The sequence below is a fragment of the Cibotium barometz genome, chromosome 6, assembly GCF_041138505.1.
Source record: "Cibotium barometz isolate CiBa-2024 chromosome 6, ASM4113850v1, whole genome shotgun sequence".
Classification (NCBI taxonomy): Eukaryota; Viridiplantae; Streptophyta; class Polypodiopsida; order Cyatheales; family Cibotiaceae; genus Cibotium; species Cibotium barometz.
This window is the reverse complement of record NC_141051.1, coordinates 19,435,062-19,507,150: the sequence shown is the minus strand read 5'-3', so window position 1 is coordinate 19,507,150 and position 72,089 is coordinate 19,435,062. Positions and strand designations below refer to the sequence as shown.

General features: G+C 43.0%; 1 protein-coding gene across 1 annotated transcript; it reads left to right on the top strand.

The window, feature by feature from the left end:
* The first annotated feature begins 12,368 nt into the window (after positions 1 to 12,368).
* Positions 12,369 to 56,273, top strand: LOC147637487 (ABC transporter B family member 13-like). The gene is made up of 11 exons (XM_086799273.1): positions 12,369 to 13,858; positions 14,262 to 14,316; positions 14,576 to 14,751; positions 14,895 to 15,095; positions 50,955 to 51,214; positions 51,302 to 51,618; positions 51,726 to 51,949; positions 52,046 to 52,428; positions 52,516 to 52,958; positions 54,312 to 54,553; positions 54,650 to 56,273. The coding sequence occupies exons 1-11, from the start codon at positions 13,430 to 13,432 to the stop codon at positions 55,883 to 55,885; spliced, it is 3,966 nt and encodes a 1,321-aa protein (XP_086655399.1). The 5' UTR covers positions 12,369 to 13,429; the 3' UTR covers positions 55,886 to 56,273.
* Positions 56,274 to 72,089: the final 15,816 nt, after the last annotated feature.

The following is a 72,089-nucleotide window of genomic DNA, read 5'->3' as shown; positions in this document are numbered from 1 at the left end:
ACTTCTTTGTACATTGCAACTTGTCGTAGCCCCTCCCTTATTTAATTATTTATCACCTCTTCCCAACCCCTTGGTTTCTCCCTCTTTTATAGACCTCTTTTTGTAAAATCATCCAACCCTATGGAATTCATATTCTACCTTGCATGGAACTTTTACCACTATTGGCGCTATAGCCATATGTACACACTAGATATCCCTATAGCTAGGCGATTGACTATGGATTTAAGGTATTATATTTTTTATGCATTTATTTTTTAGGTGGGTGGGGGCATCTATATATATGGAGTCCTAATGGATTTATCAAGTCTTGCATCAAGTTGCTCTGAGGTACTTTCCACACTGCCAAGAAAAAAACATGACATCCCTATAAGATGCAATAAGAACCATTCAATCCTTATCATGGCCATGGTTGCTCTACATGCTGCTCATGGACATGCAACACTTTTGTCCTATGTAGTTGCCAACTCATGGTTTCCATTATTAGCCTCCCAAGGCTCATAAATGTGAAATCATATGGTGATGTATAATCATTTTTTCAAATATTAGTTAGGTTTTCATATGCCCACTCTACTTTTTATGAAAGGTAGCACATATGAGTTTTGAGAATAGATCTATTGAAATGATTTATGCCATTCTCTCATCCATTCATAAAGCATAATCCATTCTCTCATCCATTTATAAAGCATAATCCATTCTCTCATCCATTTATAAAGCACAATCCATTCTCTCATAGTGTCTTAATAAGGAGCCCCCACTAAGAAATGAATGATTGTTGAACAATGTGTAGGAGCCATCTCCCCGCTCTATTGGAGATGTCTTGGCCTTTGTCAGATTTCCTTTCAAAAATCTACACATCAATAGGTTTTATAACTATAATTTCCAAAGTCTCGGCCATTAATTTCAAAGCAAGCAAAAAATTTCAACCAAGGGCTACCTTTTTTGGTCCCGGATAATTTAGTGAAACCTCTAATTGTCATCATATTGATGATCGTTGATGATGATGCTTTTTTCTCTCTTTTATTGCTTTATATTTGAGCTATAAACTTTGATAAATCAAGTGTGTATTTAAGGCTTTGTTGTCAAGTGGCGGTGTATAGAACATTTGGGTCCACATACATTGCTTTTATTACTTAGGCTAGTTCCAATCTATGTAGTGGGCCATATATTTTAGTAAAGCAAAAGTTATTTTGGTTGCTTTTGCATACTTCATGTTCTCTTTGTTAATGACCTTTATGTTTGAAAACTCAAAAGTCATAGCTAGTTATAGGTGTATAGTGTATATAGATATATAAATTTAAAGAATTTAAGCTATAAATAATTATTTGATTTTTATATCTTGTATAGCTATATATTGCTTGAATATGTTATCTATTTGATTAGCATTTATTTTAGTATAATTAGTTATAAGATTGAAGAAAAAATTATTAAATATTATTTAACTAATTTGATTATAATGTATATTATTTGAGTATATATATGTAATTAATTAATTATATACATTTATGTATTTTTATAAATAAATACAAATAACATTATACTTAGTGATTATAGTTAATAATTAACTTGAGGAGTACATGACTAGTAAACGATTATGTATTCTTAATTGTGAAATATTTAGTGTTATTTAGAGTATTAATTATAGAATTGAAAAAAGTTGTCTTTTTTTTAATAATTTAATTCTAATGTATATTATTCATGAAATATATGTAATTAGTTATATAACTTTACTTATTTTCATAGATAAATACAAATAAGACTATACTTAGTAATTAAATCGATAATTTTTAAATTTAAATTATCTATTATCTATATTTGTTTAGAGTATATAAGTATATTATATTTAAATTCGATAAATTATGTGTATTGCTTATGTGAAGAGTACTGGTTATATGAATATAATTATATTATTTATGAAACTATATGTAAATAATTATATAAATTCCCATACTTTTCTATTTGAAAAGGTTTGGTTTGGATATTGCCAAAATAAATATTAGATACATTTTGTAATTTCAACTCAAAATTGCTTCACATTGCTAATGATGTGAGGTGGGAGGGAGAGAGAAACAACTTCTTGAAGTTTCATTATTCAAAGTATTGTGAAGAAATATGCTAACCTACAACTTCTTCTTGTTAGAGAGAAGGCAATTTATTTATTATTCGAAGGTAGAAGCTAGTTATGATTTCTATAGCAACCTTTAATGAAAAAGACATCCCATATTGTATTCGTTGTGTTATTTTACATAAAGAGTAAGTATGTTTTGATTATATTTAATATTGTATATGTAATTATATGAAATAAAATATACACAAATAAACATAGTTATAGATATTATAATATATGTATATAGTTATTTAGTGAAAATAAATTTATTATTTATGTTTATAAATGTTAATATCTACATTTTATGTTGGCTATTGATAAATTGTCCTAATTAAAAAGTTTTAGTTTGTAAATTTGAAGGACCCAATTCTTTTCATACTTGAATATTATGCATTTAATTATATTGGTATTATTTTATGTAGATTATTATTTAAAAACTTATTACTTTTAGTTGCACATAAGGTTTCAAAATATAGATTTAAATTGTAAAAGTACATACATAGGAACCAATTTTGGTTAAAGTTCACTAAATTTACTGAAAAAGCATAAACGAGAAAAGAAGGGCACCTTTTTGCAAAGAGTCATGCAACCTTGTTTTTACAATGTCCCTGACTCCCATGCCACAATTAGGGTAAGAGGGGGGCGAGGCAATAAAGAGACAAGTGCTAGTAGCCACCCACACTTTTCCCCCCTTTTCAACATTCTCCACTTGAGTATTATGGTGGGTGTAAGAGAAGAAATGCCAATGTGTCAAATTTCTATTTGTAGTTTTTTTGCTTTCTAATGGAAGAGTCGTGCCTTTATACTCGTCCCAGGACCTTGCCTACTGCACAAGAAAGCCCCCCGTGCCCCCCCCCCAAAAAAAAACCCAATACAAGTATATGCGGCCAAATAGTAATGCATTTTTTTGATAAATTTTAACTGGCAGCATTTCAACGATTCAGAAGAATGCCAACTCAACATATAAACTGGTATAGTGTAAGAGAAAAAACCATCCTCTAGTGTAATTTTTCATGGCTCAATTCGAGAAAATCGGTTGTAATTTTGCCTAGCCTTAAAAGATTCAATTTCAGTTATAAAACCAGATAACCTAATGCCTAAACCAGCGAAAATAAAAAAGGAGAACCTTCAAGCTCAATAAAAGGGTGCCATAATATCAGTCACAGCGTTCAAAAAAAAACCCAAGTTTAGTGTAGTTTGCACCTGCATATTTTGAAAAGCACCGTCAAATTTGAAACTTGAAAGTACAAATACCACCAAATTTTGAGAAGTTATAGAACAAATTTGAAGATTTTCTTGTATAAATAATTTCACAATTTTAATATGAAGGTTTTCCACTTTTTTCACTTTTTGGGGAAATTCTTTTTTTTTTAGAACACTGATGGGCCCCTCTACAACTGCAACAACCCAGTGCCACCCACAATTGCAGCAGCAACGACTACACAAAAAGTATGGTGCCAATGAAATGAATGGGCCATGTGACTTGACTCTCAAGTAGATCAAACTTCATAATCGAAGTTCACAACTTTGTTGGGAGATCGGAAGGCGCGGCATTGAATTTGGTTCATTAGCGTTCACACCAGGCAGAGGGTATTCGTGCCCTCGCATTGCGGCAAAGTGCAATCCTACGTGTCGCCACGTATATCCTCACGGCCTCCAACGCGGCAAAGTGCAATCCTACGTGCCGCCTCGTGTATCCTCACGGCCTCCAACGCGGCAAAGTGCAACCCTACGTGTCGCCACGTGTATACTCACGGAGCATCTATACTCACGGACTTGTATGCTCTCGTGTGTCGTCTTCTCTGCCATGGCCTCAACAAGTTTAGCAGAGAAACAATCGTGTGTCGTCTTCTCTGCCATGGCCTCAAGTTTAGCAGAGAAACACAGACAGCTTCTTCTTCTTCTTTTTGAGAGGACTGTAAAAATTTATATTAAAAATAAAATTATATTAAAAGTAGGAGAGGAATTACATAGGGTTTTGGTTGTATTTTAGCGTAATTTTTGACGTGCATTTCCTGACGCCCGTCAAAATGCAACTATGGTTGGTTGGCATAATACTAGGTTATTATATTAATCAATAAAGTGGGCAAAAAGTATGCGAATTCCCTTCTAGTAGAATTCCCATTTTTTATGTTAAAAAGTGCAGTTCAAATTTTAATCAATAAAGTGGGCAAATAGTATGAGGGTTCCATTTTAGTAGAATTCATATATGTATTCTCGAATAAGGGAAGTTCATCTACTAAAGGCTTCGGGCTATGTAGATGGTCGGTGGTGGACACTTATAGTTTGCATGACAACGATTGAGTCACCTTTTGAGTTTTGGCGGTCATTACTTGAACGCTGCACTGTGCAGCTCAAACTGTGTTGATTAGTTGCTTGCTTGCAGAGATTTGTGAGATTCATTGGAGTTTCCCTTCTCTCTTTTTCTTTTTTCAATACCATTATGTGTATTTTGTGGGATTCGATGAGACCTTCTCTTGTTTTCACCATTCCATTCTCGGACCAAGGTTGCTTTTTTACTTGCATCATGCCCGTTTTTTGGGTATTTTGGTTGTAAAATAAATCACTTATTTTGAGTAGGATAAGAAGGTAAAATGATCCCATCATTTTGGAGGGTGACCCAGTCCGTTAGAAATCATACTTCCATGCTCCACAATCATGCTCCATGCTTGAAAGAAACTTGCCCTTATGAGAATGGCCACAATCTATACATGCTCCCAAAGTACAATATGTGCTAGCATTATGGGTAATGGCCACGTTCACATCCCTTTTGTCATGTCCCTTCATTTGGGTAGCTACTTCTTCTTAAAGATACATCATACTACCACTTTACAAAATCATCCTACTTTTACAACTTGCTATACTAGATAGTAGAGCTACAACAAAAAGAATACCATGGGAACCAAAAACCACTTCTGTCATACACACCATTCTAGCCTTCATAGTTTAATAGCATACAAACCAACTTCCACATCTCGCCTTCTTCTATGAAGGATGATTGGTCCCATCTCAGCTATACCCAAGCTGTAGGGCAAAGACAGTAGCTTCCCTTTTTGAGACGACTCACCAATAAACTCATCTCCTTTAGCCCCCACTTTGATATTAGGTCTTCCTTGAGTGGGGAGCTCCATAATAGCAAAAAAATGTGTTTTTCCAGTTTCGCCTTCTTATACCACTTGAGAGTTTTAGGTCTGGCTTTACAAATCACCCCTTTGGAGCACACTTGCTCTTGATTGAATCCTACATGGAGATCCTCTTGGGCGTGAGTCTTGTAGCGATTCTTTGTACATCATGAGCATTGCCTAGTATATGTGCTAAGTCATCCCTAGCTTGTTCAGTCTCTATTTGCCAACAAGCATAATCTATTAAGAGCAGTAATCCTTAACACCTGATTACAACATCCTTTATCGCTAATAAGGGCCTTACTATGGCACTGAAATGCCATCGAATTTAAGAACCGTATGTCATTCAAGGCAGAAATGAGGAAGTTGGAAGCACAACCTTCTCTGTACAATATCTTGGTGGAAGATGATAGACTTAGGGAGGACCAATTAAACCAACACCAGTATTTCAGCCATCTCTCCCTATTTCTTACTATGGAGATTTGGATATCCAAAACTTGCATGATCACCTGCCTATCCCTGATCTCAAAGAAGTTCTTTAGGTGAAGATCATCTCTCCAACCCTGTAAAGGTTAGAAGAGATAGCCAACTCCTTACCTATCAAGGCAGTCAATATATTCTCATAATTAGACCTCTCCTTGATGAAACCATGTTGTCTGCTAGAGACCACATCCTCTAAAATAGGAGTTAATCTGACAACAATCACTTTTACCAAAACCTTATACACTACAAACAAAAGGGTAACATGTCTCCCATGAAAGAGAGTCAGATGCTACTTGTTTAGGTATTAGTTTTATGATCCCTTGTTTGAATACCTTGTTTATCTCCCAAACCAAGAAAGGTATGTTGAAGGTCTGAATCGAGATTTCCTTAAAGGAAGGCTAAAAGGCTATTAAAAATTTCTATCCATAGACCATCCTAATGTGTGGCATGAGCATGTTTTCTCTCCTAGTCCAAACCAGACCATTAGCGGTGCATTTGCACACCTATGTCTCATGATAACCCAAGCTCTCACTTAACTATGCCATAAATAACTAACTTACTATAAAAGGCCATTAAGCTTGTTTTATCAATCCAGAAAACCTAGCCAAGTATCAGCCTATTAATTCCTAATCTCAAGGCTCCCTAACCCCGTTGGACTAGTCAAGTATCATTCCTAAAAACCTAGCCAAGTATTACTATTAATCCATAATCTTAGACTGTAAAGTTCTTCCCCTAATCTGTAGATTAGTGATGATTGTAAAGTTCTTCCCCCTGAATCTTCCTAACTAGAGCAAAAAACCAAGGTTAGTCCTTAATTAAATCACGAGGTAACAAGCTAGCTCACCTCCCAACTGCGATCGGCATCCACCGATCTCCCCCGAGCTAAGGCTAGGGCTTCTTGCACAATCCCATAGGACCGTGTCTAACTCTGGCATCCCATACCACCAAAGCTTGCCCATAGGCCTTCGACAAGCCAACCTACATACTCACCAACCTACGTGGCTTGAGTGCGTCTGCTCTCCTCATCCAAGCTAAACCGTTAGTGGTGCATCCGTATAACTGTATCTCATAATAACCTAAGCACTCACTTATATAGTGATAACTATGCCATAAATAGCTAACTTGCTATAAAAGGCCATTAAGCTTGTTTTATCAATCCAAGAACCCTAGCCAAGTATACGCCTATTAATCCCTAATGTTGGGCCCCCCTAACCCCATTGGATTAGTTTTCTAATTTGTAGATCAGTGTCCTAGATCTCCAATAATAGTTGGACTTAAGGGTATTTAGATTGATGTGGCTAGATATTTCTTAGCAATGCATAAGAGGCTATTAGAAGTGCACAAGATCGTGCACGGTTTTATATTTATAGGTAGTGTATTGAGGGAGTTCATAATGCTAGTTTATTTGAGAGTACCCAAGAGTTCAAAGATGTTAAGTACGGGCAAGGTTGGGAAGTTATCCCCGAGGTATTGTGGACCTTATAGGATCTTGAAAAAGATTGGTGAAGGTTGCTTATAGAATTGCCTTCGAATGTGAAAGTTCATCCAATCTTTCACATCTAGATGAATGAAAGAGATGTTGGGAGATGAGCATAACCTTGTTACCCCTAGATAATGTGAACCTTATAGGATCTTGAAAAAAGATTGGTGAGGTTGCTTATAAACTAGAGTTGCCTTTGAACGTGAAAATTCATCTAGTCTTTCATGTCATTGTTACCCCTCGGGAACTTGTTGAGGTTGAGGACTTGTCCTATGTTCCATATGAGCCCGAGAGGATTATAGATTTCAGGGAAAAACAACTAAGGAACAAATTGATCCCTAAATAAAAATTAAGTGGAAAGATAGGGTGGAGGAGGACTAGTCGACAGCTAGTTTGAGTAAGCGCTTCCCTAATTTCATTAAAGAGTAAATGTTTGAAGAGGGGAAGAATGTTATGTGCCCGGATACTAATTTATGGATTAGGGAACTAATCCAGCAATGTTAGGCGGCCCTAGGATTAGGGATTAATAGGATGATACTTGGCTAGGGTTCTTGGATTGATAAAACAAGCTTAATGGCCTTTTATAATGAGTTAGCTATTTATGGTGTAGTTATCACCATATAGGTGAGAGCTTGGGTTATTATGAGACATAGTTGTGTGGATGCACCAGTAACTGTTGGACCAGGAGAGCATACATGCTCATGCCATGCACATGGTGAGGGCGGAGGTTGGTGTGTCAAAGGCCTAGAGGTGGGCTTTGGTGGTATGGGCCGCCGGAGTTAGACATGGGCCTATGGGATTGTGTAGGAAGTCTTAGCCTTGGCTCGGGGGAGATTGGTGGATGTCGATCATGCAGGTTGGACTGAGCTAGCCTGTTACCTCATGATTTGGTTAAGGACTAACCTTGGTTTTTAGTTATGTTTAGGAAAGTTCAAGGATTGACTTTACACTCTCTATCCATGTAGCTCTGTGAGGCTCTATTAGGAGGAACAACTTTAAGATTTTGTCCTCTACTTCAAGTCTAGTGCAAGAAGAATCCTCCTTCAAACTTAAGACTATGCCCAAATAATCAACCCACCTTTTAGCAATCTCCCTTGACTGATGAGTCAACCATTTACCCTTTTCATCCTTTGTGTGTCCCACTGTCTCCCCCCACTTGAAAACTTCAAATGCATTCTTCACAATCCCTTTGTTATTTTTGAAAGTTGATGTTCTGGCACTTGCTAACATTTTTCTTCCTTTATGTGTCCCACTATCTCCCCCTTCTTGGGTTCCTTGAAAACTTTAAATGCATTCTTCATCAACCCTTGCTTTCCTAGCTCCTTATCCATAGTAGTAGCGAGAAGTTTACTGCATTCCTCATACTTAGTCATTTCTTGCTGTGACAGAGATTATGTTTACCTCTTCTTTTGCAAGCATCCTCACCTGAGCTCGATTTTACCTATGGCGTCTCTCTTTTCTTTTGCCTTAATTTTCCCCACATGTCTGATGATGCCCTACATATCATGAACAAACCAATTCCAAGACCCACTGTTTGAGCCCCTACTTCTTAGGTTGATAGTAGTTTTCAAGGTCAACTCTTCAAAGAGAGGTTCTTCCAACAAGGAATTATTGACCATAGGTTTCCTTTTGGGAAACTCCCTAAAGTCTACCTCTCCCCAAGACTTTACTCTCCACTCCCGCTTCAGAGGCATATGATTAGATAATGCAAAGAAGACACGTACTTGAATATGAATAGTATGAGGAATCCAACATGCTTGATGGATAAAGAAAACCCTAGCTAGTCTAGAAGAGGAGTTAGTACCGAAGGCTAAAATAAGTATGAATAGTACTTGAATATGAATAGTACGAGGAATCCAACATGCTTGATGGATAAAGAAAACCCTAGCTAGTCTAGAAGAGGAGTTAGTACCGAAGGCTAAAATAAGTCTGTCTTGGTTTAGCTACCCAGCTCTCTACCATCCACATGATGACCTTAGATCCTCCCAACAAAATTTCTCCTTACTCATTAGGACAATGCTACTCCCTCTTCTCTAAATATGAGTTTCTATCATGTTAAAGTCACTTGCAATTGATACAATGACTTGAGACATTAAGACCCTTTATCCATTCCCAATTTGACTCCTTACTTTATAATTATGAGCCCCATACACATTAACCACCCATACCACAAGTCTAAAACTAGTATTCTACCATCTGGATGGTTAGCAAATAATAAAGGGTTTCAAGTTTTTATGCACCATGGAACATACCCCACTATATCCTCCTTGAGAACCCCTATAGAAGATTTCCTTGTTCTTGTAACTCTGTTCTCCTTCTCCATTGGGACTAAAAAGATTATGTTTCTGGATGTTAATAAGTTATACATTCCATTCTTCTATCAGCCTCCAAAAGGCAGCCCTTTTACATTTGTCTTTAATCCCCTTGACATTCCATGTCGCACCAAACATCCCTTTTCCTTGCTGAGGATTCATTGAAATGTGGATGGAGCCATCTCTTCATCGTGAGCTTTTTCCCCCACGGATTCAGAAGTGGACTTGTGCTTCCCTTGTTTTAATATTTCCTCTTGCATCACTTGCCAAGCCTTCTCCTCTTGCCATCTTAACTTCTCCATTGTAGAGGTGTCGCTGTCATCCCTCTGAGATGGTGGATTGTGATTTAGGCAAAGAAGAAATTGCATCAACCACATGGCTATCTGATTAGAGCAGGGTGTCACACATGTAAGATCCACGTTCATTATCATTATCTATGCAAGTTGTCATAGATGAACTAGTAGCCACCACAAATGAGCTTGTGGAGATGTCGTGTATGCTACTTGTGAGCAACTCCTCACTCACCCCTCCCTCACCAATATATATTTTTTAATATTTGGTTTAGTTTTTTAATCCATCCCATTTGTTGTTTTTGGGTGGATGGAATTATGAGGCATGATTTCTTTGCACTCATCTTAGGCTATGCTTACCTTGGGCATGCTAAGTACATGGTACATTGAGGCACTCTTTCCACCAAATGCATATTTGCTTAGTCAATCATATTGTTTATTAGCAACATACTTGCCATTATGTTGCATGAGTTGGCATGGAAAGCCCCAACATGGAGCCTTCCCTCTCTTTCTAAAAAGATAGGGTTGGTGTGGATATAGTGAAGAGATTATTGAGGCCATTTCTCTCCCCCCCTATCTTTCTAAAAAGATAGGGTTGGTGTGGATATAGTGAAGAGATTATTGAGGCCATTTCTCTCCCCCCCTTTCTCATCTCTCTTTTCATATTATTATTATTATTATTTTTGGGGGGGGGCAATTTTTACATCTTCAGGTATTCAAGATAGCAAGAAGAACTATGTGGCCAGTAAAAAGGCACACAAAATAAGGAGCTTGGGCCTATGACAATGTAAGCACAATGAACATTTCACATTATGTGGCACTGTAAAAAAAATTCATTGAAAGTGATTTTTTTAATGGGGGAAGGGCATGTTCCCCTATGTTTATAATACTTTATGTATATAAAGACTAATTATATCTTCAAGAAGTGATAAATCATTGCTCTTCTTTTCGAGATTTCATTAATACATACATACTTTCCATATAAACTAATTAGCGGGAGACCTGTGCTTCGCACATTTTTGAGACCTCCAAATTCAAATTCTACCTAAACCTCCTCAAACCTTCTCCTCCCCTTCTCGAACCTCCAAATGCTTGCCACATGGTAACTTTCTGAAACTCTTCCTATATATAATATATAGAGATGTCCCTTACAATATAAACGTCTTATTACTCTCATTTTACTTAGTGAGTAATAATAGCACAAACAAACGTTCACTTAGCCTAACTTGATGAGCTAAGTAGATTACTCTTCCTTCTTTACATAATTCACAATACTTATACAAGACTTATTATATATTTAAAATGTGATAAGTTATTGCTCTTCTTTCATAGATTGCATTAATACATACATATTTTTCTTTCATAGATTGCATTAATACATACATATTTTTCTTTCATAGATTGCATTAATACATACATATTTTCTTTCATAGATTACATTAATACATACATATTTTTCTATATAAACTATTGTCCAATGACTAAATCTAGTGGCTCATAGTTCTCTAACAAATTTTAACAATAATAACATATACAAATTATGATTTTATTCTATGTAAACGTGTGTATATAATTTATTAAGCATGTTTTTGCTAATCAATCTTGACATGAACAAAGAAGGGCATGTTGTGTGGCGACACATGCCTTCACGTTGCAAACAATCTATTGGTTGTCTTGGATGTGGCACAAGCAACAACAACCAAGATAACATGCTTGTGATGATTAAAGGTTATTTTTGGATTTCTTGTGATTCATAATGTAATACATATGTCTCCATAATTTGTTTATTCTACGATTTAAATAACTTTAATTAAATAATTTAATAGTATTTAAATAGCTTTGTACTTAATATGCTACACCACTTTGTTGTGTTGCATTCATGTTTGATGTGATATAATTTCATTATAACTCTTCAAAATTTCAGAAATTCTATCTTTGAGATGTTTTTTTGTGTGGAGAGATCTATAGATGTTGCGTCAATGTATTGGGACTCTTCTTTTCTCTTTCTGTTTCTGTCTGTCTCTCACACACACGTGCGTCGCGCGCATGCGCATGCATGTAAAGCCCCATCAATCCTTCTCACAAATAAGAGTTAAAGAAGAAAAAACAAATTTGAACAAGCATTTTCTTCATAATTTCATCCAATTATTACTATTTTTTGAACTTGACATCAATCCTTCTCAATATAAGAGTTAAAGAAGAAAAAACAAATTTGAACAAGCATTTTCTTCATAAATTCATCCAATTATTACTATTTTTTGAAAAGTGTTTTAAAATGTTGAGGATAAAGGGAACTCTGCTTTGAAACAGCATCGAGTACGAGCGGGAATATTCGTGTTTAATTGTTGTCCGATGGCTCTCTAAAAGCTTATAATTTTTTTTTAAAAAAAGAAAAAGATTTTAGACTTGTTGTTTGGCGTGGAGGGGTAGGTATTTGTGCCCCAGCATTAAAGGCTTGCATAGGTAGACAACGTGGCAAAGCGCAATCCTTGGTGTCGCCACGTATGCTCACGGCCTTGTACTCGTCTTCTCCACTATCGCCACGACGTCTTTGCTTTTGCTCCTGCGCGGCCCTCTGTCCTGGCACCTCACAATCAAATCAAACGAATGCTGTTTGTCGCTTGCAAGCTACATAGCTTCTTTTCTATGTGCGATTACATTCGTACATTCTTTTCTGTAGCATTTCCAGCTCACGAATGTGTTGTAAAGGAACCTGCGGGGCTGCCGCTCTGCATCAGCCAAGAGTTCCCAGGAATTTGAGGACGAGAAGGTCAGGGGATAGCGGCAAAGGGGTGTCAAGCTCAGCAGAGAAACAGAAACACTAGCTCATAGGTTAGCAGAGATAAATAAACAGTAGGAAGGAAAGCTGTAGGGTTGACACAGTTGCAGAAAGACTAGAAAGCAATGCGCCGCGTGTGTTAGGGTTAGCACGGATGCAGAAAGTCCAGATAGCAATGTAGGTGGAATGTATTAGGGTTAGCAGCAAAAGGCAGGTACAGAACATTAGATAGTCAGGTTTAGCAGAGAAGAAGGGAGAAAACAAGGCAGCTGTAGGCTTAGTTCGGCCAGGACTGACAAGATTTTACGCAGCTTCCTAGTCTGCCTGCTTTTACCTCTAGTACCTGCGGCTAAGACGCCCATCATCGGTTAGGTGTGTGCTGAAAATAGGCCCGTGCCTTCACGCGTTTTGCAGGAAAACACGATTTCTTTGTGAGAGTCCTGTCTGGTGTTGTTGAAGGGGGCAAGCGGCCACACTTTCTTTGCAGAGAGAGTGGAGAAACGATGAACGGTAAGCTCAAGAAATGCGGCAGCAGGCACCAGCTATGGCGTCTCCTGCTCACCTAATCGCCATAGTCATCGCCAGCATCTCCGGTGAGCAGAGAAAGCTTATAAGCTTTCTGATATCGGAGCAAGCACAGGGGAAGAAGCCATGGATCCAGCACCATATTCCTCATTATATATATTGATATCTGAGCAACCTTAGGGTTAATATTCACTTTGCTGTGGAAAACGCTAGGGTTAACTCTGCTGTTCAGAATCCTAGGGTCTGCTCTTCTATTCTAAACTCTAGGGTTTGGGGTTTGCTCTGGTGTTCAAATTGCTCTTTTGCTCGAAGCCCTAGTATTAGCTCTGCAGCCATGAGTTACAGCGAGAAATTGTCACTGGATTCCCACAGCGATGCTTTATCAGAAAAATCACACAGTGGCCGATGTCTCAGTGGCAAAAGCGTCAAACACAAGTTCGGGGCGGTGACAGACCTAGCCACTTTTGTACAGGAAGAAGACAACAGCAAGGAGGCCAAAGGCATTGAAATGGAAGACCTTCATGAAGAGAACAACTCTGAGCAAGAGGGTGAGAAGGCTACAAAGTCCCGTCCAAGCGTCCCCCTCTATAAGCTTTTTTCATTTGCAGACGGCCTAGACTATGTGCTCATGTTTCTTGGCACCATTGGTGCATGTGTCCATGGAGCATCCATTCCCATCTTCTTCATCTTCTTTGGGAAGCTCATCGACGCTTTTGGATCTCATGCTACAGACCCCAATGCCATGGCCAAGGAAGTTGCCAAGGTATGCTGTACCTTTCTTGTGTTTCTGTTTCCTCAATCATCTTCTGTTTTGCCAGAATTGATTCACAGGCTCACCATAGGTCTCAGTTCTTGCCTAGCCCGTGGCATACTGTTGTAATTTTGCAGGCTTTGACCTTCTTAGGTGTGTGATGTGCCTAGCGTTCTTGTGTACTCTTAGGTTGGGTGTTGGGTTCCAAGTTTGCACTTGCTGTTCATTCATGTATATTTAATCTTCTATATTCTACATAAGCTAACACTCAAAAGATCAAGGCTTTCAGACTTCTGTAACTCTGATATGTTCTACTGGACAAGACTGTTTTGATGCAGCACATGCAAAAGTCTGTATTAGCTGTTATGAGTTGAGTGAAGAAAAAAACAGTGTTTAATTGTCTTTTTCGTTGCAGTATGCTCTCTATTTCCTTTATTTGGGGCTTGCAGTCATGGTTTCTGGATGGCTAGGTATGTTCTTTTCCTTGTGTCAGTTAAATCATTATTATGACTTACCCATAATTGTGAAAGGTGGTTCTATAATCCCATACAAGTTACAAGCCTGCCTAGCAGCTTGTACTTAGCATGAAAATTCTCTCTTGTTAACTATTTTTTCCCCTTCGGCAATAGTCCGACTGGTCTCTGAAATGCAATCTAAAAATTACTGTTTCTGTGCTGGACAAGCACGATGTGTACCAAGAAGAAAGAGGTAACACTGAGCTTGTGGCAGAGGTCTCATGTTGGATGCAGACTGGTGAGCGTCAGTCAGGATGCATGCGAACCCAGTATTTAAAAGCAATGCTCAATCAAGATGTTGGGTATTTTGACATGGACATTAGTACTGGAGAAATAGTCAGTAGGATTTCAAGTGACACTGCCCTTGTGCAAGATGCCATCAGTGAAAAGGTGTGTACTAACCATGATCTTATACATCTGTTCCGAAGATCTTCACCTCTGTAAGACTTATTTCAACTTCTGGGAATCGGCAGTTTGATCCAGGAATTCTGCATATGTGGCTCAGAATTTTGATAAATAACTCTATTTTGCAGATGGGCCATTATCTGCACTATATGGCCAGATTTATTGCAGGGTTTGCTGTGGGCTTCTCATCTGTGTGGCAGCTTACACTTCTCACGCTTGCTGTCGTACCTCTTATGGCATTAGCAGGTGGAACTTATGCTGCAGTTATGATAGGACTTACTGGCAAAAGCCAAAAGGCGTATGCAGAAGCAGGAAGAGTTGCAGAAGAGGTTACTTTTTCTTTCCAGAATTTACTCTTTTTTCCGATATACCTTGGTGTGTGCTATGTTGTGGTTCTTCTTACAGGGATCCCATTCTAAGATCTAAAATTTTAACCTTTTTGGTCTGAGTTTCTTAAGCACCCTTGATAGTGCAACATCAAAAGCATAATTTCCCCCTCACAGGTTCCTCTTTCTCTCATCTTGACATTTGAGGCATATACAGAATGTTTTTAAGTTAACTTTTCTTTCTACTGGTTTGTCATGCATGACAATTGGATCACACATTTCAAGCTGGTTAGATGTTGATGGTGCGCAGGAGCTCCACCCCCTGTTACGGTGTGCAGCTGCCCCCTCCTTTTGGACCCCCTGTGCCACGTCCTGCCTCTCATCGCACATGCGCTAGTCTGTGTTGCAGCGTCCTGTTGTATTCATCAGTTCCAGCCTTGCGCAGACTCCAGCCTGTGTGGACTCCTCCCTGTGCACCCATTGCTACTTGTGAGTCCCCCCCTAGCCCCAGCTGGCTGTCTGCCCCCGCTGTGTGCATGCTGCTCACAGGTCTGCCCATAACCTGCTGCTTGCTGGTTTTCTGCCACCGCCAGGGGTCCCCGTCGTGCACCTCTGCGTGTTCTCCACCCTACCTCTACCCTCGAGTCTTCTTCCCCCCCTTCTTCTCAGACTCCTTTTCTGCCGTCTTTCCTTTCTCGCTCCCTCCTCCCTTTCTTCTTCCTCATGTGCAGTTCCTTCTCTGATGGGCCGGCACTTCATTTTTCTGCTTTTGCTAGGCTATAGTTCATCCCTGTTGGAGTCCATGGCAGCCAAAACCATCCTCAATTGCTCTTAATCTGAAGTGAAAATGTAGCTCTCATCTCGATACCCGTGTGTTCAGAATCTAAGGTAGCAGGGCAGCCAACAGCGATCTTGGAGACTTTGTGCGAGTGGCTCTTCTCGGTGATCAGGGATGCATCATTGTGTCCAGTTCATTGGTTGCGGCTACATCCTCTAAGCTTTGGTGTCAGTGTCTAGCCAGCAACCATCTTGGAGACTTTTGTGGGAATCATGGAGGCTCAAAGTACACAAGGAAGCTCATGGTTTAGGTACTAATGACATGCTAATGATGAGAGATAAGCTCAATGACAAAAGTTTAACATAAACAAGTAGAATGAGAGAGTGAATTTCCTTAGATGTGTGCGTCTTATATAGGCTGAGTACAAGATGATTAGGTCAATGCTAATCAAGCTTAAGTGCTAATAAAGTTATGTGATTCTCTTCCAAATTCTCTCTATGATTCTCTCCGTAGAATCTCTCCAGAAGGGATAGATGATCAGATAGCACCACTTTGAACACCCATAGAGTTGACTAGCCTCCACATGTCCGAGATTCTGTCTGCCAAAGTCAACAAAGGAGAGCACACCTCATGGATTCTTTTACCTTTACTAGCACAGTTTACATCTATTGTAAGGCTTTCAACCTTTGAACAAAGGCTTAATTCTTTTACATCCATAAATCACATGTACATTAATTTGTCCAACAATCCCCCCCTTCAAATTGATGACCCAACCCCTATGAGTAGCCCATGGGATGTTTCATGACTTGTCCACCCTTGTTACAACATACATGATCCCAACCTGGAACTCACTCTAGTTTGTAAGTTTACAAAGTAAGTGGAATTCAAAAGGCATATAATGAGTACAATGGATTAGAATGCAAGTGAGCTAGCCTAGAAGGCGCAATTAGTTTCAACAACAAGGTTGGTCTCATGTGAGGCCTAGCATTATTGTCTTCACCTTCTTCTTGACTGTCTTCTTCCATGAGGTTGGTGGAGATCTTCTTCTTGATGTAGTAATCCTTCTTGAAGTGCCCTAGCCTGCCACAAAAGTTGCATTTACCATTTTCTTTGTTGTTGAAGAAACCTTTTGTTGATGTAGATCCTTTGGATATATTCTTTGTGTAGAAGGTCTCATTATGGGAGAAAAGATGACTTCTTCTATGTTTGTGCTTTATTTTCTTCTCTTCCTCCATTAAGGATGCAATGAATGCCAAACACTCCTAAAAGCATAAAAATAGAAAATAAAATGATTTGGAGTAAATATTTGGAGCACCAAATCAAAGTCATTGGCTTTTACAATGTGAGATGATAGAGAGCTGTAGCGGATCCCTATGATCTCTATGAATGAAACCTCAATGGTTCTAGAAAATTGAGATTAGTGTTGATTAACTGATTAGTGAAGGTAACTTCATCTTTGTACTACAGAGAATGGATAAACTTGGAGAATGAAATCAAAGCACCAAATAATGGGGCTTTTACAAAATGAGCATAAACCAAGTAATAGCAAAAACCATTGATAAGATTTAAGCTCATAAACAGAAGATTAATCATAATCTCACTTTTACCAAAGATGTCCTCTATGAATGCCATAGGCTTGCACCGATTGCTAATCAACAAACTGAGTCCACCATCGTGTTGAGAATCCCTGGGGCTAAGAGAAATTAGCCAATTTTAAAGGATAGAGCTCGAGATGTAAACTTTCGTAAAAAAAACTGCGTTGTTTTGAACGCGTGCTGCCGACGACCTGTTGTGCATTTTGTCCTTTTCCGCCGATGATCTTAAGCGCCTTTGAGCTGGGAATAAAGTGGTATGAGTGGTTTCCCAATGGTGAGATTTGAAGAGAGAAATCTCACCTCCACTACAAGTGGGTATGGCCGAGTGAGTGAGAAGTGACCAAAAGCTTAATCAAATGCTTAATGTGATTAGTGAGAATGATAAAATGACTAATTGTGAGTATTAGGATATGGAACCATAGCTCTGATACTAAATGTTGGAATCATGGATGCTCAAATTACACAAGGAAGCTCATGGTTTAGGTGCTAATGACATGCTAATGATGAGAGATTAGCTTAATGATAAAAGTTTAATATAAACAAGGCATAATGAGTAGAATGAGAGATAATTTCTATTAGATGTGTGCCTCTTATATAGATCGAGTACAAGATGATTAGGTCAATGCTAATCAAGCTTAAGTGCTAATAAAGTTCCATGATTCTCTCCCAAATTCTCTCCATGATTCTTTTCCTAGAATCTCTCCATGATTGTAGTCTCCACATGCCCTAGATTCTAGCTTCCAAAGTCAACAATGGAGGCTCCTTTAAATGCTCTTGGCTCCTAGTACACCTCATGGATACTTTTAACTTTACTAGCACAGTTTACATCTACTGCAAGGCTTTTAACCTTTGAACAAATGACCTAGGCTTAACTCTTTTACATCCATAAATCCCATGTACATCAATTTGTCCAATAACTTTGTGCAAGTGGCTCTTCTTGGTGATTCTGGATGCATCATTGGTGTCAACTTCATTGGTTGCGGCTACATCTTCTAAGGCTTCTGTGGAAGTGCCTCTTCTCGGAGATGAGGGATGCATCATTGGTGTCCACTTCAAGTGGCTCTTCTCGGTGATCAGGGATGCATCATTGGTGTCTGCGTCATTGGTTGCGGCTACATCCTCTAAGGCTTTGGTGTCTAGTGTACATCTTCTAAGGCTTCTGTGGAAGTGCCTCTTCTCGGAGATGAGGGATGCATCATTGGTGTCCACTTCAAGTGGCTCTTCTCGGTGATCAGGGATGCATCATTGGTGTCTGCGTCATTGGTTGCGGCTACATCCTCTGAGGCTTTGGTGTCTAGTGTACTTCCAAGAAGCCTCTTTCTATCATGTAGTGCCATTGCATATTTTGCTCCATGAAAAACATGGCTTCTTGCTTGATACGAACTCTCTCCGAAACAGCTGGATTGTTGGTGACAGTCAGCGTTCTTAGCATGCTCAAAGAATGCCATGGGTTTCTCGTAGCAGAGTTGGTATTTGAATTCCTTAGACAGCCAAGTCCACATAGTGGCATGCATAGACTGAATTCTCTTTCAGCTCGATGATCATCTCCCACATTTGATTTCCCTCTTGGGGCCAGCTTCACCTATTGCTTCTACTTCCAGGAAAGTGTTTCGTAAGCCACTTGTGATGGAGCTTTGTTGGTTGCCCTTACCCACCAAGTGGCTTTCCCACTCTTCCTTTTTCCTTTCCTCCCCCCTTGGGATCTAGAGGAGGACAGGGCAATAGAGCCTCTCGATTCCCGACCTCGTTCCCCCTCCATTGCACGTTAGTGAAAGGGGGAGGAATTGTCTTGCTAGGGGACAGTGAGGAACAAGAGCTACTGCAGGAGTCCGGCCAGCAGTGTGCCAGGGCTGGCAAAGGAGCTTAATATCGGACCCGTTCTTCGGTTCTCCCAGGTAGGATGGGGTGCTGGTAGATGTTCAAGATGGTTTTGAGTCCTTATTAAGGATTAGGGATGAGAAGCACCAAGTGATTCTGACATAAGATTGGGAGACCCACACTTGGTGGTTCCATCATTTTCTTGGAAATCCACAACCCCTCCCCACTTCCCCCTCTCTCTCTCTCTCTCTCTCCCCCCCCCCCCCCCCCTCTCCTTTTCCTCCTCTGTCCCTCCCCCTCCCTCCCCAACCCTTGATATATTCCCATTGATGACTTACATTGGTAGCGTCTTGAGGTTTGCTTTCGAATGTGTTTAGTCCACCCTTGGATTGCAGGAGACAATCATCATGAACTCCATCCTCATGAAGGTGGAGTGGAGGCTCTTCCCTCTAGAGATGGGTTGTTTTATTGACCGTTCTTTCTAGAGTAGGTTCCAAATGATTTGCTCTCTTGCCTGACAACATGGGGCCAGTTCTCATCTGTGTAGTACTTGAGTACTACTAGCTACCCCAAAGATTTGGGATTCTTTTCTAATTCCCTTAAATGCAAGAGAGCACGTATTTTTGAATTTGATGGGTTTCTTAAATCCGGAGAGGAAGTTAGAGGAACTCCATGATTATTTCTGGTTGCGGAAATTTGATGAGGTTGGTGAAGCCAAAATTGCTATTGTGCAGCAGTTACGAGAATCAACAAAGTTATGGTGGAGGTCCGCCACCACAGCAGCAGGTCTTGTGACATGGGAAGAATTCAAGCGGCACACAAAGAAAAGTTCCATCTCAGTATAGTATGCGAAAGAAGATGGAATTTTCTAGGCAGACTCAAGAGAGTCTAGCCGTTGAGTAGTACAAGGAGAATAGAAATATGCACCGGAATTGGATGAGGAAGCTCTTACGAGTACGCTTGTGGACGGATTAATTGTAGATATCATGTATCTAGTAACAGTTGTAGACTTTATGGATGCAGTTAATAAAGCTGAAAGTTCCGAGCAAATGCCGCAAGTACAGAAGAAGAGGGTCGAGAGGGGTCGAACATAGGATTTTTTTTTTTTGAAAATTTTGGTTTTTCTGGTTTTAGACAAAGAGGCCCATGATGCAGGGCAATGTGCAGGGTGCACGTGGTGGTCAAGATCCTTTTTAAAGTGGTATGTAATTTAATAACTAGTCCCAATAGAGAAGTATGTAGCACTTGAAAGTGAACTAGGGTTAGCTGAGAAGAGAAGCGGGGAAGAATGAATGGCAGAATGATCTCGCTTGTGTTACCATTGTGAAGAGAAAGGGCATAAAACTTTTGAATATACCAATAATTGGTCAAAGAAAGGATCACTTTCAATAGCACCCTTGATCTCATCATTCAATTCGGATCTTACCATCAACCACTTTGTTCTCTTTCCCTTCAATATATGTGATATCAAAATCATACTCACATAGAAGCTCCATCCACTTCCTCTGTTGATTGTTTAGCAGTGGTTGTGTAAACAAATACGTGAGATTTTGGTGATTGGTTTGTAACTCAAACTTCACACTAAGTAGGAAGTATCTCCAATGTTTAAGGACGCACTCCACGAGTAACTTGAGATCATGAGTCTCTTCTCTCCCAGCTGGCTGTTTTGGGATGAGAAGGTTACCTTGTACAATTGGGGGAGGGGGAAACAACCACACAAGTGGTCTATAATGCCAAGTGGGCTCACCACCATTGTCAATGAGAAAAAGACCGTGACATCAAATCCGTAGGAAGGTCTCGCGGGCGCTTCCGCATACAATCGAAGCCACCTTGAAGCTTCTCCCAATGTCCACGGAGGGTATGAATGATATCGAGCTAGATGCTCCCGATGGATTCCGCTGGCGTGGTGAGGGTGCTGTTGATGGCCTCGCTACAACGAGCTCTTCAGATATGCCATGCAATAATATTGCTACAAATCTCCCATCTTTGGCAAGAATCGAGAGTCCAATGATCATAAGAGGGAGTTGGAATTGGAATTATAGAGATACAATGATGAGAGACCTGCAAGGCAAGGCTCCCACAATCCTCCTCATATGCCATGGCAGCCACGACCTTAGTGGCCCAAGCAATTGTGCCCCAAGTAATTGTGTGGGGGGCGAGAGGCGGGGGGGTGGGGAGCGGCTTGTAGTGAAAATGCAAAGAATTCCCAAAGGCAATGTCGCTCGGACTCCTGAAGATGGCCACACCTCGAGCAAATTGCTGGACTACCTCCAATGGCCAACCAAGTGCCTACCCTCCCATAGCCTTAACCGCCAGAATCCCTCTCTGACCACCTTGGCGGGTGGAGTGTCTATGTGCCAACTATGCTCATGGAAACCAATCACTCTCATCCTTTGCAAGGTGCATCCACTAAAATCCTCCAAAGGGCTCTGCTTTGTCTAGTCGCCATGTGGTTCGATAGAGAAGGTGAGGAAGGTGGAGCTCTCATCAATGCCATGGACGACCGACCAAGGGTATGTCATGTTTGGTGAACGCTCCCAACCCTTGGTGAGGGGGGGTGGGTCCCGGATTGGGGCTAGCCACTCTGGAGGGATGGAAGAGTTGATGTCAAAGCTAAGTCTGTCCTTGCCCCATATTCGAGTGAGGCTTCTCTCTCTGGGCCTCCGAGCCAATCTTTGAGTGGCCGAGTTGGACCCATACTCAAAGCTCCCAACGATACGTGCGGATGGGTCCCCAACATATATGAGCACTGGATAAACGGACCAAGGGGTTCCATATCAAGGGTTGATGAAGGCACTCCTTTGATGCAACTGGAGTGGATTGCAGAAGGGCTGGCTTGAAGTGATCTGAAGCTCATAGGAGGTTGGCTTCAAATTTGTCATCAAATGCAGGGCTAAAGCCACGAGCCTGCATCTTTGTGAAAATCCATCTCGTACTTTGGGGCCAGGGACCCTCCAAGACGAGGGTGCAGTGTCAAAATATGCAGCGGAAATGATAACCAAATCTGAGACCACAAGAGCAATTAGAGTGCAGAAAATAGACAGCACAGGAGAAGTAGAGAGATAGGCGTGTAACTCTTCTCTATACACAAGATCCGGAGGAAAACTGAATGAATACAATGTGGGGGCTATGGGGCCTATTTATATGGCCCCATGAGTGCAGTCGGCCAGCGCATCATGCCCCACCAGCCCTCACGTCTGGGCACAGCCAGTCGGCCAGCATAGAAAAAACCCACGACTCCTTCTGATCAAGTCGGCCAGCTCTAGGTGAACAAGAGTGCAGTCGGCCAGCATTAGAAGCTCTTGCAAGCCTGTGGCAGCCACCCACACCCTGGAAAAATGGAGAAAAAATACGGGGAGTGAGGAAAAATGATAAAACACCTATACAGGGCGGGCACACCCACAACAGAGGCCGTGGTGTCCGATGAAGACAGGAGATGACTTCTAACACCCCCTCTCAGCTCCTTGGTGTGAAATCAACCCAAGGGAGCTGGAGTGCTGCCTGAGCGTAGCCTGAGGTAGAGACTTCGTGAAGAGGTCCACTGCATTGTCCTTCGTCGAACAATAAAGGAGCAAGATGTCACCAGCCAAGATCTTGTCACGTACAAAGTGATACTGTATCTCTATATGCTTGGTTCGGGCATGGAAGACCGGGTTTCGAGCAATAGCTATACAACTCTGGTTATCGCATTGGATGACTGTGGGCTCCTTCTGTAGAAACCCAATCTCGCCTAGCAGCCTCCGCAACCACACAACCTCGCAAGCAGCACTACAAGCAGCCCGGTACTCTGCCTCTGTTGAAGATAGGGCAATAGTTGGCTGCCTCTTACTGCTCCACGAAACTGCTCCTGAGCCGAGGGTAAAACTGTATCTTGAAGTAGATCTTCTCGTGTCTGGATCTCCTCCCCAATCTGAGTGACTCCAACCTTGGAGTCTGACTCCATCCCCTCCTATGTAAAAGAGTCCTAGATCCTTTGTACTCTGCAGATATACCGCAAGATCCGCAATCCTGCGTCCCAATGAGACTTCAATGGCGTCTGCATAAAAGAGCTCAACAGCCCCACGGAGAAGCTCAAGTCCAATCTGGTGTTCATCAACCAGATCAATGAACCAACCAACTTCCGATACTGTGAGGCATCAGCTGGCTCACAAGGATCTTTAACGGTTAACTTTGTGTTTGGGTCCATTGGCGAAGTAATAGGCTTACAGTTCTCCATCCCAAAGGCCTCAAGCAACTCATGAACATACCGTTGCTGAGAGACAAAAAACTCCCTCTGGGTCTGCCAGATCTCTAATCCCAAAAAGAAGTGGAGTAAGCCTAAATCGGTCATCTCAAACTCCTTTGACAAGGCAGCCTTCGTCACGTCAATGTGCTCCACATGACCGCAGGTGAGAATGAGATCATCCACATAAAGGATGATAATCGTAACCATGCCGCGTTCCCGAAAGAGATATCTGCAACCGATCTCTGAAATCCAGTCCGAACAAAGAAGGAATCAACCTTTTGATTCCAAGCCTTGGGAGCCTGCTTAAGACCATACAAGGCCTTACGTAACCTGTAAACCATCCCTTCTGATCCTAGAACAACAAAGCTTGTGTGAGGTGGGATTTCTATCCAAAGGGACTTGGTGCCTTGAGGGCATGCTAGCCCGCCCCGAATATAATTCATCTATATGGGGAGGAGGTGCAAGGAGAGGCAAAGCACGGACCCATGGTAGGTACCCTAGGAACGCACTCATGCACCGGGTAGGCACGTTAGGCCTTCCCGGGTGCCGGCGAGGTTCTGTGGGTGCCGAGTGCCCCGGGGGTTGCCCTCCCCGCCTTGACCGTGTGAGGTGGGATTTCTATCCGAAGGGACTTGGTGCCTTGAAGGTATGCTAGCCCGCCCCGAATATAATGCATCTATATGGGGAGGAGGTGCAAGGAGAGGCAAAGCACGGACCCATGGTAGGCACCCTAGGAAGGCACTCACGCACTGGGTAGGCACGTTAGGCCTTCCCGGGTGTTGGCGAGGTGCCGAGTGCCCCGGGGGTTACCCTCCCCGCCTTCACCGTTTTCGGTCCGATCACCGTCTGTGAGGTGGGATTTCTATTCGAAGGGACTTGGTGCCTTGAGGGTATGCTAGCCCGCCCCGAATATAATGCATCTCTATGGGGAGGAGGTGCAAGGGTAGGCACGTTAGGCCTTCTCGGGTGCCGGCGAGGTTCCGTGGGGTGCCGAGTGCTCCGGGGGTTGCCCTCCCCGCCAAGCTCTATCCGAAGGGACTTGGTGCCTTGAGGGTATGCTAGCCCGCCCCGAATATAATGCATCTATATGGGGAGGAGGTGCAAGGAGAGGCAAAGCACGGACCCATGGTAGGCACCCTAGGAACGCACTCACGCACCGGGTAGGCACGTTAGGCCTTCCCGGGTGCCGGTGAGGTTCCGTGGGTGCCGAGTGCCCCGGGGGTTGCCCTCCACGCCATAGGAACGCACTCACACACCGGGTAGGCACGTTAGGCCTTCCCGGGTGCCGGCGAGGTTCCGTGGGTGCCGAGTGCCCCGGGGTTGCCCTCCACGCCTATTTGTCCACTGACCCATCTGACGCATATTTGGTCTTAAAGACCCATTTGACACCCACGACCGATCGTTTCAATGGCCTCAGTATCAACTCCCATGTGTTGTTCTTCTCGATGGCATCAAGTTCCACCTGCATGGCTTTCCTCCAAGTATCCTGTGAAAGGGCTTCCTTTATAGAAGTGGGCTCCTTGTCCCGCATAATACGAGACATCAGAGCATAGTTTACCTGAAGAAGCTCCGCTATATTGCTTCTGTCTTGGACTCTGTGTGATCTTCGAGGGCCGTCCTCTGTGGTCCACTCGGAGGGTAACTCCGTGACACCTGACTCCTGAAGGGTGTCTGACAACCACTTGGGTACTCGAACAGATCGAGGAGCCTGCCGCCGTTGCGGGGGCTCCACTCCAGCTGCACTGCAGGCTCAACCTCCTGAACTGACTGAGGTTGATCAACTGGAGAAATGGTCTGGGAATCATCATCAGACTCTTCTGGATCTCCAAGAAGTGGCGGTTCCTCGACAGTGGATACTGGAACATGCTCATTAAAGACCACATCTTGGCTGACAACAATCTCGTTTCTGTCTGGATCATACAATGTGTATCCCTTGGAAAGAGAATTATACCCCGCAAATATAAGCTTGCGGGACTTGGAGTTAAGCTTCCCCCTCTGCTTCTTCGGAATATGTACATACGCATCACTCCCAAAAACACGGAATATGTACATACGTATCACTCCCAAAAACACGAAAGTGCGAGACATCAGGTTTCGTGCCAAAGTATGCCTCAAACGGAGTCATGTTAGGTACTGAAGTCGTCGGAGATCGGTTGAGGGTATGGACAGCCGTTGCCACAGCCTCTCCCCAAAGTGGATGAGGAAGATCACGATGCTCCAGCATGGTCCTCACCATCTCCACCACAGTCCTGTTTTTGCGTTCTACAACTCCATTCTCTGAAGGCGATCCTGTATTGGCTAGCTCCCTCTTGATGCCATGATTTGCACAAAATCTGAGAAATACAGTCGAGGAGAATTCACCTCCTTTGTCGGCCATGAGAGTCTTTCCCTGCAATCTAGACTCTTTCTCCACCATCACGTGCCAATCTTTGAACCGTGCAAAAGCTTGGTCCTTCTGTGAAAGAAAGTAGACCCACGTGAATCTGGTACAGTCATCAACAAGCAGCATAAAATAGAGAGATTCTCCCAATGATGGTGTCTGCTGAGGTCCACACAAGTCAGTGTGAATCAACTCCAACGGTTTCGAAGCCCGCCTGGTACCTTGCCTCGGAAAGGATTCCCTTTGTTGCTTCCCACGAATGCAAGAACTGCAACGTCCTTGCCTACTGCCAACATTTGGCAAGCCAACCACCATCTGGTCTCGGAAAGCTCGCCATAGTGCGTCCACATTTAAGTGGCCAAAACAAAAGTGCCACAAATCTCCGACCTGAGAACCTGTCAACGAGGAGAGTGCAGAGAGTTTGTAGATACCGTTCTCCACACCGCCTTCCCAAACAACCTAGCCAGTCTCACGGTCCTGTAGAGCAACTGAATGCTCCTCAAATTCCACCTGAAAGCCAGTCTTGCATACTTCATGCATTGACAAAAGATGAAAACCCAGAGCAGGGACATAAAGAACACGGGAAGCATGCTTGCCCCCCTTGCCGTCCAGAATAATCTCCATCCGGTCCTCACTGTGTATCAGAATAGTGGGGTTATCGCTAATAAAGATGCGACCTGACTGCCGTTTCAGATCCAAAAAGAAGTCACGGGATGGAGTCATGTGCTTGGAAGCACCACTGTCAAGAATCCATTCCTGGGTATCCTTCGTGGTGAAGCCTATTGCCTCCTCGCTCGAAGACGATGAAGCATTGGAGTCCATCATCTCTAAGTGCACAAATGCAGGAGTCTTTTCAGCTGAGGCTGAAGAATCAGCACTCTTCCCAGACACTTCCTCCAATAGTGGCCTTTCTCGCCACAATCATTGCAGGATCGTTCGGCCTTCAGTTTCTCTCGTTTTGAGTCAGGCTTCTTCTTAGAAGACTTCTCCGGTGAAGCCTTCCCTTTGCCCTTGTTGTTGTTCCGGCCTTTCGACCGTTGGCCAGTTAAGGCCTCCGAACCTCCGCCGTGAGGAGGGTTCGTGAAACGTTCCTCCTGGTCCAAGACCATGGGCACAAGCTCCTCCCAGGTAATGGTGCTGAGCCTACCACTCGTAATCAAAGAGGAGTAGAAAGTGGAATACTGAGCAGGCAAGTGGGACAGCAAAGTAATGGCCATGTCTTCGGATGATATCTCCTTCCCAGCCTGGAGGACTTCTTGCTGAAGGGCATGCAGCTTGTTAATGTGTTCCCGCATCGTCGACGACTTTGCAGGGTTCATAACCCGCATCTGCACTTCCAAGGAGATCCTCTTCATGGGTGATACCCTCTTATAAAGAGAAGCCAAGTGCTGCCATATGCCTCTGGCCAGCGTCATGTGCTTTACGTGATTGATTACTTGTGGTGTGCAATTGAGGAAAATAAATGACCGAACCCTGGCGTTGACACGATCCCACATCTGTGCCTATGCCTCTCGGTCCTTCTTCATCGACACTAACTCCCCTTCCTCTGCTTTCGGCCGTGGAACCCCAATGACGATGAAATCAGCAAGGTCATATGACTCTAGCACAGACTCCATCATAACCTTCCAGATGCCGTAACTGTTCCCGTCCAACTGACCGTCCACTGGGAACGTGGGGAGAGTCGGGATCTTCACATGCTTCTCAGCCATCTCTAAATCTGCCATCGCGGGGATGTAATTGAAAAAGGGTGGGTGGGTGGGAAAGAAAACTTTAAACCTGCAAGTGGCTGTCCAGCACCTTAGCCCGCCTTCTGCTTGCAACTTCTCTTCCCGAACAGTCCACCAATCAGCAACGTAACTATCCCCCTCTTGCTCAGAAAACTCCCAAGATCTTTCAAGAGCCTAGGGCTCTGATACCATGTCAAAATACGCAGTAGAAATGATAACCAAATCTGAGACCACAACAGCAAGTAGAGTGCAGAAAATAGACAGCACAGGAGAAGTAGAGAGATAGGCGCGTAACTCTTCTCTATACACAAGATCCGGAGGAAAACTGAATGAATACAATGTGGGGGCTATGGGGCCTATTTACATGGCCCCATGAGTGCAGTCGGCCAGCGCATCATGCCCCACCAACCCTCACGACTAAGCACAGCCAGTCGGCCAGCATAGAAAAAACCCACGACTCCTTCTGATCAAGTCGGCCAGCTCTAGGTGAACAAGAGTGCAGTCGGCCAGCATCAGAAGCTCCTGCCAGCCTGTGGCAGCCACCCACACCATGGAAAAATGGGGAAAAAATACGGGGAGTGAGGAAAAATGATAAAACACCTATAGAGGGTGGGCACACCTGGTGTCTGATGAAGACAGGAGATGACTTCTAACATGCAGGCGGAGATCTTGGTTAGGAGAAAGTCCTTCCAGGGCTCACCCCCGGAGGAAGGCCACGAACTATCAATGTTCCCAAAAGGGTACGACTCTGAAAAGAGGCCCCCCGAAAGAAGTCCACGAACTATCAATGTTCCCAAAAGGCATAGCTCTGAATAGAGGGGTTGATGATGCCTAGTCTCTCCCTGGTGTTGAGGTTGAATGATCACTCTCAAGGCCACCTTGGCTCGGGCAAGGTGTCCATGGCTACCAGCCAAAGAAAGTTGCGGATTAACCGCTGAACTTGACCAAATCAAGCTTGAGAAAAGGCCCAACAAGAGGTAATGTACTACATATTGGCGAGAAGAACCTAGTTTACCACCATGACTCGGATAGCTTAGCCTGGCTGAACTCCAATATAACAACTTCTTCCAAATGCTCAGAAGAAGAGGGGTTAACTACTGCTCCGGGGAAATATCGGTACCAACTTGGCATCCAAGATAACGCATTGGAGTGTCGCTGAAGATCCATTGAAAAGCCTCAATTAGCCTCCAAGTTGGGGTAGGTGATGAGCCAACGTAGAATCCACATGACTTGTGCCAGTTGATCTATGCGCCGGTTGATCTATGCGTCGGTTGCACATCAGAAGATTTCCATTGCATCGGCGAATCTCTAGATAAGTATGCTACTGTGTCACTGGCAAACTCTGAGTCAAGCAGCTCCTCCTGTGAGCGGATGAGAAGAGTGCCCTTGTAGCCCTTTAGCCCTATCTCCTGTGAGGAGAGAAAATTTGCTCATGGCTTTGGCAACAAACAAGAAGATAAAAGGTGTCAGTGAGCAGCCCTGTTGAACCGAGTGAGAAAGCGGAAATCTATCACCTCTGGTCCCGTGAATGAGAACTTGGCTTTGCGAAGCCGAATAGAGCTCAAAAACAACTTGAACCCAATCCTTTGGAAATCCGATTCGAAACATCGCCCCCTCTAGAAAGTCCCAGTCTAGGCTTTCTCAAAATCCAAAAGGAGAACTATCAAATTCTACTTCCTCAACCTGGCTGAAGCAGTCGTCTTCCAAAAAGTGAAGATGATGTCTAGACTACTTCGATCCCGGACAAAACTAGTGAGTGCCATGAATCAAATTGGGGAGGAAAGGCTACAGTCGCTGCTCGATGGATTTTGTAGGCAGTCCCTAGGAGGGTGATGGGTCTCCATTGCCGAATCTCCAATTTGTCACCATCCTCCTTGGGAGTCAAAAGAGTCAATCCCTTTGACATCCTCTTGGGCATCTCATTGAAGGCAGCTTTGAAGTAGCCTTCCATGACATGCCAATGGCGAAGAAATTAGGAAACATGCAGCCCATCCTCTCTTGGCTATTTGTCCCTTGGGAATGCCAGCAGAGCCTCCGCAAGCTCCTTTGAAGTAAAGGGTGTCAACAGGAAAGTCAAGAGAGTGAGGGGGACCACCTTTCTTGTATGCCGCCAAACCGTCCCATGTGCATCTGTCACCTAAGAAGGAAGGGGGGCACCCACAAGAAGGGAACACATGAAATCCGTGGCAATGGCTCGCAACCTAGGAGGATCAACAACCATGGATCTATTTTGGCCTCACAATCTGCGGATACCATCCCTCCGCTCGTGTGGGCCTGTAATGTCATGATTGTGACTAACTCTCTTAATCTCTCTTTAATTACTCGTTAATCCCTTATTAACTGAAAGGACACCTGTGAAGGGTCACACCCTTACACATGGGTCACTATCAAAGGACATGTCTATTCATTAAAAGGCACACCCCTAAGTCCAAAGGATATAACCGTTGACTCAAGAGCCACACCCCTTCCCAGGGATGTGTCTCTTCATTTGTACCATTTCGGCCTCTATTTAAGAAGGGCCCCTGTCTCAATGCAAACATCTCAATCTTTCTATCAGCATAGCATTTGTCTTATGTTTGTTAATTAAGTCTTAATAATGTGAATAAAGCTAAAAAAGCTTTATAGTGGTATCAGAGCAAAATTTTTTCCTACCTGTGGGTTGTGAAGCCCTCACCCTCTCCGCGGCACTCCCTCATCCACCTCTCTTCTCGGTGTTGTATGGAGGCGGAGGAAAGATCTTCTCACCCGCAGCAGATGCCTAAAGATTAAGCCTCGCTTAAATTTTCTCCCCGTCCCAACCCGATGGAGTTCCTACAGCCGTCCCCCTCTGCCCGCGTCCTCGGTGGTCCCGTGAACGCGCCTCGTGCACCGGAGTCATTGCCCTCACGCCTCGTGCCTAGACGGGTCCTTGTTTCCCTTCGGCCTCCGTGCTTGGCCACCCTACAGGCGAGTTCCACCCGTGGCGATACACCTACGGGCATGCACTTAATGTCTTGGAGGGTCGGAGTGGCAGTGTTGGCAGGCGTGAGCCCTTGCTTGCTTAGAAGCAGCTATCGACCTTGAACCCTCGCCGCTGAATAGCGCCCTTCACCCTTCACCTCTTCGCTTTGCTTGCGGCGCCCCTTCGAAGCGGCGCACCCTTTCCAGTCGGCGGCGACGCGTCACCTTTACACAAAAAAAATAATAACAAAGCCTTATAACTAAAGGCTTATAATTAAGCCTTATTATATACATGGCTTCCACCAGCCACGTGAAGCAGCCGGTAGCTAGCACCGAACGGCCACCCGCCAGCGCAAGGAAACCCAGCCGCCGACCATCCCACACTCAAAAAAAAAAAAAGCAGGAGAACCCGACGGCCAGCCAGCGACCTGCGCATTTTTTTTTAAAAAAAGCGGACACAACGGCCAGCCTCCAGCGCATTAAAAAAAAGGGGGCCAACGGCAGCATGTGGCTTCATCTGCGAATTCTCCCAGCCACTTTTCCCAGGTTCGCTCTCTCTCCTCCAGCGCTGGCCCATCTGCAAGCACCTTCTTGTGCGCGCAATGGCAGACGAAGTTTTCGATGTGCCCGTTCCGTATCTCTCGTATGTAGACGAGGTTCCCAAAGATGAACTGCCGGCGGATCCTCTCCCCTCATAGGAGATTATTGTCATCCCGGATTCACCCCTGTCTGAGCCAGAGGTGATCATTATTCCCGATTCCCCGAACCAGTTCCTACACCAGTTCCAATTCCTACACCACAGGCAGCACATTTACCCCAGGAATATCTGAGTGCCAGATAGATGCGGTGAACACTGTTATGATCAAGAGATGGTCTCCATATTGATGGCTATAAACAAATCCTTGGAGCAGCAAAATGCACAGCAACAAGCTGCATTCCAGCGGTTTGAAGCCATGTTCCATCAACAACCAAAAGCTCGTATCGATGAGCTTCAACATGTTTCTCAACAAAAATTCTCTCACCCTAAGCATGGCTCTTCAGAGACAACCAGACACAAAGTATCTTCGTGCGAGCAACGCAAGCCTCAGCATGGATATTCTTGGAAATGTTACGGTTCTAAGCAACCAACTTCTTATTGGAATCATCAGCAACAGAAGCAGCAACATGAAGCTTCCAAAGGATCACATCTTGGAAAGAAATCAGCCATATCAAGATGGGCTGGCTTAGTTGCACGTGTGTCCGACCCTAGTCGAGTACTCGGTCGTGAACGTCGTGACGTTGGACAAGTTTCCCCTCGTGAGCAATGCCCTACATTCAAGTCCTTGCAAGCTCTTGGTGGTAGTGTTGAAGACTTACTCATTCTCACGTTGTGCAAGAGGATCCTTGAGAGGTCTAAGAGGCGCAAACAACCTCAACCTCCCCCTTCTACATTGGAAGCCTTAATACCTGCTAAGATAACTGAAGATTTAGAAGATTCTTGTACATGTGTGACAAATACAATGTCCACAACTCCTTTTCTTGTGGTGACCCAGGCAGAAGCGATACCCTCCTCACCGCCCGTGCAAAACGAAGTCTTTGTCTCTGACCAGATACCTGACGCCGTGGTGAATGATGATTCTTCTTAAAAAATGAAGACTCCAGTCGTTACCTTTAGTGGTGCAAAGGATAAACCAGACGCAGACTCTTGCAGCATGACTTTAGTCGTTACAAATAAATCTTTGGACAGAACTTGTTCCGAGAACAACTTTCTAAGCAAAGAAAACCATATGAAAGATATTTCTTCTTCATCTACGACAACCCTTGAAGACATCCGTGTTACAGACAAGCCAATGGAATCCCTTTCAGATTTCCAAATGATGGTCACTAACCAAATGCAAAGTTTGGTGACACAACCCTTGATATTGGAGATTCAAGACAGTTTGCTTATGGTTTCTCTAAAGGCAAATGAAGATTCAGTCTTTTCTTGGACAAAGCTCGAAGTTCCTAATGATATTAACATCTACGCAAGTTACAGATATGATTCTCATGCTTTTGGTAAAGATGAGACAAGTTGCAGATGCAGTTAATATTCAGTTTGGTATATGCAAGATTGTTATAGTCAACAATAATGCCATGACATGGGATCTAGCAGCTAGAGCTTTGGATGCAGAAGCAATTCAATCATTTCCCTTCTTCCAGAGTCTCAACAACTACCCCTGAGTCTTATTTTAAGTGGGAGGGAATGTCACGATTGTGACTCTCTCTTAATCTCTCGTTAATTACTCATTAATCCCTTATTAACTGAAAGGACACCTGTGAAGGGTCACACCCTTACACATGGGTCACTATCAAAGGACATGTCTATTCATTAAAAGGCACACCCCTAAGTCCAAAGGACATAACCGTTGACTCAAGAGCCACACCCCTTTCCAGGGATGTGTCTCTTCATTTGTACCCTTTCGGCCTCTATTTAAGAAAGGCCCCTGTCTCAATGCAAACATCTCAATCTTTCTATCAGCATTTGTCTTATGTTTGTTAATTAAGTCTTAATAATGTGAATAAAGCTATAAAAGCTTTACATGTAATCTCAAAGAAATCTCTAGTGACCTTGTCTCCCACTTGGGTCCAAAAGGAGGCTCTAACATGGTATCTACACTCCATCCTCTACTCCTCAATAGAGCTAAGCTCTGCACGGGCTGCAACCATATGGGCTATTTGAGGTACTCTCCTGAAGCCGTTGCAGGGAGGCAAGGCTCTGACGGATGCTCCTTTCATGCTTTTTGAGGCCAATTAGTCTGCTCTATGTGGCCTCTTGCAATCGTGAATGAGGCAGTCTAGAATCTAGGTGCTCAAATGTCTGTCCTGCCTCCATGGGTCCTATAGGGAGAGAATGGTGCGTGCATGATTGGAGAAAGTAGTGCCTGTGAGAATACCAACCATGCCACCTCGTCCACAAGCCCACTCATCCACAGAAAATCGGTCTAATCTAGAAAGGTTAGGGCCCAGACTCCTCCAGACGGATCTCAAGAAGCGCAGACTCTTAGGGTTGCATTTGAATTATTCATCTGTGTCAATGGCTAGAAGTGAGTGAGCACATTGGTGATACGTAGATTCTGTAGATGATGTGAGAGCTCTATTACCTGCCCGTGAATGGCGACAAACACAGACTCCGTGCTCCATTCCGTCCTAGGTGTCGCACTTGGAGGGAAGGAGAAGATCACCACGCCACTCTCTGGGGTGGAAGGCATGGAGTGATGCAAAACCACGTAGATACGGATGGGGGCCACTGTCTCCTTGAAGATGCTTGCTCCCTTGACAGGGAGGCATCAAAAGAAGTTGTAGTCTATTGGCTGCTCCCAGAACTCCGTGGGGCATTGGAGGGAAAGCACGCATTGCGGAGAGGCAACGATGGTCATCGCTACAGGCTCTGAGAAACGGTGGATCGAGTGGTGAATCGAACTAGTCTGTTGCCTCCTCTCCACATCGAATAGCTCAAGGGAGGCGGATGGGGGCTCTGATGAAGCTGAGGGGGGAGGGACTGAAGGAGCCGAAGGGAGGAAAGTTGGGAAGATGGGGGAGGTGGATGGGGGGGAGGGGGGACGAGGACAAAAGAATCACATGGGAGGAGGGGGGGGGGGGAGGCTGGCCCGCAGTGGACTCTGATGGGTTAGAGGGCGTTGCGGGAACTTGCAAGCTTGGAGAGGGATCACGACGAGGTAATGGTCTCTAGAAAGGGGGGGTGGGGGGGAGTGATGTGATAAGTGCACAAAACGGTTCTTTGACATAATTGTATCCTCTCGAGGCCCGCCAGTTGGTGTGCTTGATGGCGTTGCTTTGCCTTGAAAGTCCGATGGCGGTTTTGCCTCGAATTGGTGGCCTGCCACTTTCTTGCACCGGGTCCTTTGGGGTCGGAGAGTGGTGCTCTAAATCTTGGGTGCAAGGATCCCCCTTTGATGAGGGGGTGCGCGCGTTTTTGGGGGGGGGGGGGGGGGGCGCACTGGTGGTGCTCTTGTGGATTGAAGACGGGGATGAGTTCTAGCAAGGTGTCCCATATGTTGGCAAATGAAGCATTGTGTGGGGAGGCCAGAGTACTCAACTATCTGCAAGATAGGAGCTCCATGGAGGCACAGAAGTGATATGATACGAGTAACTATCTCCAAAGAGGCTATGCAGATGCGAAGAGAGGGAATCCTTACCATTCGAGCTAGAACCGAAGCGGTGGTGAGGGGTCTATCTTTGGGAGAAGGGGAAGATATTCCTTCTTGAGGCCAAGAGAGCATATTGTAACGGGAAGCCTTAGACACCAGCCCGAGGGTCAGAGACGGTGGGTCAAAGCCGTGCAGCCACCTCGCAAAGATGGCCTGGGCCATACGTAGTGCGATGGGGCTCAACTACATGACTTTGTTTGATGCTGCAGGCGAATCAAAATCGACCTAGGAGTATCCACGCCCCTTTGTTTGATGCTGCAGGCGAATCAAAATCGACCTAGTAGTATCCACGCCCCAAAGGATGAATATCAGTGATCTTTCCGAGCTTGCCAATAAGGCTAGCTTTAAAAGGTCCCCAAGCTGCCCCCCCCCCCCCCCCCCCCCCCCCCGCCCCCCCGGCGGAAGTGACTGTCTATGTGAGGAGCTGAAGATCTGCTTCCGAAAAGGATAGGCAAGGGATGACGGCCTTGGTCGGGGACGACGGAGCGATTGCCATGGAGTCCTCTTGGAGGTGTGAAGAATAGAAGACGTCGACACTCGCTGAAGAAAACAATTGCCCGGAAGCTGAAAACACTTGTCGAAGGAGGGGCTGAAGAGGTTCAGGGAAGGCGAAGAGGACCAAGAGGGGGCTGAAGTGAAAGACGGGGAAGGGGAGTAGGCTGGCGAAGAACTCAGGGGCAGTGGAAGGAAGAGCGAAAAGGCAAGGACGGAAGAGGCTCATGTGGGAAGCAGGGACAAGGCTACGGTGAGGTAGAAAAAAAGGGAAGGGGGGGGGGTGGGGGAGAATGTGAGGCTGGGGTACAGCTCCAAGAATGAGCCCTATGGCATAATCCAATGACATAGGGGGAGGGAGTCCAGGAAGGTCATCCGGAAATACATCTGCGTACTCCTCTAAGAATTTCTTCACATACAACGGATGTTCTTCCTCTTGTTTATTATTGTCTTTGTTCTCCTTCACTAGCAAAGACATGCAAAGATGGTTCAATAGACTTATCTTCTTCTTCTTCAGAGTCTTTTAGGGTTGGCGGGTCATCTAAGGTTGCAGCCTTCGGCTTACCACTATTGGTCTTCCAAAAAACTGCCGGATATCAATTTTGGGGCTGAAGATGAAGGTGTTTGGCCCAAGGACATCAAGAGCAAAAGTGTGTAGAATTCAGAGCGCTAAGAAGCTGTATTGAGGGAATTTTCCCAATTTCTCACCATTTGGGAGATACAGGCTCCTCAGTAGGGCCATTTTCCCATTGATTAAAAAAAAACACGTACATATTTTATGTGAGCCTCTCCTTTAGCCTCTCCAAAAAAGTGAACACTCATGCAAAAGAGCCCGACTAATATTGGCCGTGCTCATGTTTTCGAAAAAGAAGATCAAAGAAGGCTGTTTTGGGCAGAATTTGAGTTCACTCATGCAAATGATTGAGATTGAGCTCTCTTGGGATTTTATAATCGCAAATTAGAGTGAGATTAGCAAAAGTTTTAGAGATTTTGATGATTTCGTGTAAATTGAACAAACCTTTGCGGAGAAGAGACTTATGCGAGTGTGAGTGCGAAATCTCGGGGGTGGTCGAGAGGTTTGAGCTCCGCCAAATTGTATTCATCTCCTAATCAAGGATTCATGGATATTCTCTGTTGTAATTCTACCATTTTAAGTTGTCGTCAACAATTCTCTATTTTTTGCAATTTATGTAAATTTAAGTTATTTGATGATGACGATGAGAGTGAGGAGGTTTCGTTGGATTATAGCACAGTTCTGTGTTGAGGTCTTGGGTAAATGGGCGCCTCACATTAATGCATATTTTCTTTTCTTACTAGCTGATATCAAAAGTGGCCCATAAGTCTCTTTCAACATATAACCTTTAGTATTTTGAAACAGGGCCACCCATAGATATAAGACTAACTTGCTAGTTGGTAGCCACGTTATGACCCTTGGGGCTATAACTTATTCCCTCTTTTTCAACTAGATCGACTTCTAGAAATCACTAGCAAGGTGGTCAAAGAAGTATCTTTTTGAAGACTCTTTAGTTACCCAAGAATTGTCTTGTTTAGTGTGATTCACTTGATGAGCATCTCTCGAACACTCTTGTTTGTGAGTGCTACCTAGAGTCAACTCTATGACTTATGTAGAACATACTGTGGTAGATCTTCTAATCGAAGAAGTTCATCATCCAAAACAAGATCATCTCTGACCCGCAACATCTCTTTCAATCTATTGACAAGAAAGACACAATGAATCTTCACCCTTGGGGAAAAATCTAGTTTATCAGCTACCTCATTAATTTTGTAAGACCCGCTAAACCGAGGAGAAAGCTTATGTTTTCATAACATTTGAATTCCTTGGGATTCTTAGGTAAACAATTTGACCAACCTGAATTTTCAAGGTAATTATTTATGATTTGCATAAAGTTAGTGCTATCATGAGCTGTGCGAAGGCTTCATTAGCCAACACAAAATTTCTTGTTGCTCTTGCAAGAAATCTGAAGCTATTTGTACCTTGACATTTTGCGAACCAATAGTTTATTGAGCTGTAGGTTGATATCTTGACATAAACATGAATGGGCTCACTTCGTCGATGCATGCTTTGCACTGTTATATTCAAACTTTGCATGGAGGAGATAATCAACCCAATCCAATTGTCTCTTGGAAGCATAGGCTGGACGAATATGTCGGAATGCACAGTGGAAATGAGACAAATTGCTGTGAGAGAGAAAATGTAGAAAGTGTAGAGAGGGAGAAGTTGTATAAACTCTGCTATATACACTGAAGATCCAGTGCAGAATGACAGAATGTGGGGGGGGGGGGGGGGGGGGGGGGTGGAAGGCCCACTATAAATATGGGATGGGGCTGTTGTCTGAAACAGGCTGACAGCCCCATGAGAGCCCACGACTGGATGACATCCAGTCGGCCAGCAGAAAAATGAGTTGGCCAGTACATGATAGGTCGGCCAGCAGCAAGAAGCTAGTCGGCCATCAGAAAGCAAGTCGGCCAGCTCATACAGTCCCCCCCCCCGGATTAGCAAAACTGGGGAAATAACATGGACAAAGGGGAAAAAATGGAGAAACACCTACATGGGTGGGCACACCCACAACAATGGCCCTAATGTGTAATATGTATAGATAGGAGATGATTGCTAACACTCCCTCTCAGCTCCTAGATGTGGAACCAACCCCAATGAGCTAGAGTGCTGACAGAGCATCGCCTGAGGTAGAGGCTTCGTGAGAGTTCCACTGCATTGTCCTCCGTCGAACAAAACTCTAGCAAGATGTCATCAGGCAAAATCTTTCCACGAACAAAGTGACTCTGGATGATCGTTGGTTCCTTCTGTGGAAACCCAATCTTGCCAACAATCACACAACCTTGCAAGCAGCTCGATACTTTGCCTCTGTAGAAGACAAGGCAATAGTTGGTTGCCTCTTGTTGCTCCAAGAAATAGCTCCTAAGCCAAGGATAAATCCGTAGCTTGATGTAGATCTCCTCGTGTCTGAATCTCCTTTCCAAACAGAGTTACTCCAACCTCAAAGTTTGACTCAATCCTTCGTTCCTCCTTCAGTGTCATAGAAGAGTTGACGATTCTTCGTACCGTGCAGATATGGCAAGATCTGCAATCCTGCGTCCCAATGAGTCTTCAAAGGTGTCTGCATGAAAGAGCTCAACAGCCCCACTGGAAAACTCAAGTCCAATTTGGTGTCCAGCAACCAAATCAATGAACCAACAAGCTTCCGATACAAGGATATTGGCATGTATGCCATGAGTAGTGCCTCATGTGAACATGGACTAACCAAGGGTACTTTTCTCCCTTTGGGTTTTTCCCCTTGGATATTAGGTGTGAAAGGACACCACGCATTTATTGTATTTTGATATTGTGGAGTCAACCCCCAAGCTCCGCACATTGTATGCTATCTTCTTTGTGTGAGTAACAATCACCATCTCTCTCTTGAGAGTGCTTGCTATTGTTCATTCTTTTTGTGTTCCTGTCTGTGTGCAGCCCTAACCCTAACAGTGGTATCATAGCAAGGTTCCCCATTCTGCACGGCTGTTCGTTGAGTTCTATCACCAGTTGCACTTCCATTGACATCTGTGCGCTTCCGTCGATTGCCGGACTGTCCTTCCGTCGCCTGCAGAATTCCGTCTCCGCTCCTTGCCGCTTGTTCTCCGCCCAATTTAGCCACCATCACAAGCGGCACTAGTGCCGACGGCTCCACCATCACTCAACCCCTCGGTGGTGCTCGAACCACAGGAGAGGCAGTGCTTGGCGGAGCTCAGCCACACTTGTGGGGCTGATGTGGCATTTGATGGAATTGTGAGTTTTTTTGGGGTGTAACTTCGTCCCGGCCACGAGTCCGTCGCTGTCAAGATTTCGTTTGTCGTCGGTCTACAAGAAGTCACCGTTGTCGTGCTCGTCGTCGCCCACGCGTGTGCCGTTGCCTACCCTGATACACTTGCAGCTTCACGCGTCACAGCTGCTCGTTGTCTGCATCTTCGTAGTCGTCGACTGTCTGCAGCCTGCACCTTTCTACCAGCAGCAGCACGTCCACTGTCTGCAGCACGTCTATTACTTGCGCCTTCCAACCAGTAGCAGCGTCCGTCGCCATTTTTGCAGCTGTAGCTTGCCTACTCCATCGAAAGTTGCCATCACCTTCTTGTCAAGGCCCGACAGTACAGCTTCCTTCCTACGACAAGCTAGTCACCAACACCTGCAAACCTTGCAAATCAAGGTTACGGCGAGGTAATTGATTTTTTGGTTCAGTTTAAGGGGCTCTTGTACATTTCTTGCTTCATTGCAAAAATTAGGTGCGAGTAGCAGTGCAATGCATTATCTCAGTGTAGGATTTAGAAAAAAATTGGGGATTTTATAAAATTTGCACAATTGCAATTACAAGACAGAGAAATTTGGGGCTTTCTTAAAATCAGTACTTAATTGTACAGTTAAAGCTCATTGGTACATAGATTTTTGGGGCTTTTGTGAATTATGTGCAATTGACACATAAATTAGTCCATTGGGGCTAAAAAATTTGGGGATTTTCAGCATTGCTTATCTGCAGCCTTGTATTTGGGCAAAACATTTGCACAAGACTTTGTGGTTGCCTGACATTGCACTCCGGTGCGTTTGGGATTTTGTTTGCAGGTGCTTTTTACACCATATTTGGTTGCACGTGTTTGCATATCACTTGGTAAAGAGATTTCAACAAATGATTGGAAATACGACCCGATATATTCGGGGTTTTGTTCCAAGAGGACTTGGATGACAGTAATTACTCCCTCTGGAGTTTCATGGTCCGAAATCTTTTCGTGGCCAAAGGATTATGGGGTTATGTGTGAGGTGAAGAATCAAGATGTACGCCCTGTAACACACCTGGCCGTGGTGCCGAACAAGTTGCGATACCCACTCTTCCATCACGGGAGCAGAAGAGATGGGATACTTGCGATGCCCAAGCAATGGCTTTGATTGCTTTGTTAGTAAAGCGATCAATCATACCGCATATTCGGTCTTGCAGGACCTCATAACAAGCTTGGGATGTACTTTAAACCATGTATCAAGCAAAGAATGAGGCTAGGGTTGCATTTCTCAAGAAAGAGCTTGAGAACTTGGACATGAATGAAGGTGATAGTATGGCTGATCATCTTACAAAGATCCAAGATCTCCGAGAGCAGCTGCTCAATATTGATGAGGTCATTTATGAAAAAGGGCTGGTTTCTAGGACACTATCATCTTTACTAGAAACCTACTTGAACTTCCACACATCGCTCACTCTATCTATGCGGGGAAACCCAGAACCAATCTTGTTTGAAGAGTTGGTTGGCTTGCTACTACAGGAGGAGCAAAATCGGAAGAACAAATCTTCTAGCATGCGTGGTAATGATGGGGCTTTTGTTGGCCAAGACAAGGGCAAGGGAAAGCCAAACACAGTTTTCAGCCAAAGGCTGATTCGGGACAACCTTCACAAAAGGCTAAAAATGATGTAGGCAAGCCCAAGAAAAAGGGCAAATGTCACTACTGCAAGAAGCTAGGTCATTACTTGAATGAGTGCAGAAAAAGGCTTGCGAAGGAGAAGAAAAAGGAAAGCGGCATGGTTGTAGATTCTTCTTTATCACCTACAGGGAAAGATGATACATCAGTAAATCTTGTGCAGGATGAGTGGACTTTTCTTACTTGTAGTTATGATGCATCATTGGAGCATATGTCTCTCAGTGTCAATGAAAGACACGACACATGGTACTTTGACAGTGGTGGGTCTAAACACATTACCTCACACAGGGATTTGTTTAAGAAGCTTATGGCTGCCCCTGAAGGCAAGCGGGTAACATGTTGAAACGATTCTTCTTATCCAGTTTAGGGTGTTGGTGAGGTGATCCTCCCAACAACAGATGGTGCAGAATTATGTCTTCCAAATGTATTGTATGTGCCAAGGATTAAGAAGAACTTGCTATTTGTCTTCTCTTTTGCTAAAAGAGGATATGCAGTGAACTTTGAGGACGACAGATGCACAGTGAAAGACCGTGAAGGTGGCTATGTATTGGTCACTTTCGGCACATTGTACCGTGGGTTATATGAGCTTGATAGGTTTGACAGGAGAGAGCATGATGCTCATGTGGTTACCACTCTTACACCTGCCATGCACTAGGCAGAATTGTGGCATTTACGGCAGCTGCCTCTAGCACCGTCCCTTGACCCAGTGCTGCCAGCATTAGCCGCCTATTGAGCAAAGCTACTAGTGTTGCGCTTATCTCAGACGCTTGCCGCTAGCCTTTGCGTTGCCTATGCCAGCCTTTGCACTGCTTGTACCAACCTCTTGTAGCAGCGCATACTTGGCTTTTGTGCGTGGATGGGTTTATTGGTATTTGGGTTATTCTATCAAGGCTCATAGCAATCTCTTTTAGACTCATGATGGACTTGATAACCAAGAGATAAGTACTTTTTCAATGTTGTTTGTTTTGTGTTTAGCATGTATGTGTATACAAGGAGAAGGTTGAATTGTATCTCTTTGAGTTGTTTCGGGGAAACATTGTCAATAGTTGAAAAGCCTGGTATCTATGATATACATGATTATAGTTCCCTTTATTGGGATATATTCGATTCATAGAGCGCATGACAACTCATGGATTGAGGATTTTTCTATGGATTTCTATTGGTGGCCGAACCTGTAAAACTATCGGTGGCCGAGTGTCTATAATCTATGTGTAGCAAAAATGTTTATGGAGCACAAGGATATCTATTATCTTATGTTACACACGTGAACCCACGTGTGGTTAGAGTTCCAACAGGGAGTGCAAGTGGTAGAGTGGACATGTCGCTTGGTTGGCATGGGATTTATGTCTACGCCAAGGGTCATGTGGACTGACACCTTGTTGGTAGGGAAACTTGCATCTACGCCAAGTGTCAGTAAACTGAAACCTAGTATGGTAGGGACTTGATATTTGCACTTAGATCCAATGGACGTTCTACATCCGCGTGCACGGTCAATCGTTCTTCTATTCCTCGGCTTGGTGTTCGCATGTGTAAGTATAGAAGCCAGTTGAGAGTAGTAGGATGCGTTTGACGTGACACTAGGGGATTGGTGAACGAGGGTCCACTCCTAGGAGTTGGTGGATTCGATACCAACACTTATCTGTTTGGATATACTCTTGGAGTGGATAGAGAGGTATGATTTGGATATTTGTATTATGGAGACTCATTAGTCTTGTCCATTTATTTGGGCCATGGTTATGAAATCTGGATTTATGGGATTGATTTGTCTCACCCATTTATTTGGGACATGATTTTGATATTGGTATTATGGGGACTTATTTAGTCTCACCGATTTATTTGGAACATGGATTCTTTGAATTATATTTGATTTATGAGACTCTTGTCTCGTCCACATGATGGGACATGATTCTATCTTGGATATATGGCTTAAAGTCTAAAGTTGCGGAAAACTTTGAAGAAGCTGGGGGCGATGTCACCAGCCTGAACATTTCCAGTGTGAAAAGAGGTATGATGGATTTCGGAATGCCCAAATATACATTATTTAGAAGCTTTGGGAATGGGGGATTATCGAGTATAAAATCTAGCACCCGAAGCTTGGTCTAGGCACTCGAGATGGTTTCTTGGACACAGAAATGGGCATTGGAGCTCAAGGTGAAGTGGAAAGCATGTACGGCAAGGTTCCTAGGATTTGGGAGAGGTGTAGCATTGAAACATGTTTCTACATGGTACTCACATATATTTCTAATAAGGTGGAATACAAAGGAACAACCTCCTAAAATCTAGGAGGGTTACTATTTTTAAACAACTCTTAAAGTAAATTCCGTTCGCTTCATTATTACGTTCGTCAACGAAGCAAATGGGAGGACTTCTTTGATAGAAGGTCTACAAGTCGAGATAATTTTAGAGATGAAATTTAGGGGGGGAGGGGACCATTTCTTATATTGAGACATGTGTAGGACAATGGATTAAAGTGATACAAGTGGCCTCACACTTGTCACCTTAGCTCTCCACTTGTCATTATAGCTTTTTCTTGCCATTCTAGCTCATGAGAGTTCCAAATCTATAAATTGGAGTCCTCTCTCTTCATTTGAGTGGTTATCTTGCTGCAAACTAGCCTCTACCATGTTGGTTGGTTGCATTCTTGTCTACAACACTCTATGGAGAGTCTCTACACTATTTTACTTTCCTCTACATGCTTGGTAGAACATAGAGCCAATGGTAGAGAATATGGGCACTGAAGTTGGGCCGGGCATCAAGGCAGCTCCTTGGTGATCTACATCGATATACCATTGTTTTCTAAATGTTGAATTTCATATGCATTGGCATGGAGGATTTGGCAATGGATGCCCGTGAAGCTATGTATTAAATTTCTCCAATAGTAATACAATTTACTCAAGGGAGGGGTCGGCCGTTCCGGCTCATTGTGTGTCTCTTGTCAATTCAGAAATTTACTTCTTGTATTTGAGCAAGTGTCCTTCAAATCTTAGTGTATTTAAGTGTATTGATTAGCATTGTGTTTAACCAAGTTACACTCAGTGTATGTTTCTTGTGCTTTAGTAAGGCGCTCCTTGACAGACTCTGCAAAAATTTCGGTGGTCTTGTTGACTTGCAAGGAAGGTGATACCATTCTCATAAGAAGTGATGAGAAACGACGACCAAATGCTGCCTCGTATGGAGTCCGATCAATGCTAGATGAATGAGGGTCGTTGAGGATGGCCTGAACCAAAGGAAGGCAATGCTTCCACTTTGATTGCCTGTCATGGCAATACGATTTGAGAACATCAAAAGCCAACTGATTATAGGTTTTTGTTTGGCCGTGTATTGTTGATACGACGATGACCTCCAACGAGAGAGTCATGGACATCATGGAGAAGTGCTTGTCACTTTTCCCTGAGAATGCAGAGTCGCTTCTTGTAAAATAATCAGTCATTGGGGATGACCTCCAACGAGAGAGTCATGGACATCATGGAGAAGTGCTTGTCACTTTTCCCTGAGAATGCAGAGTCGCTTCTTGTAAAATAACCAGTCATTGGGGATGGTATAGTGACGCGGTTCTTTGTAGCTTGCTGACGATGCCTCTCTTGACATTGTGGAGGCTTGGGTGGTTGTGCCTGACCGCAGTTTAACCATCCACGGAATGCTCTCACTTTAGAGTAGCCAAGTTGGGTTACAACCTGTAGCTCTGATACCAATGTAGCATGCATTAGGTTGATCGTCGTGGTACCGTGCAACAAAGCCTTCTTTATACCCGTGAGTTTATGCAATTACACTTTGAGAGAGGAGAAGAGAAAGAAAGAAAGATATATTAAGTGTCTACTAAAGGCCCAATGGGCCTATGAGACCAAAGTGATACAATAATGTCCATGGCATATCTTATCATGGAATGGAAAGTAAAACAGAAAGAAAACATAAACATAGCTATCTCACTTGGGTGATACAAAACTATCCATGGAAATACTGAGAACATAGAAACATGAGAGCAGCACATAGTCACCAGAAACGTTTCGGGGTTTTTGAGGTTTCGGGGCAAAACGTTTCTACCTTCGGCTAAGAAACACCAAGGTTTCGGATTTTTTTCCATATAATTTTGCATTGCTAAAGTTTCAAAAAATAGGAACTTTTGACTTTGAGAAACATTTTTTTTTGAGAAACCAAAAAAAATCAAGAGTTTTTGAAACGTTTCGAAACGTTTCTTGCGTTTTGGGGTTTCTCACTCCAGAAACGCATTTTCATGTGACTATGGAGCAGCATCAGCTTCGAGTAGATGGTATACCACTCTCCAAAATATCAAGCATGGGGCTAATGAGTATGGTCGAGAGGTCTCCCTCAGCTATGTCACGTGGAAAGGTAGCTCGATGGCGGTGGAGCATGTCCTAGATCTGGAGCTGATGAGGTGATCGTGGCTAACAGAGAAGCGAGGGGCGTCAGGCACGTTGGAGTGCGGAGGCTCGGTTCGAGGTAACTCCTCTCGGCGAGGTAGGTCCGGAATAGCTCGTGGAGGGTCCACAAGACTCACTATATCGGTGTCCTCCACCTCTTGGGTTCGGAGGAAACTGGTGATGGTTGGCTGGTGAGGGAGGGGGCGGGGTGGCCGGGGCCAAAGCTCTCTCAAGGTGTCCTTGTGTCTGCGAAGCTCAAGCAGGAAGAGGCTTAGGCAACGCTGGTCCTGGAAGTCAATGATCCTGGAGAGTGGACCAAATCCCTTACGAAATAGACAGTGAAACTTCCCGCGGATCTCATAGTATACTAGGCAACAGCATATGTAATGCTCATCCGTCTCAACCTCTGTGTGGCATAATTGGTAGATCCTCTCCTCTGTGGGTCTCCGTATGAGCTTCCCGGCTCTGAATATGCGCTCATCTCTACCTGTCTCCACTTTGAGGCGGTGGGATGAAACCCGTATCTGGCCAATCACAAACCGCATGGAATGGGACATGTGAACACTCAAGTAGCCTGGGTACTGGATGAATCCATCCTCAGTGAGTGTGAGGAAGTGATCTTTGTAGAGGTGCATCTTCGTGGGGAGCTCTGAAGGTGTGATCCATGTGCAATGGGTGTAGAGGCTGAGAAGATCTAACTGGATAACCCGGTTGGTATCCACGGGAGAGAGCTGGAGAAAAGGGGAGTCCAAACTATATTGAAGGGGGGGTAGGCGGTCCATGCGGAGCCCATATACTGAGAACCAAGTGGAAACTAGTGCATACCATACTCCAGAGTGGCCCTGAGAGAGAGAGAGAGAGAGAGAGAGAGAGAGAGAGAGAGAGAGAGAAGATAGATAGTCGACACAGTAATGGGTCCCAATTACCCACTGAAGGCCCTCCCTTGCAAGTAGGAGTGTTTGCTTATATTTCTTTGGAGAACTTTGTACGATGGATATGAATGATGACTGAGGAGTGCCAAACGCAAGGACGAAGTAGACCGAATGTAGGGTGAACCAGATGCTGTCCAAGCTCCTTTGAATAGCTCTTCAACGACCACTATGCAAGCCCAAAACTGAGGGATGCACATATGCTAACTGAATGCTGAAGAATCTCTTTGCAGGGGCCTTGGGGCTGTAGCACAATCAAGTGCTGAAGGCCGAGTGTAGGTGCAAGAAGACGGATGGGTTCGGCACACAGAACTTCTTGAGAACTACAGAACACTGCTTTGATGAATGATGAATTACGCTGGAAACAAGTCGCTTGCTTACATATGGATACATGTTGCTCGTCGGCCTGTTTTGTAGACAAGAAAGTCCCATTTTCAGCATTAAATGCTGCGCGTACTTCCCATGTTTTCCTGTTCGTGCTGGCCAACTGGCAGTCCTACCTGACTACCTGTTGATGGGATTGGACGATGGCCGACTGTTGTATGAAAGTCTCGTAGGCTAGCGATTGCAATGTGAAGGCCTTTTATGCTGGCCGACTGAGGGTTCGAGGCGGTTAATGCTCTCCATGCTTGTGTAGATGATGGCCAATGTGTTGAGTGTGGTAGTCAAACTAGCCCTCATGCCTAGAAGTATTGGCAGAGGGTACTTAGACCCCTGTGCCAGGCAACCCTCATGTTGGGGTGCCTTTTGGGCTGGCCCATGTGTTTTATGCCCATACCTAAGCTGTGGTTGACTATTGCATGACTTTATTTGATGGATGCTCCAAGTGGGTAAGAGGTCTGACATGTGTTAACTCTCTACGGCTGTGGAGAATGACCTACGTAGATCGTGCCTGACATGTCCCGGATTTGGGCTCACAATGGGGTCACGGCATACGACAAATATTCCTAAAAAGGTAAATCCTAGTGTATACATGTTGCAGTGATGTAGAGGTAGTGTGTCACATAGCACTCTAGCGTAGGGTGCATGTGACAGGCGCGGCATGTGAGGTGTACTTGGTAGTGAGTCCCTTGTAATCCTGGGCCTGTCCATTACATTGTCTATGGATGGCCTTGAAGACTATACCCTTTGTGAAGAAGGTGGAGGTGGGGCGGGAATGTGGAGGCTGGGGTAGAGGTGGTTGATGGGGGATATGATAGAGGGGGTGTGCATAGGAGTGCCATGTATCTGGGCATGTGATAGGTGTGGAGGCCCGGAGGGGCGATGTTCTCGGAGTTTCCTCCGAGCCTCTTTGCAATTCGTTCCTAAGAAGAGTCGGTATAATTCATTCTGTTTTCAAGCATAGAACTCCTGTTTCTTGTGTTGCGTGAATTGTTGAGAAATCCGTTGCGCTCGGCGCTTTGTGATTTGCCAAATGTGTACCTCATGCTTAAGACGAGAGTGTGTGGCTCGTCATCATGCCAACAGTTTTGGGTCATAGAACCACAGGGTGGCTTGGTGTTAGATCGCCGCGTGCAGATGAAAGAAGTGGTGGAAGATGTGTGGAGAATGCTGGTGAGCTGAGGTGTGTGTGTGTGTGAGAGAGAGAGAGAGAGAGAGATGTGACAAAGCTCAAGAGAGTGTTGCACGGCTCAATGATAGATTGATTGGTATGATAGAAGTTATGTTGACTCACCAAGTTCAATGCTTTTGTAGGCTTGAAATGCCTGACACCACTTGTGCCACAGTTTGAGTCCCCCTTGGTGCTGTGACCTGTCGCGGGGAGGTGCTAGCAGTTGGTGTTGTAGGTCGAGGCTCTTGCCATGTGACAGTCTCCCATAGCCCTTGGCTATTAGCAGACTCTTCATCATGAAGCTCCATAGCGAGTAGTTGTGACCATCAAGCTGATCTTCAGTTGTCATGAACCCACCAAACTCGGAAAGATCAATGGCAGCGACATCCTCATAGTACAGGATTTCTTAAAGCTAGATAGGGTACAAGAAACAAGAAAGCTCCCCCTTGGATGTGAGCTCTTGGGAAAGTAAGAGAAGGAAAGAGGTACGGAGTGTGCACACAAGGCACTGGGATATGATGGAATGAAAGGTGCGATCGACAAAGTATACCAAAACATGGTGTATACTTGAGTGAGCTAACACAAGACTTCGGGAGTGTTGCTCAGGAACAGTGTCTGGATGATATGCACAAGTACAGGAGTGCTCGTGGATGCATCCACTCAATCTTCTCCTTATGAACAAGAATCCCCAAATATGCAGCACAGAAACTTTGAATTTGTCAAAACTGGGGTATGCAAAAGAAAGTCCCAAAATATATGTACCTCTGTGAACATGATGGTGGTGTGAATTTATCTGCTTCTTTTCTCTTCCCCACAAAAGCACAAAGGCACACCAAGAAGCCCTTGGTTAATAGCCCGGAACAATGGCGGATCCTGTCTGATCGTTGCTGGTGGCGGGTGAAATAACGCCACCCACTGGCCGGGCTTAGCTGGCAGTGCACAGCTGTGGAATGGTGGCTGGAGGTGGCGCCTGGCTTGGGATCGGCGGCGCAAATAGGGAAGAACTGCAGCAAGCAGAGATATCAACAATTGATTTGTACAGCTCTGATACCAACTGTTGACTTTTGTACCTTAGGGTGAGAGTGCAAGTGAATAGTTGATGGGGAGAAAGAGAAAGACGTTAACCAACAAGATTATCAGCACAATAGCAAAGGGATTAGGTGGCTGGAGGTGGCGCCTGACTTGGGATTGGCGGCGCAAATAGGGAAGAACTGCAGCAAGCAGAGATATCAGCAATTGATTTGTACAGCTCTGATACCAACTGTTGACTTTTGTACCTTAGGGTGAGAGTACAAGCGAATAGTTGATGGGGAGAAAGAGAAAGACGTTGATCAACAAGATTATCAGCACAAGTAGCAAAGGTATTAGGGAAAAAATACAAGTGTCGTGGAAAGCATATATTCATTACGATAAATGGTCCTTTTTATATAGGAAAGGCCCCCTTTACAAGGTGTGGGCATAGGCTGCCACCACATATGGCACATGTCAAATATAATGCCAAGTGTCCCTAATAGGTGTTACTTTGCCACACATCACTACTTTACATAATATACTTCTAAGAGGCTGTTCCCACACAAAAGAACTCTATACACACTAGCGGTTGTTCACACACATTTGAACCACTTTATTTAAAGCCTAAGCTTACACGTAATGTAGTGCTAGTTTACACAACCACCTAGCACTTGTTTATCATTAATCATTTAATATTCAACACAAAAGCCCCAATTTCTGCTCCTTTCCACACATAAAACATGCTATAGATTTACATCATATGAAACCTAATGCAAACCTCTATCTCCTAGCCCTTAATCCCATGCAAGTCCATCTCCATAAATGTCCCTTTACGGGCTGACAACGGGGAGATGACCATGGCTGAAAATAGCATCTTTAACACTTTCTAACACACTTCCATTCACAACCTTAATCTTTGAGCATTTGGGAGAGGACTACAAAAGATTGTCTTGCTTTTGTTCATAGCCTTGCTCCATAGTTTTTCCATACGGCAACCATACGGCAAACACATACGAGTATGGAAGTACGAAAAAAGTACGGTTCACATTCCCAAGAAATTCCATATGTTGGATACCATACGGCACCCTAAATTTAAGGAAAAACATGCTACATATGACACAAAAAACCAAAGAAACTTGGAACTGAAAAGACTTTGGGATTAGAAAAAACATAAATGATGTAGAGCCAGAATCCAAACTCCGGACTTTATATTACTGTAACTTGTTTATATCATACATGTATGATCAATGATGTATGATGATCATGTATCACGTATCATGTATCATGTAACATGTTACATAAGTAGGGACTAAGGAGTGTGGAGTGGGCAAATGCCAAAACATGTGACTTGTAGGCATAGTTTTTTCATACGGCAACCATACAACATACGTGTATGAGTCTGGAACTATGAAATCAGTATGGTTCAAACCTTGGAGAAATTCCATATGTGGGATTTCATACTTGATTCTTAAATGAAAGGGTAGACATGCCATTTTCAAAGAAGTGAACCATGAGAGACTTAAGGTATGTGAAAGCCATGATAGACCATTCACGAATTGACCATGTTTCATCCGTCATGACTTTCACACATTGACAACTAATCTCTATGTCTAGAGAAGATGCAAAACATTTTCTTTTTTGGCTGGAGTATGAAAAGTTTTTCCATACGCATACGGGTATGGAAGTATGGAATATTATGAAAAAAACTATGCCTTGTTCTTTGAGCTTACTAAGCAATTTAGTTGTTAGCATATCTAGTAAGATTCTTTGAAAATTTGTAAGCTTCATTTACTTCAGCAGTACAGTATAGTGGATAAGATTGAAAGAATCAACAAGCGTTCTCTTTCTCTTCTGAGTTTTGTGCTTCAAATTAATTTAAAGGATCATGTTCACTCATAGTGCACCTTGACAACTAGAGTAGGTCCAGACATCAAACTTTCAGCAACAAATTCTTTTGTCTGTTTTGGGAAACACTTCAATTGCAAAATTTGGAGGTTGTTTGAAGACTTCAATCGGGATAAAAAAAATAATGAGTGGCACATGCATCAGCTCTAGCACTAATATGCGCTATGCAGTTATTTAGGGCTACTAGTCCAGTAGAAGCAACAGCATATATTCTATGAAGATTTTAGGTGGGATATCTTTATATGCACAGTGTTCCTACTCCTGGCAGTGATGACATGCCAAGCACAAAGCAGTCTGTACCGTCTGGTCGATGTTGTGAAGCTCTATTAAGTCAAGACAGCACTTTCTTCCTTGCTTAGCTGGGGGACAACCTGAACTTACGTTCTCAATATAATTTTCTTGGATATGGTTGGCTGTGGTGATAGTCAAGCAATTTTCCTATTAACACCTTTCGTAATTCCTTCTAAATTTCAGGCCATTGCGCAAATCCGAACGGTCTATTCTTTTGTTGGAGAGGAGAAGACAATTGACACATACAGGGCGGCCTTGCAGATGTCCTTCAAGCTTGGAAAGAAAGGTGGAATGGCCAAGGGAGTGGGTGTAGGTTGTACTTATGGATTGCTTTTTGGTGCTTGGGCCTTACTACTCTGGTATGCAAGCACTTTGGTCATTCATAAGGTGACAAATGGTGGTCAGGCTTTCACCACTATTCTAAACGTAATTATCAGTGGCATGTAAGTCTGATTGATCTCAGATTCTCTATGAATAAAATTTAGTCTTATCTTTGTATTATGCCCTTAACTTTTGCTGCTGTCATTCAGCTCACTTGGGCAGGCAGCTCCCAACTTAGCGGCTTTTGGTAAAGGAAAGGCTGCTGGCTACAACATTCTTGAAATGATCAAATGCAAACCCGCCATTAACGTGAATCTCCTTCAAGGAAGGACTCTGTCTCAAGTTGAGGGACACATTGAACTTTGTGATGTCTCCTTTAGTTATCCTTCCAGGCCAAATGTGGTCATCTTTCAGAACTTCAACTTAAAGATTCCTTCTGGAAAAACTATGGCACTAGTAGGTGGAAGTGGCTCTGGGAAAAGCACAGTGGTCTCACTCATTGAGCGTTTCTATGACCCTATATCTGGTCAGTACCTCAGAGCAGCAAAATTGATATTCAATGTAGTGATGTGTTTGTTGTGCATGGAAGCTCTCGTGGTACTTAAACTAACTCATACTTAGCGCGTGCTGCAGGGAAGGTGATGATTGATGGCCATGATATAAAGATTTTACAACTGAAGTGGCTGAGGAGCCAAATTGGATTAGTGAACCAAGAACCTGCCCTCTTTGCCACTAGCATTATGGAAAATATTCTTTATGGCAAGGACGATGCTGATCTGAACGCTGTTCACATGGCTGCCAGAGGTGCCAATGCTCATTCTTTCATAGAGCAGCTTCCAAATGGATATGCTACACAGGTCAGTGTGACATTTCTAAGAGAGCTAGTGGAATAATTTTATTTGGTTTTCTGCCTCAACTTAGTGCTTATCTTTATGACTTTCCATTTAAACCAGGTTGGTGAAAGAGGTGTGCAATTGTCTGGAGGTCAAAAGCAGCGCATTGCGATAGCAAGGGCCATGCTCAAGAACCCTTCCATCCTCCTGCTCGATGAGGCTACCAGTGCACTAGATGCAGCCTCCGAGCATTTGGTACAAGAGGCATTGGATCATCTTATGGTTGGGAGGACGACAATAATTGTTGCACACCGCCTTTCAACGATTCGCAATGCTGATACTATTGCTGTGGTCAAGCTTGGTAAGGTTGTGGAGCTGGGTACACATGATCAGCTCATCTCTAAAGGTGAGAATGGGGAATATTTCACTCTTGTCAAATTGCAGGAATCTGCACTAAACAGGCCCAGTGCAGAGGGGGGAGCATCTTCAACTAAGCATTCTCTGTAAGCTCGTGTTCTCAATGGATGGCACAATACTCCTTTCCATGCTTGTTCCATTTGACTAATCAGTGTCTCCATTGGCTTTTGCAGGGAGATAAACAGGAACTCACACACCTCCTCTTTGTCTCAGTCCAAAACCCAGAGTTTTCGCACTTCAAGCTTGCAGTCTTTTACTGGCGAATCAGATCTGTATCCACCAGTTGATTTGGAGGATCGGCACGCGAAAAGTCCTCTACCCTCAATGTGGAGACTGCTCAAATTGAATCTTCCTGAGTGGCCATATGCACTTTTGGGAACATTAGGAGCTATCATGGCAGGCGTGGAGACTCCTCTTTTTGCACTGGCTATAAGCCAAATATTGATCAGTTTCTACAGTCCAGACGTATCATATTTAAAGCATGAAGTTCGAAAGGTGGCGTTAATTTTTGCTGGTGCATCAGTAGCAACGGTCCTTATTTACATACTACAGCATTACTTCTTCACCCTGACAGGGGAGCGCTTGACTGTGCGAGTGCGGGAGAAAATGTTTTCAGGTGGGCTTCTCTTTCTTGTATTTAAAAGTAACCATTCAATGAACCTGTACCTACTCTTGGGCGATGAGGGGATGCCATAGCAAGTAGTCTATGTTATGCATGATGGAGTTGATGATTTGAAGCTTGGTGAGTAGACCCTTATGGATCCAAGAGCACACTTGGGTTTTTATTAAGTTTGGGAAATAACCTGAACTTTCCATCTTTTGCCAGGTTAGCGAACATGCTGAATTCTTTTGAAGTCTTTGTCCAAGTTGCGCCTAGCTGCTTTATAATAATTCTTTCTATCCAAAGCTGTGTGTGTGTGTGTAAGTGTGTGTGGGTGGATGGGTGGGGGGGGGTGTGCTGCATTTTAGTGCTAGCCTTCATTATGGCCTAGTCTGCCACCTCTAGAGAAGTGATAGACACTCAATTTGATGGTTTACCTATGAAGATTTACTTTATGGATAAACCTGCACCTACTCTTGGGTGCTGATGACGTAAGTGGGGATGGATGCCATAACCTGCAGTCTATGTTATGCACAACGGAGTTTTATGATTTGAAGCTTTTTGAGTAGATTCTCGTGGAGTCAAGATGGCACTTTGTGTTTTGTTAAGTTTGGGAAATATCCTGAACTTTCCATTTGTTATCAGCAGACATGCAATTCTTTCTATCACAATAACCGTGTGTTTGCGCGCGCATCTGTTCTCTTAAGTGCTAGCCCTTATCATGGCTGAATCTGCCCTCTACCTTGAAAGAAGTGATAGAAACTCAAATTGATGGTTTATCTATGAAGATTTGTCCACTGCGGCGACATAGCTTAATGCATGAATCTGTACCTACTCTTGGGAGCTGATGACATCAGTGGGGTGTCATAGCATGTAGTCTATGATGCTATGCATGATGGAGTTGATGATTTGAAGCTTTGTGAGTAGACTCTCATTGAGTCAAGATTGCACTTTGGTTTTTGTTAAGTTTGGGAAATAAGTTGAACCTTCCATTGGTATATTTTTATACTGTACTAGTGGACATGCAGATTTCTTTGTCCAAGCTACGGCCAGCTATATCAATTCTTTCTATCCAAAGCGGTTGCCCAACCAACCACTGTGTGTGTGTGTGTGTGTGTGTGTGTGTTCTAACTTCTCTTTATCATGGCTGAGTCTGCCCTTCACCTCCAGAGATGTGAGTGCAGATGTCATAGCATGTGGTCTCTGCTATGCATGATGGAGTTGATGATTTGAAGCTTTGTGAGTAGACTCTCATGGAGTCAAGATCACACTTTGGTTTTTGTTAAGCTTGGAAAATATCCAGAACTTTCCTTTTGTACATAGCATTCAAGATGAAAGAACCTGGTAACCAGCTTGTGTGGTTTGCAGCCATTCTGCACAATGAGGTGGGCTGGTTTGACCTGGATCAGAATAACAGCAGTCTGTTAGCATCCCAGCTGGCTACTGATGCCACTCTAGTAAGAGCTGCTGTAGCTGACCGCATGTCCACTATCATGCAGAACATGGCATTGACAGTTACAGCATTTGCTATTGCATTTGTGATGGAGTGGAGAGTGACATTGGTGATACTTGCAACTTTCCCTCTTCTCATTGGAGCTTCAGTTGGTGAGGTACATGGTTGCTTGACAGATTTTACTAAATTCGTGTTTTACTGCGGCCATAAGAGAATTTCTTTTCTAATGATTTGGCCCCTGTTTTAACTGCAGCAACTATTCCTGAAAGGCTTTGGTGGAAACCTTGGAAAAGCTTATGGCCGTGCCAGCATGGTGGCAGGAGAGGCTGTTAGCAATATTCGCACAGTCGCTGCCTTTTGTGCTGAAGATAAAGTACTGAACTTGTTCACCCGTGAATTGGATGTCCCCAAGAAAAAGTTATGGTTGAGGGGACAACTCACTGGAATAGGATATGGCATTTCACAATGCTTCATGTATGGATCCTATGGCCTGGCACTTTGGTATGCATCTACACTTGTGAAGAAGCAAGAAACCAACTTTGGAAATGTAATGAAGGCATTCATGGTGCTCATTCTGACTGCATTTGGAGTTGCAGAAACACTTGCCATGGCCCCTGACATTGTCAAAGGCTCACAGGCTTTAGCTTCGGTGTTTGCCATTATGGATCGGAAGACGGAAATTGATCCAAACAATCCAGATGCAGAAGTAGTTACTGAAGTGACAGGAGCTATTGAGTTGCACCGTGTAGCATTCAGCTATCCTGCCAGACCAGATGTTGAAGTCTTCAGAGGCTTGAATCTGCGTATCCATGCTGGCCACAGCCTTGCTGTGGTTGGACCTAGTGGCTCGGGAAAGAGCTCTGTGATTGCCCTTATTGCAAGGTTCTACGATCCTCAATCGGGGGTGGTCTTGGTTGATGGGAAAGATATCAAAAAGCTAAACCTAAGGTCTCTAAGACAACACATTGCTCTTGTACAACAAGAACCTGCCCTTTTTGCCACAAGCATTTATGAGAATATCAAGTATGGAGCTGATGATGCATCTGAGACAGAGATCATAAGGGCAGCCAAGGCTGCTAATGCACATGGTTTTATCACTTGTCTTCCTCAGGGATATCAGACAGATGTAGGAGAGAGAGGCTTGCAACTCTCTGGAGGCCAGAAGCAACGTGTAGCAATTGCTCGAGCTGTATTAAAAAATCCGACAATTTTGCTGCTTGATGAAGCCACAAGTGCGTTGGATGCCGAGTCAGAGAAGGTGGTGCAGGATGCACTTGACCGCTTGATGAGAGGGAGGACTACAGTAGTGGTTGCTCATCGTCTCTCGACCATCCGTAGTGCTGACTCCATAGCAGTCTTGCAAGGTGGGCAGGTGGTAGAGAATGGAAATCATTATCATCTCATCAGTAAACCAGGAGGCATGTATGCACAGCTTGTTAGCTTGCAACAACATAGCAACAGAAATGCTGGAAGATCTGCACAAACTTAGTTATCAAATGCCACTCTTCAGGTAAGTCCACGAATGCAATCTACCAATTTGAAGATGCAAATACACTATCATGTTGACTCTGCAAGGCCTGTCAACATAAAAAATAAAAGAAACTGGAAGCTGCATGCTGCATGGAGCTCACAATCAAGAGCGTAATAAAAATTTTCACTCCATTTCCTTGGAAGCCTTTCTACCTGAAAGGTCTGTACATGGGCAGCCACCAAGGCTGACCTAGGTATAAACAACAATGTACAGAATGGGAGCTTATCAAAGCTTTGTATACGTACCCAAGCCACAATTCTTTTATGATGGGCATACATGGCTGACATATTAAACATGTCAAGCTATTGATAGATAAATATTTAGTAGACAATAACTACTTCTCGTCTGTGTGATTCTCGTTCCTAGTGTTTTTTTTTTTAAAATTTTGGGGGGGGGGGGGGGGGGGGCGGGGGGGGTGGTTAAATTACGACAAGGGATGACTTGTAGAGATTGGCTCACTCATTGCTACCCGTGACTACCCTCTGTAGAGATTGGGACCACCATGAATCCAAACAACCACATGAATCCAAACAACCAGTTGCCAGACCATGAGCATAGACGAGTTAGATGGGTGAATATACACGACAGTTCGTTCATGGCATATGACACACTCGCCATAACCCATCGGTCATGCCATGGGATCTCACACAAAGGCTAACCCTATTACCACAATACCTTAATTTATAACTTAAAAACGAGGTTCAAGGTCCTACCCGAGATGGCTACAATATTGGCTTGAGAGATTAAGAGATTTATAATGGTTTAAGTCGCACATTTATAAGTTTTATTGTTTTGTCACTGTTTGATATCATAGACTTAAATCGAACTTTAAAAGTTCTACCAACTGACATAAACAAAGGACATCTAAACAACACATATCCATATTGTACAAACACAAAAGTGCATATGAGAGTAAATTGCAATATTGAATAAGCAGGAGTATTTACTGTCTAACTTGATGTAACTCAAGCATTGGTACATTTAAATCGCAATTAAAGCAGATCAACAATTATGAGAGAGATATATATTAGTGTCTTCAGACGCCAGCCTAGGTCTTCAAAAGACTTACATAGAAAGAGGTTAGCATCTTAAAAAGACCTAGAGGGTCTATAAAACCAAAAAGGCAGTACCATGTATCCTTGGTGAATACTGGACCATGGAAACGAACATCGTGTGCAAAACTAGCTACATAAGAAAAACCATAGGGATGCTTCATGGTGACAATGTGTGGTCATACAATGATACCATCCTTCTCTTGAATAGAACATAAAGCAGCCATAACGTCTCCTTTTTGATGGGAGCTTTAAGTCGTTGAAGGAGATATCCTTGATTTGCATCTGTCGAGTGGAGGGATGAGGCCTGTGGGATCTAGGGCGTTCGGTTCTCGGAAGGGATCACACACGCTCAGTAATGATACCCGATGTAAGTGGTGCCAAAGGATCACATCGTGTCTGTGTAGGATGTCATGGATGTGGTGGTTGCTCCTATCAGATCACGATAGCCCATGGATGTTACCCATAGAAATATGTGATGGAGATATGGTAGTAGGTAGTTGTTACCCAAAGAAATCTACGATGGAGGTTTGGGAGGTGCGTCACTGACATTGTCTCTCTTGAAGTGCTGCATAGCATGCGCTTTCTATGATCATGAAGCTGCAGTAAATACATGCCTTGCTTGACATCTCTCATCCTTATGCTATGCATGACCTACGAGAGGAGGCTGAATCTGTCTCGAAAGAGAGAATGCAATCTCCATCAGATCTCAAGCAGGGCAAGCATTGAAACAAATAGTGCTCCTTGTCCTCCTCCCCCTCACTACTGGTGCATACACTCCATGTACGTGCATCTCGTGGAATGCCCCTAGCTCTCCTAGACTCAACCCTAAGGCGATGTCAAGATACCTTGAGCTAGCCAATCACTATATCTGCATGGCATGTGACATGTGCATGTGCAAGTACAAGTCTCAAAAAAATGTTTTCTATGTTGTTCTAGGTTTCCTCTATGAGATCTGGTCTCAGAAGGGGGCCCCATACATCGCTGCTCAGGCACACTAAGATATCAATTATCCAACATTTGGTGTGCCATTTTTGGAAATGGGCTTGTAAACACTAGCTCTCTAGGTAGGACAGAGATGCATATTCTCTCGCCAAACGTGCATCGAAAACTGGTCTCATGAAAAAGAGCGAGTTAGTAAAAGTAACCTCGAGGTATACATAAGATGAAGCTATCTCCACCTAGGCATCTCTGTGTGAGAAAGATAGGGTAGAGTAAAAGTTCAGGCTAGTTAAAAGTAACCCTGAGGTATACATAAGATGCAACTGTCTCCTTTGTATGAGAAAGATAGGATAGATGTAACTTGATATGATGTGTTATAGATCATGACCTTGGTTTACCAAGATTGACTTTGAGGTCTCTCTCATTACACAAACTATTGTAGTGCATTCAAATGTTTGAGAGAGAGAGAGAGAGAGAGAGAGAGAGAGAGAGAGAGAGAGAGAAATATAGAACTATAAAACATGTTGAGAGAGAGAAAAAGAAAGAGCTAGAGAATATAGATAGAAAGAGAGATATAAAGACAATGAGAAAATAGAGAATTCATAAATATCACTAGGAAGAAGCCAAAGCTGGAAAGTTGTAATAAGATTTCTCCCTTGAACAAATACATCAAATTTGACGCTACCAACAAAAAGTCAGTAGTACTCTCACGAAATCTCTAAGCAACTACCTTGGTTTATAAACTCCATAGAAGCTAGCAATGCTATTTTGTTTATACTAATTATGGCACCTACTGACACGCTAAAGTTGCAGTGTGAAAGTTGTAATAAGATTTCTCCCTTGAACAAATACATCAAATTTGACGCTACCAACAAAAAGTCAGTAGTAGTACTCTCATGAAATCTCTAAGAAACTACCTTGGTTTATAAACTCCATAGAAGCTAGCAATGCTATTTTGTTTATACTAATTATGGCACCTACTGACACGCTAAAGTTGCAGTGTTTGGAAAATTTTCAAGTGTAACACACTTAGTAGCACAAATATAAACTCTAAGCTTTACAAATGTGTTGTTTAGATCGACATTACATTCCCATTGTGATGTAGTGCATTGATCCACTCATAAACAATGGTTTAATTGATATGCTCTCACCAGTACGTTTGTTGCTCAAGGTGCTCGATGGAGGTATACTGCATGTAACAAAGGAGGAGGCATGACATCTCTCCTATCACGTCCATTGTGTGTATAACCACGTGTACAGCCATAGACATCCAAAGGTCGATCCATGCCATTTCTCATCAAATCATTGCACATCATAGATTGCTTATTGCTCTTGAAATTCATAAGAAAAGGTTTCATAGCACATCATGCCACGATAATAGCTAATCAAGAGGAGATGATGGATAATTTATAATTTGTATAAGAAAAGATCCACCAACATGTGCCATGCATCCAATCTCTCCTACTATGGGATGTGCACATGGGGACATGAGATGTGAATGATTCCATGATTTTGTCCATGGAAGAAATCCTCAAATGACAAGCTTGCAACATTGAATATCTAGGTTAACTGTATTAAATCATCCATCTCGTGTGTGGAATAGTAGATGACTGTATCCCATGGGACTCTAGCCCAAGTATCTGTTGAGCCATCAAGCTTGACCACGTGATGACACAATACAATTGATTCTCCATGTGGGAAAATCATCCATCTCGTGTGTGGAATAGTAGATGACTGTATCCCATGGGACTCTAGCCCAAGTATCTGTTGAGCCATCAAGCTTGACCACGTGATGACACAATACAACTGATTTTCCATGTGGGAATGTTGGATGTAAAATGGGAAGATGACGCAATATTACAAAAAAAATTGGAATCTTTGGGTCAAACGGTCGAGGGTGTTTTTGATATTGGAATGATAGATGTAGACTCATCACACAAGGTAAGAAGAGTCAAATGCTCTTCATATTGAATGTAAATACGATCAAAGTAACATCAACCCTATTTATGTCAATGGTCTTGAAATAGTTGTAGACAATGAAATGTGGCATAAACGAAATGGACGTGTAAACTACCAAAGGCTAGAATATATACAAGAGAAAGTCATTGTCTTGGGTTGCAAAATTTTACAGTTGATGTTCCCACATGTATATGCATAGCTTGTCAATATGGGAAGCTACCATCTCATCATCAAGGGAATACAAGCAAGATGCCTTTGGTTCATATAGATTTGTGGGGACCCTAAAAAATAGCTTGTTAAATTGAGAAGTCAGCAAAGCTTCCATTTCATTATCAAGGGAATGTAAGTAAGAGGCCTTTGGTAGACATGATTCATATAGTTTTATGGGGGACCTAAAGAGAATAGCTTCACCTATTACACTTTGTTTTGCTATCTATCTTTCCCCTATGCTATATTCTTATAAGGTATCAGAGCTTGGGTACTGTTAGCAAAAATACTGCATAAAGTCCTCTTTTTTTGCAGAGAATACTAGGAGTGATAGCTTTTACTTTGGTTGCTGCTGTTGCACCAATCATGCACATTTGTCCACCACAAGCCTTCATAAAAGGCAAGCTTGGTGGAGAAAATACACTCCTTGTAAACTCAAAATCAGCACCATTTTAGACTCTTATGAGCTTCAAGAATCTGTGTTGGGAACACATATAGAATCATAGGGAACCTTGGATCCCAACAACAGTGCAAACACACTTCCTCTAGATCATGAAAGAGGCTCAATGTTGACGCACTTTGTGCCATTATTTCACTAGCATAAGTGATTATGTTCTTACTCTAATTCAACACACAACCAAGGCAGCAGAGGCTTAGACAACACTTAGGAATTAGTATGAGACCCGAAGTCAGCAGACCTGAATTCAGAACTTGGAGAATCAACTTATTGTTGAGAAGTTTGCTGAAGGAGAAGCTGCTGAAGCATTTATCTCACGGATCAAAAATTTGCGGGATCAAATGGCTACGGTGGGGATTACAAAGACTAGTGAAGAACTAGCCCGGAGGTGCATCCGAATTCTTTCATAGAAGTACGATGGCCTAGTTACGGTACTAAACATTCAAGTTAGAATACCACCTATATCATTTGATGAATTTAGTGCTATGTTGCTTGAGGAGGGGATGTGGCTGAAGACGCGTGATGGTGGTGAGATGCTACATTTTTGGCCAGTGCTAAAGGAAAAGGTACAACATCTTCTAATAACAAGAAGAATAAGCCAAAGAAGAAGAAGTTTCAAGGGAGCTACTATTACTGTGTCAGAGAAGAAGTCATGTTGTCAAAGACTACAGAAAGAAGTAGGCTAATGAGAAGAATGACTTCCTAAAGTCTTCATAGAATGGAAAGGAGTCAGTTAACAATGTCGAGATTGATCTTGAACATTAGGTCGCCATTGAAGAGGTATACTCATCTGCTCACGCTCTAGTTTGTTGATGATTCATGGATTTTAGTGGAGGATCCCAACACATGACCAGTAAAAAGGGTTGGTATAATTTCTGGAAACCTCTATAGGAACCCATTAGTGTTGTAGGGCTGGTATAGTTCTTGGAAGGCTCTATAAGAACCCATCAACGTTGTTGTTGGGAATAATGCTAAATGTCTAGCTGAAGAGTCTAGAACCATCTCTTTTCTGGTAGCTCTACAAACAAAGATAAGAAGCATACATACATGCTCTATGTACCTCAAATCAAGAGGAACGTGCTGCTATTGGCTACTATGATGACAGATTTTGGGCTTGAAGTACGCTTCAAGAAAACAAAAGAAAAAATTCTAGATGCTGCTAGCAAGTTAGTCACAACAAAGGAATAAGGCGTAAAAATTTGTATGAGCTAATTGCCATTACAGGGACTATAGATAAGAGAATGAGCAGGCTTTGGCATGAGTAATTTGGTCACATCGCATTTGCAGTGCTAAAGGAGATACAAAAAATGGGAATGATAGCTAATTTGCTTGCACTTTAGAATTGTAGGCAGAAACTATGTGAGGCTTGCACGATAGGTAAGAAACCATTTCCATAGGAGAGCAACAATAGGGAAAAAACTCCTCGAGAGCTGGTAAATGCTGATCTTTGTGGTAAGATGTCTACTAATGCATTAGGGGGGTCGTCTTACTTAATGTTGTTATAGTCAACAATTACTTTAAGATGTCTACTACTGCATTGGGGGGATCTTCTTACTTTATGCTGTTAGTAGGAAGACGTGGGTTTATTTCCTTCGGGATAAAGCCAAAGCTTTTGGCAAGTTTAAACAGTAGCATAAGCTTTTTGTACATATCGAGGAGGATAATTCTTTTCAATGAAATTTGATAACTACTGCAAGGAGAATGGCATCAAGCGCCAACTTACCACTATTTACACGTTGTGGGGCGAAAAGAAAAGGGCAACCCTCTATAGCAACATCCACCCACACATGCCGGAACACACTCAAAGAACAAAAAAGGGGGACCACCAGCCTTTACTAAAGCTGGAAAAGTAAACTCACACACTCACAATCCCAAGATCCTCACAAACAACTCTCTACCCTCGTCCAACCATCCAGATACACAAAACACAACCCAAAATACACATTCACACCAAGAGGAGATTGGGAAAAAGGTACATCAACTCACACACTCACAATCCCAAGATCCTCACAAACAACTCTCTACCCTCGTCCAACCATCCAGATACACAAAACACAACCCAAAATACACATTCACACCAAGAGGAGATTGGGAAAAAGGTACATCAACTTCTCTACCTCACAACTACATTGGTAGATGATATATATGGGTAAAAACCTTGATTACATAGGCTCAATAGCCTTAAGCAATAGATCAATTAAGAAAAGAGAGATAATGAGCGATTAGCATCTGAATGGCATCCTTGTGCATGTACAAGAGGGTCTGGGCACATCAACAGACACACACACACACCCACACACCAAATCTACATTTCCACCTCACTCACAACTTCAAAAGAACTTGTAACACAAAGGCCCCTTGGGTTCACACACATTAATTCCAAAAGGTTCTGCATCATTGATTAAATGTGAAGTAGAGTGTTTCAAAGATAGCTGCCCTTTAAAGTACCCAAGATACTCACACCTTGGCATAGAGTGTAGTTACAAAGTTTGAATATAGCAAGCACTACCACCATAAAGCCAACTCTTGGTATCACACAACCATGACTAACCCAATGAGAAACATGCACACAATACACCCACACCACCTTCATGCACCCAAGGTACCTTTTGCCCATATCAATTCCAAGATGTTTTGCATTTATATGGTGGGAAGTTCCCCTTCCAAAATACCAATAACCAAACGAGAAATACCTTAGTGGCTATGCAAGCCAACAAGCTTCAGTGTGACCACGTGAATGGCCCTCAAGAGCCCACTTGTACCTTGAATCCTTGCTACTCGTTTGGCAACCACCATGCTCGCCTCCTCCACGCTGAAATCTTTGAGTTGAAACCTGCTTTAGTTGATGTTTTCAATTCTGCCACCTACGCATGACCAAAATGGTTTGATACGATCTACCTCACCATGCATGAAGGAATCCATACATCAATTACGTCCTCCATTTGCCTGGGCAAAGCCAAACTCCCACAAGCACACATAGTATCAAAGGAAACCTCCCCACATTGATCACACCAAACTGCTTACGCTTGCTTTGGAGTTGCATATAAAGAATTACTATAGCATCATGACATGGGGATCATCATGGCTCAAAGGGAGATATGAAAGGATAGAAAGAGAAGAAAAATGGTTATCTGCATCAAACTCATCATCACATGCTAAAAAGGCTTTATTGCCACTTCAGTGAACATGCATCTATATGTACATATGACTAGCAAAGAAAAGTAAATTGAGACCCATGTCACCACTTTCCATACATTGACCTATCACACAACCTCAATTTCATACATGTCTTCTTTAACAATGGTCATCAATCTTGCACAATATTTTTTTAAGCGCAGACCATTTACCCTGGATGGATGTATAGTTGCATCAAGGTTAGCCAATTGGTAAGTACCATTGGCAAAGCACTCCAACACCATAAAGGACCCTCCCACTTAACCTGGAACTTTTTCTGAAAGGTGTTGTCTAATTTGCTGTTATACCTTAACACCATGTCACCTTTTTCAATTCCCTTACTTTTGATTTTAGCATTTATACGCTTCACATTCTCTTCTTGCATTTTCTTACAATGCTTCGAAGCCAGAGATCTGTCTAACTGGACCTGTTGTAGATACAAAAGTCTTTCCTTGTATACATCTTTTGGGTCAATCATCAGTTTTTCAAGCAGTTTAACTGCTGGTAACTCCACCTCAATAGGCAACAAAGCTTCCTTGCCATAAATCAAATGAAAAGGTGTAAATCTTGTGCCAGTTTTCACAGATGTTCTACTATAAGCCCATAGAGCACTAGGTAATTCTAGATCCCAATTTTTTCCTTGATGCTGGGTTACCTTTGACAATATCTTCATAAGCTCACCATTGAATCTTTCATTGAGTCCATTACACTGTGGATAGTATGGAGTGGTGTATTTATGCCTAATTTTCATTTTGGCACATAAGTAACCTATCAATTCTACTCTAAAACTAGGCCCTTGGTCAGAAAGCAACTCAAGAGGTAATCCAACTTTGCAACAGATGTCCCCATACACAAATTTTGCAACATCTTTAGCACCTATCTGCTTTACTGCCTTAGCTTCTGCCCACCTAGAAAGATAATCAAGTGCAGCCAATACATAGCTTTTTCTCGACTAGTAATAGGTAATGGACCCACATCATCGATTCCCCATTTTTCAAATACATCATAAGCCATTATTGTTTTTCAAAGCTCAGGTTTAAGTATTCTGTTTCCAAATGACTGACATTGTTTGCATGACTTGCACCAGTGTACATCCTTTTGAACACTCAGCCATACATATCCTTCCTGCAAAATTTTATGCAAAGTAATTTTGAATGCAAGATGTCCACCACAAGATCCTTCATGATTTTCCTCAAGGATCTTATACAACTCTTCCTTCCATGGCACACATCTTAAAATCAAATCTGCTCCGTGCATATACATTACATCATCAATAAGTGTGTACTTGCTAGCTTTCCTCACAAAACCATACTTTTTAGGCTTCTCAATCTCCTTAGGTATCTTGCTGATCAACAAAGACTTGTCTTCTTTCTCCAGACACTCCCTTCCACAATATAGAGGCACATAAGCTTTGAGCACAAATACCTCATTGATCATACTCTGAGTAGCCTTATGTGCTTCTCCATTTTGGCTACGATCTATATGACGAATGCTCCATGCTTCAAACTTCTTCAGTAGGCCTTTAATTCTGAAACACATTTCTTTAAGCGAAGTATTCTTGCTCTTCCATACTTCAAGTACCTGTTTAACAACAAGCAAAGCATCACCCTTAATACAAAGTCGGCGTATATCATACTTTAAACATATGTGCAATCTAGCCTCCAATGTAGAATATTTAGCCTCATTGTTGCTATGTGCATCCACCTTTATGCCTTTCTTTACAAAGAAGCTTGCCTTGTGGATCATATAACACAAGACCTCTTGAATCAGCATCATGACTTTTCCTATAAGAGCCATAAAAAAACAGAAGGTGTGCATTCCCAATCTCTACCACATTCAAAACAATCTTCTTCACAGTCTCCTTGTAGGTCAAAAGATCTGCCAAGGTAGCCCTAGTGCTTTCCTTAACAAGGAATGAAAAAGAAAACTCATGCAATTCCACAACCCATTTCCTCACTGCCTTTGACATGTTGCTGCCATTGATAAGCTGTGGTAAAAATGTGTAGCTTGTCAAGAATACAAATGGCCGAGGTAGAAGATAATGACGAAACCATCTGCATGCATATACCACACTTGCCATTACAAGATCTACTTCTTCTGACATGTTCTTTTCTGCCATAGTTTTGACCCTGCTAACATAATAAACTCGGCGCATAAAATGAGAACCCTTTCCCTTTTGTAATAACATGGCACCAATAGCATCATTTCCAATAGATGGATTTACATAGAAAACCTGCTCTAAATTAGGAGCCTGCATGGTTGGCATAGCCCCCAAAACTTCCTTGACATTTTGAAAAACTTTTTCACATTCAATAGTCCAATTCAATGGATCATGCTTAGCTGCTTGTTGCAAAGGATAAAGTAATTGTGAAGAAAGAGAAATGAACCTAGTCATATACTTCACCTTTTGGATGAATGTGGCAAGTTGTTTGGTATCTCTAGGTGAAGGAAGAAGGATGAGAGGCTTCACTTTATCTGAATCAGTTTCGATGCCATTTTCTGAAACCACATGCCCTAAGAGCTTCACTCTTGGTTGTGCAAGGAAACATTTCTTGGGATTGAGCTGTCCACCACACTCATCATAACGCTCAAAAGCTAGAGCCAACTTTTCACAATGATCTTGCCTTGAGCTATATATACAAAAATCATCAATGAAGTCTCTAACAAACTTACCAAGGAAAGGAGATAGTACCCAATTAGCTCTCCTTTGGTAATGAGCAGGACCTTTGGTGAGTCCAAAAGGAAGAACTTTGTAGAGCAGAAGCAACCCCAAGGTGTAATGAAAGTGGTTTTCTTTTGATCTTCAAGGGCTATCTTCAACTGAAAGTAACGAGAAAAACCATCACAGACACTATACCTTTCAAAACCAGCTATTGTGTCAAGAATCTCATCAAAGAAGGGTAGTGGATAAGGATCTTTCTTGGTAGCTGCATCAAGGATTTAAAATCCACATAAACCCTCCATTTCCCATCCTTCTTTGGAGTTACCACTACTAGGCTTACCCAATCAGTGGTGTCAACTAGGGTAATGAAACCTGCTTTAAAAGCTTGTCCACCTCTTCCTTTAAAACCTGCATATGTTCACGTCCCATTCTTCTAAGTTTTTGCCTCATAGGTTTTGTACCCTCCTTCAAATCTATCTTCAATTCCTCACCTTTGAATCCCCTTATTTCCTCATATATGAGGTGATAAAAAGATTAGGGGACTTAGACAATAATTCCAAATACCTATTTTTCTCCATGGAGGATAGATCTGGACTCAATGTCTTCATCAAAAGTTCTTGTTTTTGGCTTGGTTCCACCATTGGTTGCATAAGCTCTTCTATCACCTCATAGGGTCCAAGGGTGTCTTCTTCTTCCACATTAACCTGTGCCACAATTTCATTTTCATCCTTCTCTTTATCTACTAAAAGGAAAGCAACATCCACCTCCCCTTCACTGGTGGAAGAGCTACTAGTTTTTGTTTCAGAATCTGAAGAGCTAGTAGACTCCTCATCACTAGAATCCTGCTCACCTGCATCCTCCAAAAACTTTCTACTATGCATGTCAAATAGCTTTCTTTTACCTTTTTTGTTGTAGAGGCATATAGTACCATGTCTCCAATCTTGCACTGCTCCCACTGCTCGTCGCAACCAAGGTCTTCCAAGAATGATTGGATAGGCTCCTAACCCTGCTCTGCTGGCATAACATGAAAATCCACAATTGTTTTAACATCATAGATCTCCACTTTAAGGGCTTTAACTAAGCCTAAACACTTGACCTTTTGATGGTTGGCCAAACGTATACGAAAACCTGAAACACCTGAAACAGTAAGACCAAGCTGCTCCACACAAGAGTGACTAATGACACATATTTGAGCACCACCATCTACATAAGCATGCCCCATACTTTTTCCTTTATGCCAAACATCTACAACTGGGCAAATATCTAGAAGTTCTTCAATAGAGAGAACCTTCACTGATCCCTTCTCTAGCTTTTCTTCAATCGGATTAACAAGACTCTTCCATTGCTTCCTTAGTTTGGGCACCATTTCAATCAATTGTCCAAAAGTCACATTTACCTTTTTGTCGATGATGTCAGACTTCAAGTTATAGCTTGATTGGTCATCCCCCAATGGAAAATCAGAGACTTGGAATTTTCTATGAGGCCTTCTCTTTCTTTTGGCTTTGGCGTCCTCTCCTTCATGAACCTTCCCTTTTTTCTTGCTAGACCCTGCAACACCTCTTCCTTCCCTCTCTTCAATTGTCCTCTTCCCTATTGGCATTACCACCACTTCTTCCTGCTTCTTTGTTCTTTCTAAGGCCACCGCATTCACTACCTTAGTTTTCCCTTTTTCTTCATTAGTTAACCCACTAGGACCTGCTTCACCTTTAATTTCAATACCATAATCATTTGATCTATTAGGCAACTGTGAAGGTAGAGGATACATGTCACCTCCCATTCTTGGCGGTTTGTCGCAGCAGAGCAGTAAGGGCTTAGATGTCCCAGTTCTCCACAATTGTAACATGTGGGTATAAATCTGCATCCCCTGCCATATCCACGGCCTCCACATTTCCTGCCTGGCCTTCACCATTGGCTTGGTAAAAACCTCTTCCTCGTCCTTGTCCACCACCTGTATTACTCATAAGATTTAGGTTAAGATTCTTCATTAGATCAACCATTTGTCGGATGTCATGCCTTAGTCCATCATCTATGGTAGTGGCTGCTGATAATGCTGGCATTATTTGAGGCATGGTGTGGACAATTGATGAATCAGTATTGTGGACTATTTCCCTGGGTATCCTTGCTGGAAGCAATTCAACTCACTTCACATCTGGCCTCATAATAGATGAATACATCCCCAGCTCGCTCATCCGCCGTTGCACCTTCCTGCCCTTACTTCTTGCAACCTCCATAGCATCTTCGAAAGACTTAGGCTTTTTTAGCTCCACCCTCCAACGTATAGTGCCCTTGAGGCCCACAATAAATCTACCCTTCTTCATCATGTCAGGGGGTGGCTGCTCAGGTCCTAAAGCTTTGCACAATCTTTCCCAGAGCAAGGATAACTTCTTGATGTAGGCATCAACATGTTCATTATCACCCTATCACACATAAAAACTCTTTCTGGCATCACCAGCCTCAGAGAACTAGCGGCAAAACAATCACAAAGAACCCGCCCTCTGTCATTGCCAACACCTCTCCTTTTATACTGTTAGAGCTCCAAAGATGTCTATTGGCGATATTGGGCAAGTCTTGAATCCTTGCTACTCGTTTGGCAACCACCATGCCTGCCTCCACGTTGAAATCTTTGAGTTTAAACCTTCTTTAGAAGTTGATGTTTTCAATTTTGCCACCTATGCATGACCAAAATGGTTTGATACCATCTACCTCCCCATGCATGAAGGAATCCATACATCAATTACGTCCTCCATTTTCCTGGCAAAGCCAAACTCCCACAAGCACACATAGTATCAAAGGACACCTCCCCACATAGTATCAAAGGACACCTCCCCACATTGATCACCAACCGCTTACGCTTGCTTTGGTGTTGCATATAAAGACTTACTATAGCATCATGACATGGGCATCATCATGGCTCAAAGGGAGATATGAAAGGATAGAAAGAGAAGAAAAATGGTTATCTGCATCAAACTCATCATCCAATGCTAAAAAGGCTTCATCGCCACTTCAGTGTGGTGGGTGGAGTATTGGGCATCCTAGTGCTATATGAACATGCATCTATATGTACATATGTCAGAAAACCACACTCAAAAATCTCCTAACAACGTCTCAACAAAATAGTGTTGTAGAAGAACGTCGTAATCAAACCCATTGTGGAGATGGCTCGATGCATGCGAAAAGGGAAAGGGTTACTAGAAGCTTTATCGACTAAAGTAGTAAGCACAATAGTTTACATCCTCAATCAGCGTTACACAAAGACACTCAAAGGTATCACATCATAAGAGGCCTACTCTGGTAAGAAACCTTTAGTGTCTCATTTCAAAAAATTTAGATGTGAATGTTATGTGCATATACCAGATGCATATAGGAAGAAGCTTGATGGCAAGAGTAAGAAGTGTATTTTTCTTGGATAGAGTTAAGAGTCAAAGGATTATTGATTTTATGATCCAGAGGTGAAGAAGATAATCACCAGCCAAGATGTAGTGCTTATGGAACAACCACACTCAATGGAGGAGACAAGTCCATCCACTCTATCATTAGATGGAGAAATAATCCACCATGAGCCCAACCCACCAACGAGATTTCCAATTAAGGAAGAGGAGTTTTCAAAGGATGAAGACTCACACACACCAAACTAGCCTACTGCTATTAACACCAAACTAGCCTACTGCTATTAACACCACACAGAAAGCCACTTCCAAAGTGGACACATTAGCTCTTTGATGAGTGCAACCCAGTACCTAAGATGCCAGAATCTTCAACACATGGACCTCACAAATTAAGGAGAATAGAGAAATAGAGAAATAGAGAAAAGCATTCGATTTCATTGTCAACATGGGCTTGATAATGGGAACAGTGAAGGAGCCAACTACCTTTTGGACGAAGCCCATGTTGACAATGGGCTTAAACGTCATAGGTGACGATGAAAAAATCATAGGAGCCTTAGCACATCCAAAGCGAAAATCCGTGATGCAGTTTGAGTATGACATCATTATAAAGAACAACACCTTGACCGACGACCAAACAAAAAGGTAATTCATACCAAATGGGTTTGAAAAGCTAAGCATTAGGCTAATTGCTCATCACTAGAAAAATACAAATCTAGGTTGGTTACACAAGGATTTTCACAAGTAAAGGGTTTCAACTTTGCTGAAACCTCTACTCCCATAGGTGGCATGACAACTCTCAGGGTGGTACCTGCCTTGGTTACTCATAAATAGTGTGGCTAGTTTTTCACATGGATGTCAAATCAACATTTTTGAATAGACACATCTTAAGGCGGAGGTATATGTAGCTCAACCACTAGGTTTTGAGATGCCCAGATCAGAAAACAAAGTTTGTAGGCTGAAGAAGGCATTGTACAGGTTGAAACAAGCCCCAAGGGCATGGCGTCACAGGATAGACCAATTTTTCAAAAAGATTGGGTTTATTAGAAGTGCTTTTGATACTAATTTCTATATTCTGAAAAGGCATGGCAAGATTGCTTAGGTTGTCCTATATGTAGATGGCTTAAACGTCATAGGTGACGATGAAAAAATCATCCATCAAATAATGGATATGCTGAGCCATGAGTTTGAGATAACAGACTTGGGTTTTATGCATTTTTGTTTGGGGAGGATTGAGGTTTGGCAGTGGTCAAGCAAGATCTTCATATTATAGCAGAAGTCAGCTTGGTAGATTCTCATAGCATTTGGGATGCCTAACTACAAACCCGTGTTAATGCCTATGGAGGTTCTCATAGAATTTGGGATAACTGGTTGCAAAGCTGTATCAATTCCTATGGAGGTGAACGTGAAGCTTTCTGCAAAAAATTCCTTACCATTAGTAGACATTAGGAAGTACATGAAGCTAGTGGGGAGTTTAATTTTTCTCATTAACACTGACTTGATATCATCTTCTATCAATGGGAGTGAGATTTTTCAAATATTTATTATCAAATTTTTGTAAAAGAAAAGTATGTGGAGCAAGCAAAGGATAAAATAGCCATGTAAGCTATTTTTGAAGTAATAAAATATATAAATACTCAAGCGAGGATGCTTTTGGCACACGCTTAGGGGGCAGTTAGGACCCAATCTGGTGTTTCTCTCCAGTTTTTTGTATTTCATTTTTGTGTGCGTTTCTCGAGGTCTGTGATTTCTCGTTTCAGCTTCACAGTTGGTGTTTTGAGAAATTTTCCAACAAGCCATGGGAGATTCATTGGAAGCAAGGAATGCACGTACTTAGGTACATTAGAGGTACTCTTGAGTATGGCATCACTTACAATGTAGGTGACACTCTTATGGGTTACTACGATTTAGATTGGGCAAGAGATTGTGATTCTAGGAAATCAATTTTAGGATATTGTTTTTTGCTTGGTTCTAGTGCTTTCTCTTGGACCAGCCTACATTGGCACTTTCTCCTACAAAACCTGAGTACAAGGCATCTTGTTTGGCTACTTGTGAAGAAGTATGGCTGAGGAGGATTTTAGTGGACATGGGATTTTAGATTAGTGGGGTTATAGCCTTGCAATCTAACAACCAGAGTTGCATGGCTATTGCCAAGAACCCGATGTTTCATGCTCCAATGAAGCACATTGAGATTCAATATCATTATATGCGAGAGCTGATTGAGGATGAGATAGTGGAGCTCGAGTACTATTCAATGAGTGAGAACTGCACCAACATATTCACCAAGGCTCTTTGGAAAGACTAGCTGACTTGGCTGTGTCTGACA

What these genes read in the sequence shown, in the direction of transcription:
- LOC147637487 (XM_086799273.1), top strand. Translation starts at nt 13,430, where the DNA reads ATGAGTTACAGCGAGAAATTGTCACTGGATTCCCACAGCGATGCTTTA. An exon ending in AACGTAATTATCAGTGGCAT is followed by an intron (nt 51,215 to 51,301) that starts GTAAGTCTGATT and finishes GCTGTCATTCAG; the next exon opens with CTCACTTGGGCAGGCAGCTC. An exon ending in TCTTCAACTAAGCATTCTCT is followed by an intron (nt 52,429 to 52,515) that starts GTAAGCTCGTGT and finishes TGGCTTTTGCAG; the next exon opens with GGAGATAAACAGGAACTCAC.